Source organism: Panicum virgatum, chromosome 5N (assembly GCF_016808335.1).
Source record: "Panicum virgatum strain AP13 chromosome 5N, P.virgatum_v5, whole genome shotgun sequence".
Classification (NCBI taxonomy): domain Eukaryota; kingdom Viridiplantae; phylum Streptophyta; class Magnoliopsida; order Poales; family Poaceae; genus Panicum; species Panicum virgatum.
In genome coordinates, this window is record NC_053149.1 from 63,195,497 (window position 1) to 63,266,679 (window position 71,183).

Here is a 71,183-nt window from a genome sequence, read left to right on the forward strand (position 1 = left end):
ATATCTAGATGAATGAGTGATCAATGCATGAGATGTCCAATGAAATTATGCTAATAATAAATTCATGATGTTTCTGGACAGTAGTGCAAAAGTTGTTTGAGAATACTAAGCACTGAATTTTCCGATACCGGTTGTTGGATCAAATTTATTTGAAGACAGTGAGGACAATGACAATTTTCCGATACTGGCATGTCATCTTCCCGTAATACAAAAAAAAATCATTCTCATTTCACAACTATGAATTCACAGTGTTACATGGACACGGGTGCGGGTGTCGGTGTCTGACTTGGGTGCGGGTGTTCGATTCGTTAGAATTTTTGGGGGCACGGCAAATAACACTTGGAATCCGACACGGGTGTCGGAATCCGACACGGGTGCGGGGTATCCGACTCGGCAAAAAAATTAAGACACGGGTGTCCGGGTAACACAGAATTCATGGCAAAACAGATAGAAGGATACAAACATGAAGTATTTTGATATTGTAGAGTCCCACAAGTATAGGTCAGTAAACAAAACAGTATAAAGTAAATGGGGTATTTGTGTTCTTGCCTCTAATTTACAATGCAATTGTGATTGTACCCACATTTTCCTTAACTTTGTGATTTTGCCCTTGTTGTTCACAAGTCAACGCGATTCTGCCCCTAGTCAACGCGATTTTACCCCTAGTCAACAGTCAAAACAGAGGCAAAATTGCGTTCAATAGGGGCAAAATCAGACTTGAATAGCAAGGGTAAAATCACAAAGTTAAGGAAAATGAGGGTATAATCACAATTGCACTGCAAATTAGGGGCAAAAAACACCAGTTTCTCAAAGTAAATTGTCAACTTACAGCTGCTTCAATATTTGCTGGAGACTCATCATTTGGACTAGAGAGCATTGAAATAATGCTCAGAACTATACTTTCAACCTGCAAAGGAAAACAATCATGAACTCTACAACTAGTGAAAGCATACGGAACTATTCACCACTGAAGGAAGCTAGACCCTTCATTCTACCTTTAGACCAAAACAGAGCATTCTCTATCTATCGAGTGGAAGCTAGCAACAATTCTAGAATAAATATTCATTGTCACACAGAAGAAGAGTACATATCAAGTCTCAGAGTGCAAGGCAATCAGCAAACGCAACTAACTCTTGATGCATCCAAAAATCAGGAATTCGTTCAATAGGAAAGCTCTCCATTAAGTTGATCAGGGTTCCTAATTGCTTAGTTGTAGGGAAACGTATCATACTATATAACAATATTTCAATATGATTCACTCGTCAAAATGCATCATATCATAACTAAATTCAAGATTTTACAGACATATCAGTGAACTTTTGAGTAGTGTTGATGATGTATCAGTAAATAAATTTAGCTAATAAAGACTTTGATGCAGAATAAGTTAATGGGATGGTACTAGTGCAGAAGAAAAATTGAAAATGGAAAAAGAAAATGTTAGCAATGTAGACATTGTATACGAAGCCCTACGGTGTGCACAGGTGTCCAACGCTCACTCGCGAGCTCATAGCCATTGGGATCTTCACCAGGTGGATGAAGAATAGAAATACACACCCTGCCATCTGGATACACTGTTAAAGGCCCAAATATTATGCATATGTCAGAAATCAGAATTGTGGATCAAGTATAAATATATGCGAATTTTAAAGGAGTTAAATTCTGACCATTTGGATGCCACATTTCAGAGGTAAATCTGACTGACGGTGGGCTGTTTGGGTAATTTTGTGGGAAACTCATTATCGCGTTAAAGTACCCTCCATCACTGCAAAATGAAGGTTATTATTACTGTTACTCAGAAGATAAAAACTATTTACATGACTGTGCCAAGAAAACAATTCAAAGACAAATACAATGCCAGCAAATCAAGATATTTTTTTTGAAGGTCTGTTAGTAGTTCAATCGGCATTAGCTGAGTCAGAACTCGGATCACATGCAGATTGATATGTGACCGGCTGGAGTAACCAGGCAACTGACAAGCCCGTCACCAAAGAAATGCATGTTCTTTGAAGCCAACAATACATCAAGCATTGCATTAAAGTTGGAAATATATGATCACAAGTATTCAAACTCGTAAGATATTTTTTAGGTTCTACTTCAACTTTCCTGTTAGTACGCTGTTTTCTTTGCAACAAAGCGAACATAAATATTTCAGCACTACAGAAAACAAACACCGAATAGCTTCATTGTTTGCTAGTCCATTAGGTCAATATAGAATCATGCTGCAATGAATGCTGCCTTTGGTGAGTAGCCAGCAAGCAAAAAACTAGCAAGCACATTATATGACCGTCGATGATGCTGACAAACCATCCTATTTGTAATAATCATTCCAGCCTAACATTTCTGTTTATTTGATTACAGGCACGCCTTTCCCCCCTTTAGGTGTACTGAAAAGTCATTTGGCATATTGATAACAATCTTCATAAATGTACCCGAAATTAACTAGCATGTCTTGTAACAAATGTTTAAACTAACATCATAAATGTCCAATTCCGTATAACCAATTTCATATATGCAGCAGAAAAAGAAACTGGCAGATCGAAAAACAACAAACAGGCACACCTCTTCGTATTGTATAGTAAAATGTGCCATTATAAATGCTAGGATGATTTGGTACTTGCCATGCTAAAGATTATGGCAGGCTATTCAAGCAACTTCGTAGTATGGTGCGTGCTCTCTCCATAGAAACCAAACGATCCTTATGAACAAGATAACAATTATCAAACATAGCAGATGTTAACAACAGTCCACATAAACTGAATTCATCTACCTCTAGTGTTCCTTCAAATTTATCACTATCAATTGCTAAAGTGTTGTTTGTGCTGAACTCCACAAAGCAATAGGTATAATTGCAACATGTGACGACCATTCTAGCCCATACTGCATTTTTGGTAATTAGTAGTTAGTGAATACGCTTAGAATTCTTGTGTTTGTCCTATACTTCCAGCTGAAATTTCAATCCCGAGAAGGAAGATAGTGTCTGCCTATAAAAAACTCTGCTCACGCACCAAACAGCTAGAAAAATTTGAAGTGTAAATTCAGGTGGCACTACATGACGCAAGTCCAACAAACTCATTCAACATTAAATAACAGAAAACTAAGTGTTCCTGAAGAATTTCCCCTATCTATCTTCTACAAACTTCAAAACATATGTTTGAGTTCCATCTCCCAAGATGATGCATCTGAAGAACCTCCCAAACTACCATGAGACAGTCCCCTGCAGCAAGCCAATGGAGCCTAATTTGCCCCCCATTTTATAATACGAACCCCAACCCAGCAATAGACACAGTCTATCCCGGAACTTGTGATCCCCTGTTACGCACATGAAGACTCGATTCTAAATATTGATACGACCACAAATTCAGAGAACCAAAAATATTAACCGATAAACAGAGCCGCTCATGCACTCAGAACCAAACAAACACGATGGAACTGGGCGCCGGCCATGTTCCATCGTGATGGAATTGCTATAGTATTAGGTGTATGCCACCCGCCACAAAAATCAACAAGCAAAGCAAATTCAGCCGCAGAGTTTCCGCTTAAATGAATCCCGGCGTAAGGTTCTCCGTCGATGCTTCCGGGGCACAGATGCACACTAAAAACCATAATTCAGAATGGCACCAACACAGCAAACAAGGAAATTCATCGCGACAAGGCATGGAAGCGCCCGCGAAACGGAGAGAATCGGACTCACTATAGGGTGTCAGGCGGGCCGATGATGGTGACCTGCCACTCGAAAACATTGATGTCGTCGACCAGCCCAGCCGAGAACCCATCCACCGGGTGCTTGGCGAGATCTGCGCCACACATACCACAAAAAAAAAACCACAAATCGATCAACTAATCAATCCGCGGAGGAAGCAAAAAAAAAAAATCGAGCGGAAACGGATGCAGGGGTACTCAAGCGGTCCGCACCTCTGAGCTGCTTCTGGAGGAGGAGGCTCGCCTGGCTGGTGGTGGCCGCCATGAGAGGAGATCAGTGGCTGGGCTAGGGTTTTTGCGGCGCGCGGAGTGATTCGCGCTCTCGGGACGCGGTGACGCGAATTGATGGGCGCCGCGGGGCGCCTTATTTATAGACGTGAGGTGAGAAGCTCGGGAGAAGATGGGAATCCGGAGGAGGGGGCGAGCGGTGTGGGGCTGGGGGAGACGAAGCGGTGGTTGACTGGAACGCTGGCCGCTCTCTGCCTCTGGCTTTTTCTCTGCTCTGCTGCTGCCGCCGAGGGAATGGGATATCCTATTCTGTGACGTCTTTTGTTTAATTTTAAATTTTTCATAAGCAGATACAAGTATTAATAGAAACCAGTTCTTAAACAAAACTGAATATGAGCTCGGACATTTCAACGTGATTCACTATCATATTTCTCATTTACATAAGTATTTTTATAAAGCGTGTCCGCATCTCTTGTTATTTGCAGAAGTGTAAAAAACTCGTGGAATGATGCTTATCGCCACGTGTTAAAAAGAAGATTATATTCTGATTATAAACAAATTAGTAACAGTAGATTCGTTATAGTTAGATTTTAATTCTAACTATGCTGTTTACATGTTATAAACATCGCTATAATAAGATCAGGACTCCCATTTGGATTTGGCTCACAGGAACTCTACGGAAGCTCGCCTGTTCCGCTGTGCTCATTTTCAACAAATACAGTAGAAAATTTGTGCAGCCATGACGAAAGAATCGGTGTCTCCATCTAAAAATCTGAGAGACCTATGGTAACATGAATACGTTTGCCGACGTGAGCATGGACATAACCGATGCCAGATGGTATTAATAATAAGTGAGCCATTCTAAATTTTTCCATCAAATAATTAGTAAGTCTGATAATTTGTCAGTCTCAATGAGGATTTCATGAATAATTTTATAAAATATCATTAACTTACTGACATGGTAAGAAAAGAAAATGATGGAGTTTTATAGAATGTGAGAAGAGTTCCATCATCACCACAAAAATCGTCTAGAACAATTACCTAGTTTTTAGTCTAGATAACTGTGTTATGAAACTATACACTGAGACTAATAATAGAAACGAAAACGCAAACATTCTACAGTAACTACCCCATGCTTCCAGTCTAACCGAGGAGGAATTGTAAATTGGCAAATTAACGCTTCCTGGAAAAAGGCTGAGGCCCTGTTTGGTTTGAGGGATTTTTGTAGAAGTTCTTGGGACTTCAGAGACTTTTAAACCAAACAGGGTGGGATTTTTGTAAAAAATTTTTTGGAGAAGACTCTCTTAAAGAGCTTTTTGAGGCTTTTGGCCTATATTTCCACCTACTGCCCTCTACCCTATCCGTCTCACCCACCTGCCGCATGCAGCTTTGCATGCAGTGCATGGCGCGCAGGGAGAAGGGGTGGGCGCATGGGCACATGCATGCAGGGAGAAGGAGTAAAGATGTTTTTTGAACACACTATTTAATGAGGTTTGGTCCCTTCAATTATTGAAAATAAATAGAGTGGTACTTTTGTTTAGACCTTTTGGAGGGGCTAGAGACTTTTGAAAAAGTCTGAGTGGCTGACCGATTGGAAGCTTGGAATCACCGCCCCGGAGCCGCCTCCGCGGAATGGCCGACATGCTGTTTCTGCCCCGTGAACGCAGAATAAAGAAAGGACGCGATCGACCAACGCATCCGCCCGGCCAATGAACTGCATGCTTCTGCCAGCCCCCTCGATCGAGGACTTGTTCTAAAATACGAATCGGAGGAGCCTCACTTGGACACTGCCTTGCCCCCGGCCAAGTGGCCAGCCATCGGCCAAGCGTCTGCACAGCACAGCACATCATGAGGCAGCACGGCCGGCCACCGCGATCGCGCCGACGTGCGCCGGGCGGTGCCCTCCACCGCGTGGGCGCAGACGCCGCCGACGGCAACGCGGACCGGACGAGCGTTTCGGGCAAATGGGCGGACAAGGGTCGCGTGGGTGCGCGGTGCGTGCGTTCCCTCGCGGCGAGCGGCAGGGCAGGGCTCCCCACCCGTCCCCGCTGCTTTGCCCACGCCGGCCACCGAGCAATGATGAGCCGCCGACCTCCGCGACGCGCCGTGTCGTACTGCCGTGCCGTGCGTTCCGTCCCCCCACCCGGCAGACGCGTACGGGGAACGGGAGCTTCGGGGTCTGGAATCCTTCACGGTTAAGCTTGCACATATATCATCTTTGTAGCTGAGTCCAATTTTCGTTTGGTTCTTTTTGAAGCGACGTAAATAGGGTTCTTCTCCAACTCAACTACAGTCACCAGCCGGCCAAAGCCTACCACCACCATGCGTTTTGCACATATCAGGCGGATCCAGCCTATACGTCTGCTAACGGGGTTGAACCCACCCCAAATCCGCTCCTACCCATATTTCAAGAGTCTTAACTACCACCCGCCCCGACCCACCCCGTCGGCCCAATGCCCCAACCCGCCCCAACCCGAAGTCACGATGGAAGATGATATGCGACTTACATGCCGATCTACTACCATAGCGCCCCAACCCGTCCCAACCCGTCTATGTCGTCAACCCAACCCGCCCCAACTCATTTCATAGTGTCACCCGTTTCCACCCATCCAATAGTACCCGTATTAAAACCCACCCAAAAAATCCATCAAGCCCCGCCCCATTAGCAGGAGTACCAGCCTACGCGTAGTGCGAATGATATCTAGCAGTAGCACAGAAAAGGACGCCGCTTTCGGACCCCAAAACGTAGAGCCACTGTACGTTATCAAAAACTACAATTACGGTTATCAAAAACTACAATTTCGGCATAGCCACGAACCCACTACCACTTTCCCCGGCGAGCGACGACGGGACAGCCGTCGATTTCGCCCGCCGGACCCAGCGCCACCATCGGCGGCCGGTCCAGCATTGGCCCCGAGCGCGAGAGATAGCGATGGGAACATGCGGGATTCCGCCCCCGCCAGACCATACTAAGGATGGCAACGGTTCGGGTTTGGTTCGAGTGGAGTGTCTGGGCACCCGAAACCCGAATTTAAAATCCGAACCCGCCCCGAACTCCAATTCGGGTTGAAATCTATCCCCACAACCGAAACCCGCGGATACCCAAAAACCGAGGGATAATCCAAAACCCGAACATTTTTCCTGCTCCTGAGCTCGACGGGCGGGATGCGGTCGGACGGCAACCTTCGTGCTGGGCGGGGTGCGGCCGGCCTTCGAGCTCCAGTCCTCCGCTGTGCGCCGCGGGGTGCGGCCAGCCTCCTGCGGGGCGGATGCGGCCGGCCTCCGTCCCTGCGCGAGCGCGATGCGAGCCGCCTCCGCCGTCGGCTGGCCGGGATGCAGGTCGCCTCCGCCACGGCCTCGGGTGGGATGCCGGGATGGGTGAGGCAGACTGTCAGGTGGCGGCCAGGGGCCTGATGGGGTGGGTGGGTGAGGGTGGGGATAGAGTTTCTAGGCTTATATAGTTAGGGTTATTAGTTGGGTTTCTATTGGACTGTCTGTTTTCGGAGGCCCAATGAAGCTCCGCGGGAATATTTTAAAATCCACACCAAACCCAAAATATTTTGGGTATCCGAACCCGCAAACCCTCGGGTGAAGATTAAATCCAAACTCGAAACCCGCAAATCCGAAATCCACGGATATCCGCCCCAAACCCGCGCCCGCCGCCATCCTTGGACCGTACGAGCAAAGTCGCACGCTTCGGGCCACCAATAGTGGGGTGGAGGTCGACGACGATGCCGCCGCCGGTGGACCGACCGTGAGAGCCCCACCGCAGAGGCAGAGATCCTTTGCCTACAGCGAGCCTCTATTGGTCGTTCACGCACGCCGAATCTTGCCGGGCGTCAGGGAAAAGGCATTCGGATCGTATCTTCAGCGCTGTTTAATCAACAGCCTCTGACCTGACGTCCTGACTCCTGACCGCACCAGTCTTCAGTGATTTTGGGGGTAAAGGTCCACGAGCTCTCAGCTTGGACAGGATTAGGTACGGGTACAAATGGGTGATTCTTAGTTTTCTTCTTTTTTCTCAAACTCTAGCTTTCCTAACCTCGTGTTGTTCTTTGCTCGTCTCGACGGCGTTCAAGAGCGTCTTGGATGGCCTGCCGACTCCAAGACAACCCTAGATTTTCGAGCTCCGACGGGTTCTCTCCCGAGCTTAAGGTTCTAGGTTTCGCGGGACTTTCTGCGTCCAACCGGTCTGACCGGTTGGTGCGACCGGTCTGACCGGTCGCCAGGTTTTCTCGCTGGTGATCTGATCGTTGCGATCCGCGCGTTCTACCACTTGTGTGTCGACCAATTCTGCGTCAACATACTTTTTGGCGACTCTGCTGGGAAAAGATATGAGTTTATCGGACGCTATGGCCGGTGAAAAGATTGACCCCTCCAAGGTAGATTCCACTCCTATCGAGATCAAGTATAAAGAGATACCTGAGGAGAGCCGCAAGCAATTCCAGGATGCGCTCCAGAAGGAGCAGGAGGAGGACAAGAAGAGACTGCTTGTATGCTTTGGGAAGACTCAGCAAGACGTGTTCGAGAAGGACAAGTTCGTCATGCCCACATTCACACCGCCACCGCTGAACCCATCTGCTACGGCTATAGCTGCTGCTTCATCTGCTTCCACTCTAAATGAGGTAAGTTTTACCTTCGATTCCAATAAGCAGTTTGCTGAGGGCTTTTTGGGTACATTCGAACAGTCACAAAATCATACGCAATATTTACTTTTGGATTTGAGTCTACAAAATAAGGGTATGAAACCTATCAATGATTATTCCAATTTTATCCCTAATCCTAGTCTTTCGGCCGCACCAACAGAGAATTATCAGTATGGTATGCCGCCGAATTTCTTCGCAGGACAGACACCCCCGCCAGGCTCAGTTCGGCCGTCCAGGGCCGAACCAGTCAAATCGGTCGCTCCGACCGGTCAGATCGGTGCCTCGTCGGGCGGACCGGTCAAACCGGTTACTCAGACCGGTGCCATGGTGCTCGGTTCTGCTTCACAGCTACAACTCGCGCCTCTTCCTACTTCGGCTGATTATAGCCAGGAGCAAGAATTGGCGGATTTTGTGCCGCCGTATACTACGAAGTCATACGGTGAACCCCCGTTTCCTCCACCGTTGCCCAAAGATGTTTGGGATGATTGGTTTAAGGCTAATCCACAGTATGTCGTACAAACGATGTCCACTATTGATCCTGCGACACATCATTTCGACCAAACATCTATGGCAACTATGAGGCCGATCTTGCTAGGGTGAAGGAAGATCTGGCCGATATGTTTAAAGAAAAATTTGGTTTTGTTGCGGGTAAGAGTCGGCTATATCGTAGGCCGTATGTTGATGCTTTCGATTTAATTCCTTACCCCGCTAGTTGGCGTGTTCCCGATTTTGTCAAGTTTAGCGGTGATGATAACCGGTCCACTTGGGAGCATATTAGCCAATATATCGCTCAACTTGGGGAAGCTGGTTCTAGCAAGTCTTTGTGCGTTCGCATGTTTTCTTTGTCTTTGACTGGAATGTTTTTTTTTTTTTCGTCGTTAGCCCCTAACTCGATTCGTTCTTGGGACGAATTAGAGTAAAAGTTTCATGATCATTTTTATAGTGGGGATAAGGAAACTAAGTTGACGGATTTGACATCGGTTATACAGGGTAGAGATGAATCTATCTATGAGTACTTTAAAAGATTTCAAGATATTAAAAATCGATGCTTTAATTTGTCGCTTTCTAAAAAGGATTTGGTCGATTTGGCGCTTGCGGGTTTGCGTTCTAGTTATAGAGAAAAGCTTGATGGTTCGAGTTTTTATTCTATAAATCAGCTTCAGGCGAGAGCTTTGAGCCAAGAGACAAAGTTTAAAAAAGAAAAAGATACCTACAAGTCTCATCGTTCAAACACACATATTGATGAATATGATTCCGATTCATCGGACGATGAGGATAAAGAGGTATATACTACTGAGTTTGTTTGGCCCGCCTCGGCCAAACCATCTACTTGCACATCTCTTAAGCCGACTCAAAGAAATCGGCAGGAGGAGATGAAATTTACTTTTGATGTGTCCAAGTGCGATCGTATTTTTGATGAATTATTACGACTTGGGCATTTAAAGATTACTCATGTTATACCGCCGCTTGAGGAGCTAAAGTGGCGTGCTTATTATAAATTTCATAATTCTTCATCTCATGCAACTAATGATTGTAATGTGTTTCGTCGACAGGTGCAATCGGCCATAAATGAAGGATGATTGGCCTTTCCGGAGATGAAGAATAGATAAAACTCCGTTCCCAGTCCACACCATTGATCTTAACAATGCAAAGGTGCTGATTCGGCCGGATCAAGCCAAAGGAGCAAAAGGCAAGAATGTGATCATTGGTGATGATAGGCTGTTGACTGTTGATAACAGGATTCTAGACAGCGAGGTAATTCAGGAGAAGACTCCTGAGGGGAAGAAGAATCTGAGGATCATACTTAAGCCTCGTACACTCGGGGGGGGGGGGGGGGACAAGGAGATTCTTCTTCAGGCGACCGGTCTGCTGCTCAGCCGAGACCGGTCAAACCTGTTTCTCCGACCAGTTAGACTGGTCAGACTAATCCTGGCGGCCAGTCAGACCGCCCAGGTGGTCAGCCCCGAACGTTTAAGCCTAAACGTCCGGAAGTGGGTACATGGAGGACTAATCAGCCAAAGGTGCAGGGCAAACTCGCAAAGCAGAAGTCTACCTTTGGCCAACTGTTGAACAAATACTCAAAGGCCGTTCGAAACGATCGGCACATAAAAAAGAGACCGAGGTCACCTCAGCGTCAAGGCGCACCTTCATCTCTTAGGGGAGAATCAAGCAAGCGCAGGGATGATATGGTTACCTTGTTCCCTCCTCAGCAGATGCAACCGATGTATGCTACAATTCCATGGGCTCCACCGGCGTCGGATTCTCAGTTTCCTGCATGGAAGAATGGGGGATTTTGGATGCAATGCTATCCGATGCCATATCCACCACACTTCCAGGGGGAGGGAAGCTCCAGAGGACCTATGTTTGACAGGTTGAAGCAGCCGGTTCATGACCGATTGGGACAACACCAATCTGGTCAGGGGCAGAACCCCGAATCGGTCAGACCGGTCTACGCCGACCGGTCTCAGCAGAGGCCGGCCCAAGTTCGTCCAGTTCGCCTAAAATATCATGTCAAAGAAAAGAAGGATGAACCAGTGCCAATGCAAGTTGATTCTGAGAAGGCTCCAGCTGCTAAAGTTGTGCAAATTGAAGACGGAAAAGGTAAAACTCAAGATGCACAAAAGGGACCGGTGATCATTGAGAAACCGGTCAATGTTTCTCAGAAGCTTGTGTTGGCCAATGATCATGAGGCAGTAGTAGCAACCGCAAGGACCAGGACAAGGAGAAGTACTTTCAGCCTAGGTGGTGCCCACCAGGGTTGACCCATACTCAGAAAAGGAGGTTGCAGCGTCTTCGCCGCCAAGAACAGAAGGAAAAAGAGGCGGAGAAGTTGAGGGATGAGCAGTTCGACAAGTACAGACAATGATCCCTCAGGGCAAGGTGTGGCAGATCATGGCAGTTGACAAGTCCACAGGACCGGTTGGACCGCTCTAGCCGACCAGTCTGACCGGTGTCCCGGACCGGTCTGACCGCTCAGAGCAACCGATCAGACCGGTCGACCCTGAACCTGAGCAGAAAGCCGAAGAAAGTATTTCCCCTTTGGCTCCTGGCGCATCAGAGGTTACAGCAACTTCTTCTACAGCAGTGGACGAGGAGTTTGTGGATTATGAGGCTTCTCCGGAATGCACGAACGTGGAAATCAACTTTGTGCGTTTCTCTAACGACTATTGGGCGATTCCGGAGGAGGAGACCGCACATCTGGACTTTGGGCCCCGCGAAGCTATATTTAAGAAGCCCAAGGATTCAGATAATCATTTGAAGGCTCTCTACGTGAGGGGGCACATCAATGGAAAGCCAATTTCTCGTTTGCTTGTGGATAGTGGGGCAATTGTGAACTTGATGCCCTATTCACTTTACAAGAAGCTTGACAGGACGGACGAAGAATTGATCAAGACGAACATGATGGTCAGCGGCGTTGGAGGAGGTGATCCCATTGGTGCCAAGGGGGTTGCTTCGATGGAGTTGACCGTTGGAAGCAAGACGGTTGCTACGGCATTCTTCGTCTTCGAGGTGCAAGGTAATTTCAACCTCATTCTTGGACGTGATTGGATTCATGCCAATCAATGTGTGCCATCTTCCTTGCATCAGATTCTTATTTCATGGATCAGCGATGAGGTTGAGGTTGTGCATGGTGATACCTCTTTTTTCATTGGAACTGTTGATTCCGAGCTCATTGGTGCGCATGATCACATCAAGTGCTTATCGGGCCTGGACTTGACCGATTATGATTTGATCAGTTGCACCAAGGAAGGTTTTGTGTCTGCAGTCTTAAAGCCAATGGAAAATCGGCTGCATTTACTTCTATGATGCAACAGGGCGACAATACAGAGCCGACCGATCAGACCGCTACCTTTGACCGGTCAGACCGGCCGACAGGTCAGACCGGTGTATCAGACTGGTCAGACCAGCCCAGCGCAGACTGGCTGCAGCAGCGTATCGAGCACTATCAGGACAAGGCGAACGATATGTGCGAGGCCATTGAGGACTTCGGTGATGTTGATAAATTAGGCCAAGGTTTTACGTCGGCTGATCCATTAAAAAAAGTTGATATTGGAGATGGTTATATTCCTAGGCCGACTTTTGTAAATGCAAACTTATCGGATGATTGTAAAGCTGATTTAATAAAGTTATTAAAAGAATATGTCGATTGTTTTGCATGTGAATACTCTGAGATGCCTGGTTTGAGTTGTGATTTGGTTGAGCATCAGCTACTGATAAAGGCCGGTTTTAGACCTTATAAACAACCTTCTAGGCGTTTTAATCCTGTTATGTATGACCGAATAAAAGAAGAAATCAATCATTTATTAGATGCTGGATTTATTCAGTCTTGTCGTTATGCGGAGTGGATCTCTAATATTGTGCCCGTTGAGAAGAAAGATTCATGCAAGATTAGAGTATGCATTGATTTTAGAAATCTTAATAAATCTACTCCTAAAGATGAATATTCTATGCCTATAGCCGATATGTTGATCAATGAGGCTTCTGAATATCGTGTTATCAGTTTTCTTGATGGTAATGTGGGTTATAATCAAATCTTTATGGCTGAAGAAGATACGTCTAAAACGGCCTTTAGATGTCCTGGTTTCGTTGGTTTATTTGAGTGGGTTGTCATGACTTTTGGTTTGAAGAATGCTGGTGCTACTTATCAAAGGGCTATGAATTTGATCTTCCATGATTTGATTGTCATTATATTAGAAGTTTATATTGATGATATTGTGATTAAATCGGCCGGTTTGAGTCATCATTTGGCTGATTTAAGAATTTCTCTTGAGAGGATGCGTCAATATGGATTGAAGATGAACCTGCTCAAGTGTGCTTTTGGTGTATCGGCTGGGAAGTTTTTAGGCTTCATTATTCATGAGAAGGGCATAGAGATTGATCCAAAAAGAATTGAAGCCATGAAGAAAGTGGAGGCTCCTGCTTGCAAGAAAGACTTGCAAAAATTTCAGGGCAAAGTTAATTATTTGAGAAGATTTATATCTAATTTGTCCGGAAAGATAGATGCTTTTACTCCTATTCTTCAGTTAAAGAATGAAGCTGAATTTACTTGGGGAGCAGAACAACAAGAGACTTTTGAGAAGATCAAGAAATATTTGTCTTCACCACCGGTTCTCAAGATGCCTAAAAGAGGTATTCCTTTTAGACTTTATGTGGCTGCAGAAGACAAGTTATTGGTGCTGTTTTGACTCAAAAAATCGAAGAAAAGGAGTATGTTATCACATATGTTGGCCGACGACTTATTGATGCTGAGACAAGATATACATTTATTGAGAAATTGTGCTTATCATTATACTATACTTGTACCAAGTTGAGGCATTATCTTTTATCAAGTACTTGCATAGTTACTTGTCAAGCTGATGTTATTAGGCATATGCTACAAAAGCCGATTTTGAGTGGAAGAATCGAAAAGTGGGCTTATGCACTTGTTGAATATGATTTGGCCTATGAGTCTTTAAGAGCTGTTAGAGGCCAAATTGTAGCGGATTTCATTGTTGAATATCGTATAAATGATGAGCATGATTTAGAAGTCGGCTATGTTACTTGCACACCATGGAAGTTGTTCTTTGACGGATCGGCTTGTGATGATGGACAAGGGATTGTTGCCGTTCTAATTTCTCCGAGTGGTACTGTTTTTGAGTTCTCAAATCGATTGGAAGAAGAGCGCACGAATAATCAAGTTGAATATAAAGCACTTCTATTTGGCTTGGAGTTTTTGGAATCAATGGGCGTTAAACATGTGGAAGCTTATGGTGATTCACTTCTGGTGGTGCAGCAAGTATTTAAGGTATGCCAATGTTATAACGAATCTTTAAATGCATATCTTGATAGATGCCTTGATATTATCTCTTGTTTCGATGAGTTCGTAATTCGACATATTCCAAAAGATAATAATAAGAAGGCAAATGCTCTGGCTCAGCAAGCATCTGGCTACGATGTTACTAAGAAGTATTTTAACATGAGAAAGCCGATGCGAGCAACAGCCGAGTTGCTGGTTCTGGACGGACCGGTCAGACCGGATGCTCCGACCGGTCTGACCACCCAGACCGGTCTGACTGCTGAAAATAGCGAGTCGGTCGATTCTTCTAATTCCAAAGGGAAGGCCGAGGTTGCTAACTTGAGGGTGCCTATTGTGGCATATTTAAAAGACCCTGGTCATAGTGTATAAAGGAATATTCGGCATTTGGCATATAAGTATATTTTGATCGACAATGAGCTTTATCATCGGATCGCCGAAGATGTACTTCTCAAGTGTTTAGATTCTGATCAGGCCCGTGTTGCTATAGGAGAAGTTCACGAAGGCATCTGTGGTACACATCAATCGGCTCCTAAAATGAAGTGGTTACTTAGGAGAGCTGGTTTTTATGGGCCGACTATAATGGTGGATTGTTTTAGATATTACAAGGTGTGTGAAGAATGTCAGCGGTTTGGTAATGTTCAGTTGGTGCCCGCTGCGTTATTGCATCCTATAATCAAGCCATGGTTGTTTAGAGGTTGGGGGTTAGATTTTATTGGTCAGATTAATCCCCTTTCTTCAAAGGGACATCGTTTCGTATTGGTTGCTATGGATTACTTCACTAAGTGGACCGAAGCGGTTCCTTTGAAGAATATGACACATCGGGAGGTTATTGAGTTTATTACATAGCATTTATTCATAGACTCGGCATTACTCAGACTTTGACAATGAATCAAGGTTCGTCTTTTATTTCAAAGGAGGTACGTTGTTTTGCCGAATCTTATAAGATTAAGATACTCAATTCATCTCCATACTATGTTTAGGCCAATGGTCAGACTGAGTTTAGTAATAAGGTCTTGATAAAGCTTATCAAGAAGAAGATAGAAGAGAATCCCAGAAGGTGGCATGAGGTATTATTTGAAGCATTGTGGGCTCATCGTATATCTAGACATGGTGCTACTAAGGTTACTCCTTTTAAGCTTGTATATGGTCAAGAGGCCGTTTTGCCCGTTGAGATGAATCTGGACGCTTATAGATTGGCTAAACAAAATGATCTTACCATTGTTGATTATTATGACTTGATGATGGACAATATTGATGAAGTAAGCGACAAGCGGTTGCAAACTTTGAATGAAATTGAGAAGGACAAGTTTCGGGTAGCTATAGCTTACAACAAGAAGGTAAGAGCCAAATCCTTTCAGGTTGGTGAGCTGGTTTGGAAGACAATATTGCCTCTTGGGACAAAGAGCAATAAATTCGGCAAGTGGTCTCCAAGTTGGGAATGACCGTACAGGATCATCAAGGTTATCTTCGGCAATTCTTATATGGTGGAGACGATGCAAGGAGAATGTCTTTCAAGGGCTCTTAATGGAAGATACTTGAAGAAATACTATCCCAGTGTGTGGCAAGACGCTTGAAGACGAAGACGGCCGGTATAGAGTATCTTACTTAGCATTATTTTTAGCTTTGTATTTTCTGTGTAAATTCATATAACTAGGCTAGCTTCTGGTACTTGCTTTTTGGCTTGCAAAAGCTCACTAAAATGCAGGGGGCATATGTTGGCAGCCAAAATTGGCAACTGCCGAAGACCGACAGGTCTGACCGGTCTGGTCCTGTGTAATCCGAATCAGGTTAGATCTGATTTGAAGAGTCCGTTTGTAACCCGATTTGGAAGGGGTACGTCCTCTCCGGCCTATAAATATAAAGACCACCGTCAATTGAGGTCCTTCTACCCAATCGAATCAATCAATCCATTATTTTCCGTCGATTGAGCAATGGTATGGTTAACTAAGCTTTTTAATCTCATTTTTCGATCAAACAAGATGCCGGAAGAATGGAGGAGAAGTATATTAGTACCTATCTTCAAAAACAAGGGCGATGTTCAAAGTTGTACTAACTACCATGGGATTAAGCTGATGAACCATACGATGAAGCTTTGGGAGAGGGTTATCGAGCATCGCCTAAGAAGAGTAACAAGTGTGACCCAAAACCAATTTGGGTTCATGCCTGGAAGGTCAACCATGGAGGCGATTTTCTTAATACGACAGTTGATGGAGAGATATAGGGAGCAGAAGAAGGACTTGCACATGGTCTTCATTGACCTTGAGAAGGCATATGATAAAGTACCGAAAAATGTCATGTGGTGGGCCTTGGAGAAGCACAAAGTCCCAACTAAGTACATTACCCTCATTAAGGATATGTACAAGGATGCGACGACATTTATCCGGACATGTGATGGCAACACCACTGACTTTCCTATTAACATAGGCCTACACCAGGGGTCAGCATTGAGCCCTTATTTATTTGCTTTAGTGATGGATGAGGTCACAAGGGATATACAAGGTGAGATCCCTTGGTGTATGCTCTTTGCTGATGATGTGGTGCTAGTTGACGAGAGTAGGGCAGTGTTAATAGGAAGTTAGAGCTGTGGAGACGCACGTTAGAGTCGAAAGGGTTCAGACTTAGTAGGAACAAGACCGAGTACATGATGTGCGATTTCAGCGCGACTAGGCATGAGGGGGGAGACGTTAGTCTAGATGGGCAAGTGTTGGTCTAGAAGAATGCTTTTCGGTATTTAGGATCGGTGCTACAAAAGAATGGCGATATTTATGAAGATGTTAGGCATAGAATTTCAGCTGGCTGGTTGAAATGGCGGCAAGCTTCTGGCATCCTTTGCGACAAGAGGGTGCCACAAAAGCTAAAAGGCAAATTCTATAGGATAACAATTCGTCCGGCGATGTTATACAGTGCTGAATATTGGCCTACAAAAAGGCGACATATCCAGCAACTGAGTGTAGCAGAGATGCGGATGTTGAGGTGGTTTTGCGGGCACACAAGGAGGGATAGAGTCCGGAACGAAGTTATTCGGGATTGGGTCGGGGTGGCACCAATTGAGGAGAAACTTACCCAGCATCGGCTGAGATGGTTTGGACATGTCCAACGAAGGCCTCCTGAGGCGCCCGTGCGTAATGGGGTTCTTGAGCGGGTCGATAATATAAAGAGGGTAGAGGTAGACCTAAACTGACGTGGGATGAGTCGGTCAATAGAGACCTTAAGGATTGGAATATCTCTAAAGAGATAGCTTTGGATAGTAGCGTTTGGAGACTAGCTATCAATGTGCCTGAACCTTGAACTTATTTCTTTCGGGTTTCATCTCTAGTCTACCCAAACTTGCTTGGGAAAAAAAGCTATGTTGTTGTTGTTGTTGTTTCTCAAACCCTAGCTTTTCCAACCTCGTGATGTTCTTTGCTCGTCTCGACGGCGTTCAAGAGCGTCTTGGGTGGCCTGCCGACTCCAAGACAACCCTAGATCTTCGAGCTCCGACGGGGTCCCCCGAGTTTGAGGTTCTAGGTTTCGCAGGACTTTCTGCGTCCGACCGGTCTAACCGGTCGCCGAGTTTTCTCGCTGGTGATCTGATCGTTGCGATCCGCGCGTTCTAGCGCTTGTGTGTTGACCAATTCTGCGTCAATAGCATGAATTTTTTTTAATAGTGCCAATTGTTTTTTTAGAAACCAGGTTGTATTTCTTTATTGATATAAACTTTTACATTCACTGCTTATAACAACATCCCTAAAGAAAGAGAAAATGCATCCAAGTCCTTGTGAAGCATTCCCGGCCATCTTCTTTGCTGGCAGTCGGAGCCACCGCCCGACGCTAAGAACGACGAACTTGTGACTTGAAGCCGAACCGCAGCTCGACGAAGAAGCCACGTACAGTTTCAAAACAACCTTGGCAACATTTGGCGCACTGAAAAAAATCTACACACACTTGAATTGTTGAACATCCAAACAATCTATCGCAGATAAACGAGATCTGGCGCCTTAAGGAATGCTGACAACCCGAAGCAACCAACAACGAAGTGACCAGAAGGATATGACAGGAAACAAAATGACAAAATAGGTCCACCGGCCCACATTTTCCTTAGGAGACGGAAAATATGGGCCACAGGAGATTTTTTTTAGAAAATAGCCCATTGGAGATGTCAGGCTGTCAGCTATGAGATGAGCCTGTATATCCTTAAAAAAAAAGAGCTATGAGCCCATTCGAGAAAACAAAGAACGCCGGCGAAAGGCTCTGTCACCTTCAATTTGTTTACCCGCCTAAAACGGGTCCGTTTAGAGCCCACAGCACAACGGCGATCGACCGTTACCGATCTCGAAAATAGCAGCAAACATTCACATTCCAATAAAACTACGAGCTCCTAATCTAAAATAGCAGGGCACTGTGCACATAGTTTTCGCCCTTTTTTGAACTTCCATACTCTATTTAAAAAACTTGCACAGTTTTATGATGCTACGAAGTCCAGAACTATAAGAGAACTCTCGATCATCAGTTCGTCACATGAACTGCCCACTTGTTTTGCAACTGGAAACGCACGTCGAAATCTGAAATTGCAGGGAGGGAAACGGGATGCATCACTGGAGAGCTAGAGCACTTCGTTTCTACCTTGTTTGTTAACTAAATCTAACCTCAAAAATTTTAATGCAAGGCGCTGCTCGCACACGGCTGGTGCTGTTCGTTTGCTTACGATCGTGTTCTTATCCTGTTCCTAGGGACCACCCACGTTTCCATGGTTTCGCGCTATAGTCTATAGCGGTGCTACTACGTACCTATAGCAAAGCTCTGCGTGCAGTTGAACGGTAGAGAGAGGCGATTTTCCTCGTCTCCGCTTCTCTCTCCCACGAGATTGAAGGATGTCGGTACCTTGTAGCAGGGATACCCACTCCTACTGCAATAAGATAAGACTCGCGCAGTCATCCGTAACTACGCCATGAGGGGCGGAGTAGCCAGGCTCCACGCGTCAGGTTCTCATCTCGCCAGGCCAACGGCCCCGGACCCGCTCCCTGCTCTGGGACGGGTCCGGTGACGCCACGTGCCCCTGAGGGAGGGAAGGTCCGACCCAACAGCCGAGGGCCCGGACCCCCCATAGGGATCCGGGACCTCCCCGCGTCTATCCGGACCTCCCACGCGCATATCGACGGGGGAGGTCCGGAGCCGCCGCGTGTCCCGCAGGCGCGAGCGCGGCGCGAGTCTTCCGCTGGAAGACTCGCCCACCCACTGCATTCAATGCGGGTGGTTGAGGCGTGCTCTGCCGCCGCGGCACGCGGGGCAGCCTTTATCAGGCCTCACTGTAGACCGCGTTTTACCGAGGTACACAGTGCAGCCGCCCGCGCAGCACCCGCGCAGAGCCCATCTGCCGCATTAATTGGATACGACGGCACGGCACTTTTCCATCATGCCGCCTACGCCGCAAGCTACACGGCCCGTTCAGCTACGTGGCAGGCGACGCCGCTAGCTATGCCTGGCGCCGTTTCGACAAGACAACACCTGGACATGCTGAACGGGGGATTCCAGGAGCAGGCAAGGAAATTCAGGAGAGAGATCTCCTTCGCCTGCAACGCCATAATGTATGAACAATATGTTATTTTATTCTGTACCATTTGGGCCCACCTGTCGGGGACCCAATGGCCATGTACGCGCCCCCCTTGAGATATAAAAGGGATGCGCTCGCTGTACACGACAAGCTCTCAAGAGTGCACACAGACACACGCTGGACTCAGCACCAACCTCTCGCAGACTCTCTCGAGGCAAGGCAATACAACGCACAGTGGACGTAGCGTATTACGCTCCGGCGGCCCGAACCACTCTAAACCTGCTGTGTTCATCGTGTTCTTGAGCGAGATCGAACTAATCCTAGCAAACCCCCGAGTACTCACCCTCTGGGCTTAGGCCGATGCATTCCGCCATCCGGCTGTAGTTTGCCACACCACGACAAAGGAGATTGGAGGAAGCTCTGCAGACTCCCATTCTGGGGCGTGCTGCTTGGTTCAGGAATAGAGTTTGCCTGTAGTTTAGTTGTGCTTCGGGTCAATCCTCTGCGAACTCCCACTAGTAGACTGGGATCTGATTCGGGACGAACAAGGGGTGATCCTAGCATCGGTACCCGTCCTTGGTTAGATCTTCTGTCCTGGTGGTGAGTAAGCTAATGGCTCGGAAGCAAGGAATGGGGAAGGATTTTACAATCCTGGAGGCGGGAGAGGGATCTATTCCGGCTCCTGGAGCTGGAAGAAGGGATAGAAAAAATTCGAAAGAGCAATATCAGGAGGTGGAGGAGCAAGTCTCAGATTTGTTTGGTAAGCTCAATTTGACTGCAAAAGATAAGGAAACTTTAGTCCTGGAAGACGCTATAGATCCAGATTTTGCTGTGGAGAATTATGCGATTATTGGGAAAATTCTTGCACCTAATCCTGTTCAGCTGCAAACTATTGTTTCAGCTATGAAACCAGAATGGGGAAACCCAAAAGGATTAGTGATAAGAATGGTGGGAGATAACTTGTTTATTGCTGAATTTGAATCGGAGATAGATAAGAACAGAGCCCTGGATGGATCCCCATGGTATATTGGTCGGCAACATTGGGGTCGGCAGGTTGCGATTCTACAGGATTTTAGTTATGATTTGCGCCCAAGCGATGTGTCATTTGATGAATTGGCTATATGGGTCAGAATCTTGGATTTGACTTTTGGGCTTAGGGATGAAAAGTGGGGCTTTGCATTGGCAGATATGATTGGGAAAAAAGTACTGAAAATATATGTTGATAATCACAAGAAGGCGGTTGGAAAAGATTTAAGAGCAAGGATAATAATCCCGTTAAATGAGCCACTGCCGCGAGGTGTTTCAGTTTATTCATCTAGGAGACAAAGGAGAGAATGGTATGATGTAGTGTACGAGAGGTGGCCTTTCTTCTGCTTCTCATGTGGTATTATTGGCCACTCAGAGATTGAATGTCCGAAGCCTGCCATTCGTGACGAAAATGGCCGCCTTCCATATAGTGAAAAACTCCGAGCAGCTGAGGAGAGGAGAGCAAAGAGTCAGGCTGATTGGGACGTTCAGGGAGATATCTCAGTTAGGAAAAGCAGTTCTTCAGGAGGCTGGGGCAGTTCTAATTCTAAGAGGTCTACTACGAGGAGAAGTGATGACAGTGATGGAGATCACAAACAGGGAGATATAGTTGTTGATGGCACCACAACGCCTTCACCAAATAGAAATCAGATGCTCCATATTACCGACAGGCCTTTCAATGATATAATTCTGGAGGAGGCTTCAGCAAGGGACAAGCAAGACTCTAACAGCACAAAAAAACATAAGTCCGATGAGAGCCTGATGAAGAACGTTTCAGTGGAAGAGGAAGGTTATATGCTGGGAACTTTGGAGGCGCCCCCAAAGGCCTTAGTGCCAAGGGGACCAGAGACAAATTTGGGAACAGAATGGAGGGGTAATAGTACGGTTTCCGAGAGCTCTAAGAAAATAAAAAATGAGATTGCGGGGCTGCTGGAGCAGCCTCGCGAGCAAAAATGAGGCTAATAACATGGAATTACCGGGGATTGGGGAATGGCCCGTCAATTCGAGGGCTTCTGGATGTCCAGAAGTGGGAGGCCCCTGATATCCTTTTTTTTGGCAGAAACTAAGCATGATGGTAGATGGATGGAATGGTTAAGATGGAAGTTGGAAATGCCTAATATGGTGACGGTGGATAGTAAAGGTTCTAGCGGTGGCTTAGCTCTGTTTTGGAAAAGAGAGGTTGTTGTTACTGTCAAAAGCTTATCAGAGTATCACATTGACAGTGTGGTAATGGAGGATGATGGGTTACAATGGAGATTTATAGGCATATATGGGGAATCAAGGAGTGACGAGAAAGATAATACATGGGAGCTATTGCGTATCTTGAATAAAAAATATGACATGCCATGGCTGTGTAGTGGGGATGAGATATTATTTGGGTGTGAAAAGGAGGGAGGCCCTTCGAGGCCAGAGGTGAGTATGCAAAAATTCCGCTCAGCCTTGGAGGATTGTGACCTTCAGGATTTGGGGTTTGTTGGTGATCCTTTTACCTGGTGCAATAATCACCATGTAGCGGCCTGGTTCATAAAGGAGAGACTTGATAGGGCTGTTGCAAGTAGTGATTGGCGAAGGATTTTCCCTCTAGTGAAGGTAACAAATGGGGATCCCAGGCACTCAGATCATAGACCCATAATTATTGATGTTGGAAGCAGAGATAGTAGGGAGTGGAGAGGGCGGATGGAAGCTTTACCTAAGTTTGAAGCCAGGTGGCTGGAAGAGGAGGATTGTGCAACTCGGGTGGAGGAAGCGTGGGTGAAGGCACATAGCAAAGGGGATAGCTCATTGATGGATGTGCAAAAGAGAGTTTTAGGTGAGTTGTGGGAGTGGGATTGGAATGTTCTGGGAGAATTGGAGAGGAGAATCAGTAAGGTGAAGAAGGAATTAAAGGAATGTCGGAGACAAAATATATCCTAAGAAGTAGTAAATCGGGAACATATATTGCGTTATAAGCTCGAACGCTTGCTAGATCAACAGAATGTTTACTGGAAGCAGCGGGCTCATAACACGTGGCTAAGCAAAGGGGATCGGAATACCAAGTTCTTCCATGCCTTTGCGACAAAATGCAAAAGAAAGAATTATATTAAACAATTGAGGGATGAGAATGGAGCTGTGGTGGAGGGGGAATACCTGAAGCACTATATTGCTAATCATTATCAGCATCTTTTTATGTCACAGGCGAGTACACATTTGGGGGAGATACTGGATTGTGTTGAACCAAGAGTTACACATGGTATGAATGAGGCGTTGATGGCATCATTTACGGGCGATGAAATTTGGCAAGCCCTTGAAAGCATAGGGGATTTGAAAGCGCCTGGAGCTGACGGTATGCCATCTATTTTTTATAAGAAATTTTGGTCCCTAATTGGGGAAAGGGTGAAACAAGAGGTTTTGGATGTTTTAAAAGGGGGCCAAATGCCTGAGGGTTGGAATGGTACAATCATTGTGTTGATTCCCAAAAATAATTCCCCCCAGAAATTAAAAGATTTAAGACCAATTAGTTTGTGCAATGTGATCTATAAACTCATTTCTAAGGTTCTAGCTAATAGACCAAAAAAGATCCTGCCAGATATTATCTCCCCATCTCAAAGTGCGTTTGTCCCTGGAAGGTTAATTACTGACAATGTTTTGCTTGTCTATGAGCTAATACATTACCTTAAGGGTAAAAGGAAAGGAGTCGGTGGGCTAACTGCAATTAAACTCGATTTGAGCAAAGCCTATGATAGGGTGGAATGGGTTTTTCTTGAAAATATTATGAGGAAAATGGGCTTTACTGAAGGGTGGGTTCAGCTAATTATGAAATGTGTAACTTCAGTTTCCTACAGAATTAAAGTCAATGATTCATATACCCACCATTTTTTCCCTCAAAGGGGTCTAAGACAAGGTGATCCGCTTTCACCATATCTTTTTATTTTGTGTGCAGAAGGGCTGTCAGCTATGCTGCAAAGGGCGGAGGAGGAGAGGAAGATAATAGGTATTAGGAATTGCAGAGAGGCTCCAAGAGTGAATCATCTGTTCTTCGCAGATGATTCTTTAATTTTAATGAAGGCAGAAGTTGGAGGTGCTCTAGAGCTGATGCATATTCTTGAGAGGTATGAAAGGGCTTCATGACAGATGATCAACAAAGATAAATTATCCATAATGTTTAGCCCAAATACAAGTGAAATAATAAGGCATCATATAAAATCAAATATGTCAATTGTTCAAGAAGCCTGGAACGAAAAGTATTTGGGGCTGCCAGTGTCAGTTGGAATATCAAAAAAGAAGACCTTTGAGTACATTAAGAAGAAATTATGGAATAGAATCCAAGGCTGGCAGGAGAAACTTCTGTCCAAGGCTGGGAAGGAGATTCTTGTGAAGGCTGTAGCGCCATCTATTCCAACCTATGACATGTAATGTTTTGATCTTACGAAGGGTCTTTGTGATGAACTGAACATGATGATTGCAAGGTTTTGGTGGAGTCAACAAGACAAAATGAACAAGATCCATTGGATAAGGTGGGAAAAACTTACAAGCTCTAAGAAAAATGGAGGCCTTGGTTTCAGAGACCTGCACCTGTTTAACTTAGCTATGTTGAGCAGACAAGCGTGGTGATTGCTTACTAATCCCGACACACTCTGCGGGCAGGTTCTAAAAGCAAAGTATTTCCCACAATCCGACATTCTTCAGTGTATTCCTCAAGATAGAAATGTCATATTCATGGAGGAGTATATTGAAGGGGGTAGATTTGCTAAAGGAAGGCCTGATTTGGCGGATTGGAAATGGAGAAAGGGTGAGAATACGGGATGATCCTTGGCTGCCCAAAGGATTAACCAGAAAGCCAGTAACACCGAGGAGGGCCTCTCTACTAACAAGAGTGAATGAGCTAATTAATCCACTAACAGGAGATTGGGATGTGGAACTGATCCGAGACAACTTTTGGCGGGAAGATGCAGAGGAGATACTTCGGATCCCTATTGACATGGATATGGATGATTGGCCGGCTTGGCATTTTGATGCGAAAGGAAATTTCTCAGTGAGATCAGCCTATAAGTTGGCAGTGCACAGAACAAACGCTCTCAGCGAGAGGGATGACTCTACATCGGGTAGCAATGGAGATGCTGAGAGTGAGTTTCAATGGCTGAAGATATGGAAGCTTAAAGTTCCCAATAAAGTGCAAATGTTTATATGGAGATTTGCACATAATAGTCTTCCAGTAAGAAGAAACGTGACTCGCCGAGGGATAAAACTAGATACATTGTGTCCTGTTTGTAAAAGATTGGATGAAGATTGTGGCCACCTATTCTTTAAATGTAAGTACGCTAAACAATGTTGGCATCTTATGAATATGGAAGATCTCAGAATTATTTTACAGGAATGTCAGTCAGGAAAGGATATAATAAGCAGAATCTGGAATTTTGATAAAACTGTGCAACTAAAAGTGTTGGTGTTGTTGTGGAGGTGGTGGTTGGCAAGAAACAAGGCTAACCAGGGAAGGAAGATGTTGATAGCGGCTGAAATTCAAAGTTCAGTCCTATACTACATCTCAGAATTTGAAAAACTGAACACAATGAACCAAATTATGCCGAAGACAATAAAAGGTTCTTGGAAGCCTCCTCCGAATGACATATATAAGATCAATGTAGATGGTGCTTTTTACTCAGATGCAAGAACAGGAGGATGGGGAGTTGTGATACATGATAGCAGTGGGGATGTGTTGGCTGCCGGAGCTGGGAATATCAGCTATGCAGCGTCACCGGTGCAAACTGAAGCAATTGCTGCTTACAAGGGTCTCCAGCTTGCAGCACAGCTATGCATGATTAATATTATCTTGGAAACTGATGCAACCCTACTGGCGACGGGTCTGAATTCTGAGCAGTTTGATAGGTGTCCAATTGGCTGCATAGTTAGACAGATAAGAGACTTTATGCGGTCTGAATTTTCTTCATGTTCTGTCTCTGTTTGTTCTAGGAGTTGTAATAATGTGGCGGACTGTCTAGCCACAAATGGAGCGTGTGCTATGGGCTCTGGTTCTGCTATGTTTTGGAGCCAGGCCCCAGAGTTTGTAGCTCATCTTGTATTAGGCGATTTGCCTAAACCTGATGTTTAATGCATGTGTGCATTTGTTCAAAAAAAAAGCTCTGCGTGCAGTCACCGCCGCTCCGTCCTTTCACCGCTACCGATGCTCTGCGTCCTTAGGCTGTCTGCACTCGTCATACTCTAAATTCATCCTCTAAAAGGTATATTCTGTCCTGATCATCAATATTCTCTACTCTACATCCAGTTTCTCCATAGTCGTTCATACTCTATATCTCCACTCTATCCCAACTACCTCATATTTTATTCAATCATCCAACTACCATCTTATTTTTTTCTCTTTTCTCTCTCTTTCCTTCCCCTCATCTTCTCCGGCCTCCTGTGTCTCTGCCCCTCCCCCTGCGCTCTCTCTCTCTCTCTCCGGCTTCCCTGTCCGACGAAGCGGTGCGGCAGCCAGCGGCCATCGGCCAGAGGGCGGCGGAGCGGTACGGCGGCCAGCGGCGGCGGTCGGGAGGGCAAGACGGCGGCGGGCGCGCGCGCGGCCGGTGCGCGGCGGCGGGCGGTGAGCGGCGCGTGCACGGCTGGGGCGCGGCGGCGGGCGTTGGGCACGAGTCCGCTGCCGGCACATCGAGCACCACCCACTCCCTTCGCGCCGGCCGTCCGCCGCCTCCCTCCCTCTTCGTCCTCGTGCTCCCATGGCGCGCGGCGCGGCGGAGGCTCGGCATGGCCTCGAGCTCCCCGCCGGCGTACCCCCAGGCCGGCGAGCGGCCTCCTCCCTCCCCCGGCAAGATGCACGAGGCGCTCCTCCGGCTTCCCTCCACCTCCTCCTCCCTCGATTTGGGGTGGGCCGGTGCCAACCCCTGCCCCCCCCGGCAGCCGGCGAGCACGCGGCGGCCCTCCTCCCCCATGCGCGCGGGCGAGCTCCTTGCCGCCACGGCGTCCGCGGGCGGGGGAGCAGCGCCGCCGCGGCCGTCCCCCTCTCTCTCCAGGCTCGTGCCCACTCGTCCTCCTCCAGTCCTCCCCCTCCCTTGCCGGCGGTCATGGCGAAGCCCGCGGAGGCTTCGGCCGCGGAGCCCGTGACACTCCTCGCCGCCGCCGCGGCACCGGTCGGGAGCTCCGTGTCCAGCAGCGGCGCAAGCCAGCCAGCCTCATCTCCATGGCTCCCAACCTCAGCAAGGCCAAGCCGGACCTGCTCGGCGACGCGGCCGCCCCCGTCGAGGGCCTCAAGGCGCCGTCACGCTTCACGCTCAAGGGCAAGGACCAACACTGGTGCTCCGTGCCCCGTGCTCCAGGCCGACGGATCGAGCCGCGCGGCGCAGGTTGGTGGCGGTTGTCGGCCGGATCCGTACGCGGTGGCCATGACGGTGGCGGCGGCGGCAGCAGTAGCTTCGGGCGCCGGCGACCTCGAGCTCCGAGTGGTTAGGATGGCGCGAGGTGTGCGGGCCCCGCGCCACGTCGGTGCATTGCGGACGAGCGCTACCTCCGCTCGATTTGCCGGACCTCGCGTTGTCCGCAATGATACCGGACCAGTTACCGTCCCCCGCTACAGTCTTTTTTTCTCTAAATCGGTACTGGAGGCGATGGTGGCGTACCACTTCCAGTACCCAGTGCAGATAGCCTTAAGCTTTGCTCCTCTACCGTCAGCTACGGGGAGGATGCATGGACCAAGCTTACTGCGCCGGCTTGTGGGCTTAGTGGGTCTCACGCGTCCACCCTTACTGATCCACCTGAAGACGTCTCAAAGAAAGAAAAGAGTATGCAATGTATGCAGCATGATTGGTGATTGGAGGATGGAGAACTCTTTGTCCTCAAACAAAACCACGTTTAGGAGCTGCTAAACCTCAAATTAATGCAGGACCTGCCACTGCCATTAGGTAGATGATAGTTCCAACTTCAAGTAAACAGGCTTAGCAGTTAGCACAGATGACAAAGTTGCCAATGTAACCTCACACTGCACTGTCTGTTGATGTACTGGAAGAAGCCAAGCCGCAGGGAAACAAACGAATCCCATGATCCAAAAGGCAGCGGTAAAGCTGCGGAAAAATGGAACGGGAAAGCGACAAGACGACACCAGTTACCAGAAGCAGACACTGATCGAGAGACAGGACACCAGCTACTTGTTTTTCAGTCATGGCCTTGTTTTGCATCCAAAATTTCAAAATTTTACGAGATTCTCCGTCACATCGAATTTTTGAACGCATGCATAAAGTATTAAATGTAGCTAGACAAAATAACCAATTACACAGTTTGTTTGTAATTTGCGAGACGAATCTTTTGAGCCTAATTAACCCATGATCGGATAATAATTACCAAATACAAATGAAAGTGATACAGTGACAAAATTCTAAAAGTTTTTGCAACTAAACAAGCGCCAGATCTATCTCACATTTCAGTTTCAGAAGAACCCAATGCATTTCGACGAATGATTCAACATCTGAACATGCGCGAGCGATAATTATAGCCACCTAAACGAAGTTTATTTCAAACTGTAAACTGAGCAGCGACACCATTACATCAGTCTTACGGCCAGAACGCCAACACACATCCAACGGGCACAGTACCTGCTGTCTACAGAGCACACGACCAGACCAACACGCACACCGCAAATCCTACTAGAGACACTTGTTGTTGACGGACAGCGACGGGCTCCGGAGCCGTGCCCGGAGCTCTGTCTAGTGGCAGAAGATGACCTTGAGCTCGCGCGGCGCGGCGCACTCGTGGGTGAGCGACGGGCTGTCGTGCGCGTAGGTGAAGGCCTGCGGGCACTCGCGCTTGAAGAACTCCGAGTACTTGGAGGCGCGGCAGGTGCGCGGGCTGTTGTACATGTTGCGGCAGCACAGCTCGTCGGTGCGGAACGCCTCGCAGCCGCTCCTGCACGCGAGGACGCTCCCGGCGGGGGACCGCAGCTGGAGCTCCCCCGGGCAGGTCGCCGTGAGGTTCCTGCGGCAGCCGAGCACGGGGCAGTTGCCGCGGCCCTCGTGCGGGGTCACGGACAGGCCCACGTTGAAGCCGTCCACCACGCTCACGCCGTACGAGGTCTGGTCGCCGCCGCCGCCGTGGTGGAGGCTCAACTGCGCCAGCGTCGCGGGCGCCGCGCCGCCGAGCCCGCCGCACTGGAGCCGCCCGCCGCAGTCGCCCGTGGCGCAGTGGAGCTGCGCGCCGGCGCCCGCGCAGCCCGTGCGCGCCCAGATGCGGCCCGACCAGGGGTGCGCCGGCGCCGGGAACGACTTGTGGGAGAGGGCCGGGAGGAAGAAGCCGCCGCCCTCCAGCACGTCGTGCCCGGAGTTGGCCTGGATGCCCGGCCACACTGGGAAGGGGCAGTTGTTCACCACGGTCAGGGTCATCGGGGCGTAGTCGGCAGCGGCCAGGAGGCTGCAGCCCAGGAGGGAGGTGGCGAGCAGGAGGAGCAGCTTGGGAGAAGCCATGGTTGTTGGTTGGGGACCGGAGCACGAGAAGGTTGTGGCTTGTGGCCGTGACAAGTGAGGGCAGGGGTTTTAGGTGGCTTTATAGGACGTGGGCGTCGTGGGTTTTGGCTCGGGCCGTGGCGAACTGGTGCGGGCGTGTCCGTGTCTCGACGCGTCGTCTGCCTTTGCATCTTGCAAAGTGCCCACAACGAGAAATCTCGCTTCAGTTTCCGTCAGACTCACACCGCACCCGCCAACAAGGGTGAACGGCGCTTGTTTTTCACTGCAATACTACGTTTTCAAATATTTGTATCATGCGAACAATGCATTACAAACCTAAAAGATTCTCACCGGAGTCTGGTCATGATTTCTAGCTGGAGATGTATCATTTACCTGAACACTTTGTCCAGTTGGAAAAGATGTCTCATGTCTGCCCAGTATTTTTTTTTGGCGAAAGGGAAGTTATGTTAAAACGTCGAACAGCACAACCCCTTTTACAACTAGAACCCCAAAACAAAAGAAAAATACAAAGGAGTCGCTAAAACTCCTGTTCATCTTCCTCAACCGCTTTATTTTTTCCCTTTATTTTTCCCCAATTAGATCATGGATGGCTTTGTTTTGTAATAATCTTTTGGCCATATACACTTTGTAGAGGCTGGAACTCGTTTCCATTACGTAAAAAAATCTTTCTCAACCGCTCGGGCCAACTGGTCATTAGCAGAAGCTTGGGTCCGCCATCAGAACCATTTCATGTTTGGCGCCAAGGCTTATTGTCGTTTATGACCATTTAAATTTGTTACAAAAAAAAGACTTCGTGTAATAGTGTTCACTTGTTTGCAAGGCTATGACAATGGTGCGTTCGTAATATTGATTGATTGATTATCAAGGATTCAAAGTTACTTTTTTTAAGCTATGTTTCAAGCAACGCTAGCTTATCCGATCTGATAGCCTCTGCAATTCTTCCTGACAATTGTCCCGATGACACCGAGCTTATCTGCTTTTCAAAAAAACAAAAACAAACGCCGAGCTTATCTTCTCGGCCTTGTTACCTTGGGGTCTAACGTCACGTCAGTTCTCAAAAGTTACTACTACCTTGAACTCACTTTCTCAAAGCAGCCTCAGAAACCAAGCAGAATGGTATCCAAAGCTGGCCTCGCACCATTTTATAGTCCTGCTTTTGGATTTATCAATTGTGCATAGACACAAACAATATCCCCATTTCCCCATAACGACACCTGCTAGCGTAGCTAGTTTGTAGCAGAAACGGCGATGCCTTATCCTTCAGAAGCAAGGATGCGAGGATGGGTCTCTCAAATTCCGACGGTGGCTGCTGGTTGCCATGTGCCCATGCACACGACGATGCTTTCTTGGCAATGCACTCAAGGTTCTCGTCCCTTCTGCGTCCTGCATTTCTCCTGATCGTGGAAAGCACAAAGCCTCAAGCATGGGCGGCATCGAAAGCACAAGGCATCGAAGGGCTGGGAGCGGGAGAGGCAAGGGAAGGGAGACATGGGCGGCAGCTTTCTTGGCAGAGAGCGCGCGGGGTCACGGTTCCTGTGGACTGTGGTGCCGCACAGCGGCGGCGGCTTTTAGCTACTTTAGCATCGTTGGATCGCTGAAAGCCTGGCCCCGGCGCGACCGTTTCCTGCAGCGGGCATGCGGTTTCCTGCGGCGGGCAGGCGAATCCTTCCGGCCACTGCCGAGGCCCGCTCAGGCTTGACGGCTCGTAGCTTCAGGGATGGTATCATGACGTGAGGCCTGCATCGTGGATGCTTTGTTCGCTTTACCTTTTCAGTTTTCGCACATGACAAAGAACGGAGGGGTTTTCATGAGATGTCCTCCACTCCTCGTGTTACTGTCAGCAAGTCCTTGTGTAATATTTTTTTTTCAAAAACGGTTTTTTTTTTGCGAGAGGAAATTGTTGAAAGACTTACTGAAAAATTTCTACAACCTGATTTTAAAAAAGAAGAATTTTACAACAGCAAGGCCATAAAATCAGTGAAGATGAGCGTAAGGAGCTGGAAACAAGTCGAGATGGTACCATGCAAATGGAAATTGTCAAAGAAGAACGTTAAGTCTGGCTGGCATTGGCTTCGCCTGTCATTTGTCAAGTCCTCGGAGATCATCAGAGTGATTTCAGGCCGCCAACGCAACGAGGTCCAGCAAGAAAACCAAAGCATTTGTAACTTATTAGAGCATCTCCAAGAGTGTCCAAAAAACACTCCCAAAAATAAGTTTTGGGTAAAAAGCTAAAAACCAACGCTCCAACAGTGGTCCAATCTCCTGCCCAATTTTTTGGCTCGCCCAAAACAAGCGCTCTGCAGAGTCAGATATCCGCCAACGCTCGTCACTCCCAATCCCGAAATTTACTGCCAATGCCCGCCATTTCTCGCTTCCCGCGCGCCTCCCCGCGCGTTTTCCCTCCCCTCCTAGTCGCGCCATTTTTCTTCGTCGTCCTACCAATTCAGCCGCTGCCGCGCTCCATCCCACCTTCCAGGGCATGTTCGACTACCAGCGCCACCTCCCATCTGTCTATCGTTGCCGCACCCCTCTGTCCCTCCATCCAGGTTGTGGATCTCCGGAATCAATAGCGCAGGCTCCCGTCCATCCGGCGCCGGATCCACTCCATCTACGACGGCGGCTCCCCTCCGCCTAGCAACACTCTGCTAGATTCCCTCCCGTGTTGATTTGCTTCGATTTGGATCCAGGTACTGAGCTTTAGGTCCTCCACGTACTGAATTTAGTTGATTTGCCTTGATTTGCATCCTATGAGCTTCCATTGTTCCAATAAATCTGTCAAGTATCCTTGTTTGTTTTAATCTCAGATATGCCCTGACTAAATAATTTTGCTTTGATTTTGACTAGATATTTTTTATGTAACAGATGTTTCACTGACTGCACAAGAAGAGGAAATATTATGTAGCTGTAGTACTATCTCCTAGGTCCTGTAGAGTGGCAAAACAATGCATTATTGTTGGAGCTAGAAAATTGATCCTTGATTCATCGTACTAAACAGTTAGCTTTTTTTTATAGAACCAATTTAGTTATCTATTCCCTCAAATGATTTGACTCGATCCACCATTAGTCAAAAAATAATACATGGAAAAGGAGAACTGTATGCTAATGGGCCATGCTATCATATTAACCAAAACGTCCGATATAAATATTTGTCTGGAAGATAATCCCATGAGATAGCTACAGGGTGCAGTTTGTTTTCTTCCTGACTATTTCATTTTGCTTGCAGGCTTTAACATTCAGTTTGATTGACAATGGAAGGCCAAGGATACTGAACAAACATGGTGGAGGGCAACGATGACTTGTCTTTCGATGACTTCAGTAGCCCACCCGAGGAGCAGGAATCACCTGTTATTAATAGTACTCCATCAGCAAGGCCAAACCAGAAAAGATCAAAGAACTTTAGTGAGCAGGAGGATCAATTGCTTGTTTCAGCATGGTTGAACATTAGTACAGATCCAATACAAGGCACCAATCAAACTAAAGGATCATTTTGGACAAGAGTTTATGACTACTACCACTCAAATAAGGAATTCACATCAGATCGCAGTCAGAGTTCACTTTTGCATCGATGGAAAGGTATTCTAGTGAATGTCAACAAGTTTTGTGGATGTGTAACTCGGATTGAGGGTAGAAACCAGAGTGGGGTTACAATTCAAGACAAGGTAATTCATTGCATTATTGGCCCTCCATTCTTTATACTCATGCATTCAGGGGTGTACTAACTGCATTTAACTTTCTTAATTTCTGCAGCTTGTACAGACATTGGCTTTGTTCAAGGCTGAAGATAAGGAGAACAAGTCATTTCAATTCTTGCACTGCTGGAATATCTTGCGAAATCAACCAAAGTGGCATGAGAAGCGGAAGCAAATGGCATCTCAGAATCAACTTGGTAACAAAAAACAAAAGGCAACCATGGATTCAAGTCCGAGGACATCCACTCCCATCAATGTTGAAAGAAGCCACAACACTGTCACTGATAATACACCTCCAGAGAATGATCAACGCAAGAGGCCAATGGGTAAGAAGAAGGCTAAAGAAGCATTGCGGCGAGGTGGAGGTGAGGCTTGTGTGGAGGCTTTGGACCATTTATGGGCCAAAAAGAGAGAGTCTGATGCAGAGAAAGAACAGAAGAAAGAAGAGAGATACAACCAGTCATATGCACTAGATAGAGAGAGGCTTGAGCTAGAAAAAAGAAGGGTTCAAGCTGAAGAAGCGAGGGCTGCAAATGAGGCAAAAAATCTTGAGATAAAGGAACGTGAATTGGAACACAAGGAAAATGAACTACAGCACAAAAGAATGTTAGATGAAGAGAGAATTATGGCAATGGAGATTGCTTCCTTACCTACTCTGCAGCAGCAGTTCTATAAGAGCCAACAAAATAAGATCATTGCTCGTCATGTTTAAAATAGCTCAACTGGACAGGTTCATTCCTTACATCATTTTTTTGTTTACATACCGTAATCTTATTACCTTTGTATGTTGCATTCTTAATTACTAGTTTTCTTAATTTCAGACTAGCTCCTTGGAAGAACATGCTGAATATTTCAGTAGTATTTCAGTTTGGTACAACTCCAATTGAAGTTGTTGCTCTTCGAGGCACAAGCGAAGATGTCAATCTGTCATCATTGCCCTGTGTGGAAATTTGCTTGGTTCTGTAATTCAGTTGTAGTCATGTTCCCAGTTTACTAGCTAATGAACCTCAAGCTTGAGTTCAAAGTGATCATGATACTGGTTTCATAATTTACCAGCCTTGGTAGCTGGATCTGTCTGGACACAGTTGTGGTTTATGTTTTTTCATTCTTTTGGACCATTCCGAATCTCCCTGTTCAATATTACTAGGCTTGCTTGGACACATTTGTTAATGCAGCGGAATTTCAAATCTTACTGCTATGCTCGTCAGAAAACTATTTGTTCAACAAATATTACTGCCATAAACTATTTATTACTAATGTGAAGTGTGCTTCTGTCAGATATATGCAAGGGCCTGGAAGCAGCCTATAATGTTTGACATATTTTGTTGCAGAAACATGAAAAGGACTAGCATCAGAAGATGGGCGTGAAATGCCCATATGGACTAATTGTTCTGCAAAATAATAACACACCAGAATCTTTGAACATCTTATTTAGGCAAAATGTCTTACAAGCATTAATCATTCAACTATAAAAGCCCTAAGAAACAGAGATTATGTATATAGAACCTCTGTGGAAGGTCACATGCAATTTATTCTCTGCATATCAAAAAAAAAATTAATATTGATCCGGATGATGTTGCCATAGGTGCTCCACCAGGTCTTCCTGTAGCTGATGGTGAATTTCGTTGTCCCTAATATTTTTGTGCATCTGAATAAATTCTTCAAGATCAGTAGTATGCTCATGAGAAGGCGTCACATTTTCTCCACCATAGTCGAAGCGTTCCTCATGGTCCATTTCTCCCTCGTCTTCAATAATCATGTTATACATGATGACACAAGCTTTCATAATGTCTCCTAGTGTCTCTTCATCCCAAAACCGAGCAGGTCCACGGACAATGGCAAAACGGGATTGAAGGACTCCAAAAGCTCTTTCCACATCTTTCCGTATTGCTTCCTGTGCTTTAGCAAAATATTTTCTTTTATTGCCCTGAGGTTGTTGTATGGTCTTCACAAATGTGGCCCAGGATGGGTATATACCATCAGCAAGATAGTATCCCATTGTATAATCATGACTATTTATACTATAATTCACTTGAGGAGCTGCACCTTCAGCAAGCTTTGCAAAAAGTGGAGACCGGTGAAGAACATTGATATCATTGTGGGATCCAGGTAAACCAAAAAAAGCGTGCCAAATCCAGAGATCCTTGGATGCAACAGCTTCTAAAATTATTGTAGGCTCGTGCACGTGCCCAGAGTACATACCTTGCCATGCTGAAGGGCAGTTCTTCCATTTCCAATGCATGCAATCAATAGAACCTAGCATACCAGGAAAACCTCTTTTCTCTCCAAGTGCAAGCAATCGAGCTGTATCGTTCTCATTAGGTGATCTCAAGTACTCGTCTTCGAAAATTTCAATAATTGCATTGACAAACCTTCTCAGACTTTCTATGGTAGTACTTTCTGCAATACGAACATATTCATCCGTAGCATCTGCAGGCACTCCATAAGTTAGCATCCGGAATGATGCAGTGACTTTCTGGAAACAACTTAATCCAGCTGTATTCGCTGCATTTCTCTTCCGCACAAAGTACTCATCATGAGCTTCTACAGCATGCATTATGCATAAAAATAGATCCCGGCTCATTCTATACCTGCGCCAACCAAGAAAGATAAGACATCCAAATTATAATGCACATCACAAATTAATTGCACAAATCAAATTCCTACGAACCTCCGTCGAAATAGAGTTGGACCATACGTAGGATCGTCCGCCAAATAATCTTGAAACATTCTCATGTGCCCTCCTTCTCGATCTCGATAAAGGACTGCATGACCAGGGACAGAACCACCATGTTTCCGTGTGGGCTGTAAATGACTTTGTACAATTTCTACAGCAGAAAGAATGAGTTCATCATCGTCATCTGATGATGATTCATCCAATAGACTTTGGAATAGGGATGGATGACGACTCATCGCACAAGCTGCTCTTGCTCACGCACGTGTGCCGCTGACTGCTTGGATGACTTGCGTAGCTGGCTATGGTCCAGGACTCCTAGCCACGCCGGAGCTCACGACGGCTACGGCTGGGATCGGCCAGAGCTCACGACTTCTGCGGGATCAAGAGTTAGTGCCCAGTCTAGGGTTCATGGCGTGTGCTTGGTCAAGGCATGAGGCGGCGATGGAGTAAAATATGGAATCGATGCGGCTAGCGGATAAAAGAAAATATGTGATCGATGCTGCCAGAGGAAAAATCGGAAGAAGATACTGGGTTTGTTAAACCTCCCGTGAAATAAATCAAAGATCTGGACCCACCTCGCTTCACGATTTGATGATGTGTCACAGTTTGAATTTTTTTGGGAACATAATTTTGGGAACTGTTGGAGGAGTTGTTTTTTTTACTCCCAATATTTTTTTGGCAAGGCTTCATAATTAGAATTTTTGGACTCTAATTTTTGGGCACTCTTGGAGATGCTCTTAGGAAGCTGAATCGTACTTTCAAAAAAAAAATCTTACCTAGGCTGTAACCTCTGATCAGCCTGCTAGCAGTAGGCCGTGGGCCTTAGCCCAGTTCCCAAAAGCATGTATAATTTTCTTCCAAAGTTTTTGGGCTTGGCTTGGGCTCAGCTCTCTCCAAATTTCCTTACATAAAAAAGCTCGGAGGAGTAAAAATTATATATTTTTTTGTCAAATACTCAAAGTACTAAAGCACACACGATTGTTCCTTAAAAAAAAAGGGCACACACGATTGCATCTACAAGGAAAATATCAGTAGCAGTTTAAAAAAAAATCAATAGCTTTTGGACGTGAACAGTGATTTCCTTTTCCTAGGCACTGCCTGTCTCGCCTGAGTAGATAACACAGATTAATCAACGACGTGACAGGCTTAGTGCAGCCGGGCCCACCAGCAGAGTTTCCAACTTTTTTTTTCTCTGGTAAACAAGCCGCCAATGCTCGGAAACCTGTCGTGAGGCTGACCACAGCGGAGTGAGCAAGAGCAAATTTGTTTCCTCCTCATTTTCCACGCCCTCTCTATCTGCAGTGCCAAACAGTATATTTACAGTGTCAAACAATATATTTGCTCATTTGCTCCTCCACTCCGCCGAACCGCCGTCGAGCCTCTCATCGACTAGAACGCTGTGTTGAACTGTGGAAGGCACCAGACTCGGCAATTCCACGCGCGACCAAGATGACCGGAGACCGGAGTCTCCCCGCAGCCCGGGTCGCATGCCGACGTGGCCACTTGGCACGCCCCAATTGGCTGGGCACCCGAACCCGCACCATCCAGACCCTTCTCGAACGCCCCTCCGATCTGAATCCAACGGCCGGTGTCCGCGGCGCCCGAACGTTCTCGAAACCACGTCACCGCCGATAAAACTCCGCGCCCCGCGCCGCCCCGTTCTGCCCCCAAGCGCTAGTTGCAACTTGCAAGAGCAGAGCAAGCGATCCAAATTCCCTGAGATTTTGCTAGATCTCGAGTTCGCCTGCTAGTTTCGATTCCTTCTTCTCCTCCTCCCGTTCGAGCAAGCGATTCCGGTGGCAATGGCCAAGGGCGAGGGACCGGCGATCGGGATCGATCTCGGCACCACCTACTCGTGCGTCGGCGTGTGGCAGCACGACCGGGTGGAGATCATCGCCAACGACCAGGGGAACCGCACCACACCGTCCTATGTCGCCTTTACCGACACCGAGCGGCTCATCGGCGACGCCGCTAAGAACCAGGTCGCCACGAACCCCACCAACACCGTCTTCGGTACGTGCTCGCTGCTCCGACTCCTACCACCTTTAATTTTGTTGGTGCTGCAGTTCTGTGAATGCTTACGGCCTCTAGCATGCGTGACTAGTTTTTTTTAGTTCGATCTAGTTTAACCTCTGAAATTGGATTCGTATTACCTCTGTGCTGATTATACGTGCTTTATAGATACTACATAGGCACATGACAGGAGGAATCAACGTAGAACCTTCACAGAATGATAGTATGGTCTGCAGAATTTTTTGGTTGCGGTTATCGAATAAGTAATAATCTAGGTGCAATGGACTGCAGAATTTTGAGATACACCTCAGATATAGTTTGCTGCTTAATAGTATGTTCCACATCTGTTAAATTCGGATTCAGAAATTTTCTTCTAAACTTGGCCGCAGGAATTCATGCTCCAGGTGAATAGTATGGTCGCCGGTTGGTCTGTTCAGCTTATTTTGTGCCAAATTATTATATGTTTATCTCTCGCGGCCTATTTGTCTGTTTTAATGTTTGTAGAAATAAATTACTGCCAGAATTTCAATCCATTGCTCTGCTCGTTGTTTGCTGTGACAAAAATTAAGTGTTCCGTAACCTGAAGAAAATGATGCTTCTCTGCTTGTATGCTTATACAAATTATTATATGGTCATCTCTTGCGGTGCTATTGTCAGTTTTTTAATGCTTGAAGAAATAAGTGACAGAATTTCAATCCATTGCACTGCTAGTTGTTTGCTGTGACAAAAATTAAGTGTTCTTGTCGCCTGAAGAAATTGATGCATTGCTCAGCTTATCTGCTGAGACAAAATTAGATTAAGTAGTGCGTCTTTTTGTAGAATTTTATTGCTGTGCTTTCTCTGTTGTAATCTGAACACACTGAACTACTGATAGTCTGATAGCAGGTTGTAGTCCTCTGCTTTCTGTCAATATTCTACATAATGATCACTCTTAACTCACAATCTTGTTGATTATTTGTAATGCAGACGCGAAGCGGTTGATTGGCAGGAGGTTCTCTGACCCATCAGTGCAGAGTGACATGAAGATGTGGCCGTTCAAGGTCATCCCTGGCCCTGGTGACAAGCCCATGATTGTTGTCAACTACAAGGGCGAGGAGAAGCAGTTCGCCGCCGAGGAGATCTCCTCCATGGTGCTCATCAAGATGAGGGAGATTGCTGAAGCCTACCTCGGCACCACAATCAAGAATGCTGTGGTGACAGTGCCGGCCTACTTCAACGACTCGCAGAGGCAGGCCACCAAGGACGCCGGTGTCATTGCTGGCCTCAATGTCATGCGTATCATCAACGAGCCCACAGCTGCTGCTATTGCCTATGGTCTTGATAAGAAGGCCACCAGTGCTGGAGAGAAGAACGTGCTCATCTTCGACCTTGGTGGTGGCACGTTTGATGTGTCGCTGCTCACCATTGAGGAGGGCATCTTCGAGGTGAAGGCTACTGCTGGTGACACTCACCTTGGAGGTGAGGACTTCGACAACCGCATGGTGAACCACTTCGTCCAAGAGTTCAAGCGCAAGCACAAGAAGGACCTCAGCGGCAACCCCCGTGCCCTGCGCCGGCTGCGCACGGCGTGTGAGCGCGCCAAGCGCACGCTGTCGTCAACCGCCCAGACCACCATTGAGATCGACTCCCTGTTCGAGGGCATCGACTTCTATTCCACCATCACCAGGGCTCGCTTCGAGGAGCTGAACATGGACCTGTTCCGGAAGTGCATGGAGCCCGTGGAGAAGTGCCTGCGCGACGCCAAGATGGACAAGAGCTCTGTGCACGACGTCGTGCTCGTTGGTGGCTCCACCCGCATTCCCAAGGTCCAGCAGCTGCTGCAGGACTTCTTCAACGGCAAGGAGCTGTGCAAGAGCATCAACCCTGACGAGGCCGTGGCGTACGGCGCCGCTGTCCAGGCCGCCATCCTCAGCGGCGAGGGCAACGAGAAGGTCCAGGACCTGCTCCTGCTCGACGTCACGCCGCTGTCCCTCGGCCTCGAGACTGCCGGTGGCGTCATGACCGTCCTCATCCCGAGGAACACCACCATCCCAACCAAGAAGGAGCAGGTCTTCTCCACCTACTCCGACAACCAGCCGGGCGTCCTCATCCAGGTGTACGAGGGCGAGCGCGCGAGGACCAAGGATAACAACCTCCTCGGCAAGTTCGAGCTCTCCGGCATCCCTCCTGCTCCCCGCGGCGTGCCCCAGATCACTGTCACCTTCGACATCGACGCCAACGGCATCCTCAACGTCTCTGCTGAGGACAAGACTACAGGGCAGAAGAACAAGATCACGATCACGAACGACAAGGGTCGGCTGAGCAAGGAGGAGATCGAGAAGATGGTGCAAGAGGCTGAGAAGTACAAGGCGGAGGACGAGGAAGTCAAGAAGAAGGTGGACGCGAAGAACTCCCTCGAGAACTACGCCTACAACATGAGGAACACCATCAAGGATGACAAGATCGCCTCCAAGCTCTCGCCGGAGGACAAGAAGAAGATCGAGGACGCCGTCGATGGTGCCATCAGCTGGCTGGACAGCAACCAGCTTGCTGAGGTGGACGAGTTTGAGGACAAAATGAAGGAGCTGGAGGGCATCTGCAACCCCATCATCGCGAAGATGTACCAGGGCGCTGGCGCGGGCATGGGCGGTGCCGCTGGCATGGATGAGGATGCCCCGGCCGGTGGTAGCGGTGCTGGTCCTAAGATTGAGGAGGTCGACTAAGTGGCGTCGCTTGCTTCTGCCGCAGGTCGATCGGAAGTATGAAGTTTGATGGTGCATAAGTGTTCAGGGAGTCCCTGAATCCCTGATGCTGGTGTCGTATCGTCGTGTCTTTTATATTGCTTTGTTTTGTGTCTTGAGATGGAGAACATTTGGAAGTGATGTTTTAAGCTTTGAATCATTTGACAATCTTCCATAGCGGTTTTTTAATCTTGTGCTGGCAATGTAAGATACCCTGCAATAGTTCTTGCTTAAATTCGAAAGTTGTGCGCATGTACTCGGCTCTGCTATTTTAGCAAGCGCGAAAGTATCGATCGCCATGACTCTGAGTGCCAATACGAATTTCAACCAGCCTGAATATTCCCATTGTATCTATGATTCTGTTTAGCATCGAACTCAGTACCAGAAATTGATGTCTTATGATACCAGTGCCAGCCCGCTGAGTTTTACTGCTGGCTCCTTGCTACTCTTTCGTTTCCTTCAGTCGTCATAGTAGAGGATGATTATATCGCAAACTTTGGGTTCTAGTTGCAAGATGAGCGTTAGCTGCATAAATTTTGTCAAACCTGAATAGAACTGATCACTTACTTGCATAGTGTCAGAGCAACAATCTGTTTTATATTCTCTACATGTGTCTGATGGAGTGACCCTCCCTACTTTTCAAAATGAATGCCCTGTTTAAGATGTTTGATTTGATTTGATTCATATCTAAAATGCCTATGTTTTCCCTTAATAATTTATGGGAAATCTAGAAAATGGTACTACGTAGTGAAATTTGGGTGTAGAGATTGTTACAAACAGGAAGTCACAATCCAAGATACAAGCAAATAGGTAACAACTCAGTATTTTATTTCTTTAACTGAACTTAATACAAAATCTAAATCGGCAATCCCAGCACAACTGTAAACATGAGGGTTAAAAATACACCCATAGCACAACTAGAACAAACTAATCTTCAGCCTAGTTCTTTGTTACTGAAGAGACTTACAAAGCACAGGCACTAAAATGAATAGGCAGAGAACAAGCATACTGAACCTTGATTCTCAGCTCAATTCAGTATTAGTCTGGGGTTACAAACAAGATGCCACATCGTGCAGAGACCTACTCAGCTTAGGTCAAAAGTAGTTCATTAGCTCCAAAGTGAGGAGGTCGCAGAGAGACCCTAACTTCATGCTCTTCAGGTTCATTTCCTCGTTTCGGGATCATGATCTCAAGCACTGAAGCAGCCTCATCGAAATATGCCTCCAACTTAGCATCTTCAGGAATGCGAGAAGCTAGAGGTATTTCACGAATGAAATCCCCAGGAGGGCAATGCTCGGGAGATGGATCAGCAAGTTTGAAAATCCTACCATGTCTTCTTATGTGCTGCATCCTTGCAGTACTAACACAAGCGATCTTCACAATGCCACGAGTCAGTGTATTCCTCCACGAAACCTTCACCCTCTGCTGATCAACAAATGGCAAACTGACCATTATCAAGTAGCCCTGCTCATCCTCATAGATGGACTTGGCAGCAGTCACTGGCCCACAAGCAGTTCTCATTACCCCAGCAAACTCGTGGAGCCATGAAGGTTGCACTGCTGAATGCATCTCCACGTCTTGTTGTGTCTTCTGATTGCAAGAATTCACTGGTAAGAATACCTCCTCATCCATGGCTTGTGGGGATAGTTCCTTCCTGCGCTTGCTGCTAACTGGGGACAGATCCATACCATCTTCGCCTGAATGATTGGACGGCGATGACAAATTCAAGCTTGATTTCTTTGGGTTTTGAGTACCATTGCTCTTGACGACAGGGTGTGGCCTCTCAAGCTCAAGCTCCGAGTTCGGCATGGTCCTCCATGTCCCAAAATCACTGGCCTCCTGTGGGATTATGAAATTGAGCTCCCTCCCTGTAAGCTCTGCCCACCTCCTCAGGTCAGCCTCAGTGAGCCCTGCAAGATTTGGTGATCTGACCACCTCAATCCCATGAATACATTGCGGGTTTGAGAGCCCCCTGTAGTGCTTACGCTGCATCCGGTGTGACCGGACAAATCCCCTGTCGACGCTGAAGGGGAACTGCGGCTCACCAGGCCGGGAGTGCCCGTTCATGTAGCTCCTGAGTTGCATCTTCCCGAGGGCATTCTCCGGCCGCTCCTTGAACACCCACATGTACATGTTCTCCATGTCGTGCTGCACCAGGAACATGTCGAGCCGGAGGTCAGATTTGTCGAACCCCGTGACGCCGTTGGCGTCCCGGACGACCCTGTCCTTGCACTTGTCCGACAGCAGGGGCTTGAAATAGAAGGTGAAGAAGAACCAGGCGCCCCAGATGCTGTCCCCGCGCTTGGCGGCCTTCCGGCTCCCGGCTTTGGGAGCGACGCAGCTGAGCATAGCCTCGGCGCTGTACAGCTGAGGGCCGAGGCTGACGTCGAGCATGTCGCAGAGGTCCGTCTGCCAGGGCTGGTTGATGTCCGGCGGAGGCGCGCCGGAGGGCGACACGGCGTGGGCGCGCCCGCCGACGGCGGCGCCCCCTCCGATGAGCGCCTGCACCATGACGCCGACGGCGCGGTCGTCCGGCGCGGCGAGGTGGCCGGACGGGTCCATGGAGAGGAGCGTGCAGGGGCCGTGGTGGCCGCCGCCCACGCCGTTCTCCATGGACAGGGTGGTGACGAGGTCTTCCCCCATGGCTGGTGACTCGCACCTCGGGGGTGGTTGGTGCTAATGGCGGCCTCCGCCTGCTGTCCTCCCTGTCTTCTCCCGCCGCTATCTGATCGGCGGCCTCATGATCCCTCCGCACTCCAAGAAAGCGTCCCACAGCAACCAGTCATGCACCCATTCCATGAACCCCACCATCAATTCCCCCGCGGATTCCACCTCAAATCTTCACCCAGCCTCCTCCCCCGACCAAATCCACGACGCGCAGAATGCCGCACAGGGTCGGGATGAAGAAACCGGAAGCTAGACTCGTCTAAAATGGAACGAAGCCAAGTAGCGCGGTGGTGGGTTAGCCGGCTGTATTACCTCCATCAGAGATCAGCCTCCGCCATCAATGCGAGGGCGTGGCGGGGAGCGAGGAGATGCGGGTGCAGGAGCGCGGGGAGGAAGGCGACGACATGAGGGGGTGGGATGGGATGGGAGGAGGTTGGGAAAGGGGAAGGGATGGTTGCTGGGGGGCGGCCGATTTTAATGGCCTCCGGGACGCGGAAGAGCCCTCCACCGGATAGGACCGGCTGGGGCAGCGTCCGTTTTGACGGACGGCCACGGCGTTAGGGCACACGCAGGCCACGCGGCCTCTCCAATCCAATCCAACTCGAAAGCCGACCACGCCGTGCCGTCCTTCCGTTTTGGCATTTTTCTTTTGTGGGCGTGGGGGCGAAAATCGGCGAATCACACATCGAACCTGATGATCGAAGTAAACAAATCAACCAACATGATTATATAATTCACGAACGTCAGGCTGGCAGCAGATTTATATATACTATAAAAAGTCGTAGTAACACTGCCGATGACTTTGATATCATCAGCCAGCTATCAATTCTTTTATATTTCTTTTTTGGCCAAGATGGTTATCCAGTTATCCTCGTATAAGGCTATAAGTTCTTCGCCGGAGGCAACGGCCAAGCATCAAACTACCATGGTGCTGGGCTGATTGCTGGTAGCAAACCTGTATGTACTGTTCATTGTCTGTTCCGAGAGAGAGAGAGAGAGAGGGGTCATTTAGCTTTTAAAGATGCAGATAATCCCAATGCTGGGAGTATATGCCATGGAACGAATTGAACTCACGTTTCAGCGGTTCCTAAAAGTGACCACTGACCAGCATCACCCAGCTGCTTTCATTTGGCGGCCCTTCATTTTCTCTATGGTTTTTGGGTTTTAACTGGAGCAAAGTGGATCTCTGCTCTGCTCGAGGTGTCAATTACTTGCGATGAGCCGATGATTTTTTTTATCAGATGAGCCGATGACTTGATAACATCACAAGTTATCGAGGCTGTTCGGCTTATCTTGGCTTGACTTGTCTCGACTTGTTTCGACTTATTTTCTCTCACAGAATACTATTCATTCTACCAGCCCTACAATTCTTCGAGTATATCTTTTTCTTTTTGCAAGATAGTTGTCCTCCCACCCCCAGCCCCCAGCTCAACACAGAAAGCTCTTCACCGGCTTCAATGGATCACAAGCAAATTAACAGTACGAATCAATGCAAACTGCCGTGCTTCACTGTTTAAGATGCAAGTAGCTACTCTCTCTGTCCCTTATTATTTGTTGCTTTGGGTGTACGTGCTTCAAGTTTGATTCAATTTGTAGAAAATACGTGTAACATTTGTATCTCCAAATAAATTTATTAAAAAACTAGATTAAATGATCTATCTAATGGTATTAATTATGTATCATACATATTAATAATTTTTTATATAAAATTAATCAAAATAATTTTTCGGGAAGCGAAAGCGACAGTTATTTAGGAACGGAGGGAGTACACTGTTAATAAAAAATTAAAAATCAAAGCAATCCCAGTTTTGGCCTGGGAGAATGAGAATCGCCCTCTGCCTCATGCCATTTGCCATCGAACGAGTTGCATCGACGACAAGTCTAAACGGAGGTTAATTCTAAACGGTACCAGTCGCATTATCCAGCTGCTTTTGGCTCTTCATTTTCCCTATGGTTTCAGGTTTTTTTAACTGAAGCAAGTGTATGTATGCGCTGTCCTGGAGAGGAGAGGCCATCAGGCTAGAGAGGACGACGGCGTCACCAAGCAAAAGCCCGGAACGCGACGAGGCGAGACAGAAGCACACCAGCTTTCAGCTTTGCGTCGCCCGCCGTTGGAAGGTGCCTTTTTTTTTTTATTTCTGGTGCGAGGCTGCGAGCACGGCCTGGCCCTCGCCGCCGCGGCTTCTATTTCGTGGGTCAGGGGCGCGATACCTCCCAGCGTCGCTTTATTTGAGCAGAGGAGAGCCGAGCAAAGCAAAGCGTGTGATTCCGGGCGCGAACCATCACTTTCCAATTTGCCGCGGCCGGCCGAGCTGCGTATGTATGTCGTCGTCTAGCCTGGTTCACCGAATCACCGCGATGGTGTTGAGGCGCTGTTCAGATCTTTACCCGTAAACCCCGTAAATATAAAAAAAATGTCACGTCGAATATTTTGACACATGTATAGAGTACTAAATGAAGTCTATTTACAAACTTTTTGTATGGATGGGCTGTAAATCGCGAGACGAATCTAATGAGCCTACTTAATCCATGATTTGCAACAGTGATACTACAGTAACCATCCGCTAATTATGAATTAATCATGGATTAATTAGCATCATCTCGCGATTTACAACTCATCTGTGCAAAAAGTTTTGTAAATAGACTTTATTTAATACTTCAAATTAACAAAATTCCGTCGCAAAAAAATTTTGGGCTCTATCTAAACACGTCCTGAATCCGCTTAGATTCTCCTCTTCTCTGGATTCCCCATGTGGTTGCGCTGGACCTCCGGTGGCACCAAGCTGGACACGCATTCTGCGTTGCCTGCATCTGCACAATTTTTTTGCACTGAGTAGGAAATTTTTTTACTGCGAACCTTTCTAGTTGTAGCATAATACTCCCTCCATTCTAAATTACTAATTGTTTTGACTTTCTAAATGCATAATTTTTACTATTCATCTAAATATATAGCATATATCGGAGCATAGCAAAATTAATGTATCTATAACTAATAATTTGAGACGGAGGAAGTACTTAGCTAGACATCCTAACATGTCTCTGCAGTAGTTAAATATAAATTTGATTAAAAAAATAAAATTGTTTGATTCTTTAGAAAGTTAGAGTTGCATTCTTCCTAGGACGAAAGGTGTATTGATCAAGACGCTTATTTTTAATTTTATCCATTGATAAGCTCGCAGGTTCATGTACGTGATCGCTGCCCAAGGTTTCCGTTGTAACCTATGTGCGACGCCACGGGTGATGGATTAGTCGCCTATGAGCTCCTAAATTAATCATTTCTGCAGCGCCAGTGGGTTTCACCCAATCACGCAACTAACTATACAATCTTTATTAACGTAAAACGACAGTATTTGGAAGACAAAAGGAATTGCTCAGTTGTTGAGCATCTCTATCTCTTGGTCAAACCCCCTAGCCAAAGTTTGGAAATAGCTAGCGTGACAAAGAAGCGTCCATATCTGTCTTGCCGGCCATTCTTTCGTCTCTGCTACTAGAGAGGAAAAAACTAAACCAGCCTATCGCCACTACGCCCCTCTATTATCAATGCAAGGTGGTTGGTACATCAAGAATGTCATGCAGTACCGGGGGTGGGCCTAGACCTAGGCACCAACACAATTTAAGCTCGGTGCTTTGAATCACTTCATGGCTCTTCTAAGTTTTTTTTTTTTGAAATAAGCTCTTCTAAGCTTCAAATAACCGTTTGTTTATCCCAAGTTCACAACTACTGATGGCAAGGGACTATGTGCATGGCAATTGGCATCCATTGATTCAAGCATGGCACATGGAGGGGGAGACTTTCCAATCCATTCCAATTTCCGTGTGGGCAGCGAAACGATGCGCATTGGCAACGTGTCATGTTATGAAAAGAGCACTTGGATTTATCCCCCGAGGTCTGGTCAACTGCTGCCACTATTTTTTTCGAGTGAATAAATGCAGCATGCCCTTTTTCTTGTCCACTGTTCTTTGTTCCTTCGCTGTGTGGAGCAGTCTTCGTCGACGGAGATCGGAATCGCTGGGTTTGTTTAGATCCTATTTTTTTAAAAAAAAACATCATATCAAATATTTGGACACATGAACTATTAAATAAAATCTATTTATAAAACTTTTTGTATGAACGGGTTGTAAATCGCGAGACGAATCTAATGAGCCTATTTAATCCATATTTTGCAAACAGTGATGCTATAATAACTATCCGCTAATTATAGATTAATCCTGGATTAATTAGGCTTGTTAGATTCGTCTCGCAATTTACAATCCATTCGTGCAAAAAGTTTTGTAAATATACTTTATTTAATACTCTAAATTAGCAAGATTTCTTTTCAAAATTTTTTGCCAAAATTATCTAAACACACCCAAGTGAATTATTTGCCAAAATTTGTTGCCAAAATGATCTTACATGTCATCTCAAGTTGAGTGAATCATTAGCTCCTTTGTGTCACGCGCGGTGTATATGATTGGATGGTTTATTGTGCGACCAGGGCTAAATCTTTTCTTTTTTTCTTTTTTCTTCTCGAATACGCAGATGACCAGAGCTAAATCGCTACTCTCCCGTCCCAAAATAAATGCAATTTTAGAATAAAAACACGCAAACCAATAGTAGGTGTAGAATTACTAAAATATTCTTTATTTTTTGTGGTAAATGAATGAGGTGTTAGTTGTCTTTTGTGAGAATTTTTCAGAAACTGCTTTATTTTTTGTGATAGGTGGGTCAAAGTTAACAAATTTTTGTTGGACAAATTTTGAACTCTAGAATTGCATTTATTTTACGGAGGGAGTTTTCGCTAGCAGTCGTCTCGATTGTCGTGCCTAGCAGTTTGCATTATCTAAAACCGTGGAAAATTCCATTATCTAAAAAAAAAGAAGCAGTTTGCTGGCAACTTCTCCAGCAAATCGTAGTGAGAAAACGCACTGTGGGTGAGCTCATCACTGACGTAGTAGCTACTAGAGTATTGTTTTTAGCTCATTATTGATCGCATTATGGAGGCAGTGGTAGAAAAGGCTACCGTAGTGTAGCCATCAAGGCAGCTGGAGGCAAAGCTTTCTGAGCCCGTTTACCAAAAAATTTTGCTTCACCTTTAGACACATGTATGTATAGAGTATTAAATATAGTTAAAAAATAAAATAAATTACACAGTTTAGATGTACACGACGAGATGAATCTTTTGAGCCTAATTAGTGCATGATTAGCCATAAGTGCTATAGTAACCCACATGCGCTAATGATGCGGTCAAAGACCTCAAAAAATTCGTCTCGCGGTTTCCAAGCGAGTTCTGAAATTAATTTTTTAATTAGTGCCTGAAAATCTCTCCCGACATCTGGTCAAACATTTGATGTGATATTTGTACCAAAAATTTTCATCAACCACTAGAAGGCAAATTTTTACCTCCACGTACGGTGCGAGGAAATTTACCGCCCCTATCACAGACGGTAGTCATTTACAAATTTTGCATGTGTTTTAGGCCACGGCAATGTTGTTGAAGTTGTTGAGTCTTGGTTGGTTGGAGCATAGTAATTCATTCATGCAATCATGACAGCAAAAACCAACAGGTGACGGAACAACTGCAAGCGTAAAATAGCTACCGTTCAGGGGGTCAAGATCCCGCTTTTTTAGTCCCGTCACATCAAAAATAATCAGGAGTATCAAATACAATTTATTTATAATTTTTTTAATAAATTTATGAGACAAATCTAAAGAGCCTAATTAATATATGATATGCTACAGTGATGCTACAATGATCATCTATTAATTATGAATTAATTACCTCATTAGATTTGTCTCGCAGTTTAGCCTCAGGGTTATGTAGTTAGTTTTATAATCAGATTTCATTTAATACTAATAAATATCAAAATTCTTTTTGATGTGAAATAGTCTAAAATTTAGCCCCTAAAACCAAACAACCTCTAAGGTCAATCAAGGGTCATGGGAGTGTCATGAGCCTTTAACTTTGCTGATGTTGCAGAAGAGAGAAGAGAGAGTGTCATGAAATATGAAAAGAGTGTCATGATGATGAAACTCATCCGGCTCGGTTACATAGTTCACAGTCTAGGTAACCATACGATGACACTCTCTAATAATACTGGCCTAATTTCTTCTAAGACCCAAGTTCCAAATTAGACCGGCGCATCTAGGGTAGGCTCTACGACTCGAGAATTAAAATGGCTTGCTCTCGTCCAGCCGGGTTCAACGAACACAAAAAAAAAGTATACTACTACTGATACCACCCAAACGACGAGTGGGTCGTCGTTGCTGAATACTGATCAGCCCGTAGCCAGCAAAGGTGTAAAAACTACTGCTAGCCGGTGCTCCTAGCGTGCCGAGCGAAGAAGCACGTTGGACGGAGCGCGAGCTAGTGGCTCCCCGATGTTTTTTTTTTCGAAGGACAGGCAGCTTGTTTCTTCCTTCTCTGAACTTTTTTGAAATAAACCTTCTCTGAACTTTCGCCGAGCGTGCTCGATCTGTTGCCGAGAAAGGGAAATTAAAAAAAAAGGTACTACTAGTATAGGAACCTGCTGCATTATTGGGGTGGTGCCGTGGTGGTGATTTTTGTCAGTGCTGGGATGCTGGGAGGGTGCAGGGCACCGCACCGAGCAGCGGCGCGACCGGGACTCCGTGAGGTGTCGTGCTCCTGCCGCTGGAGGCTGGACTGGAGCTTCAGGTCGGGTGGGAGCTCCCCCAGATACGAGCGCGCGCGGCGCCGTGATCTCTGATCTGGGCTTCATGGGTTTTGTTATTCCCTCCAGTGCAGATCTGGCATAGGATTTCAATTTTTTTGTTTCTAACGAGACCTTGGTGTTAGGGTTGAAAACGGTCGGGATATATCCCGTTCCGTTCCGATCCGATTTCTACATTTTACCGGCTCGTTTTCGTATTTTCGAACAAATTCGGAATCAATACGAAATACGAGATGTAAAATTCGAAAACAGGTCGAAAACGGTTTGCCCTGTATCCCGATCGTTTCCGTATTCCCCGTATTTGATCGGGATATCCCGTTTTCATAAATTCGAAATATCCTGTTTTTTACAGCCCAAATCCATCCCTTGAGGCCTTGACGGCCCAGCCCAAATCGATCTAGGGTAAATGACTCACACGGTCACACCACGCCCCCGCCTCCCTCCAGTCGACCACTCCCTGCTCCCTGCCTCCTCTCGGGCGCCGCCAGGCCGCCGGCCCCTTGCCCCCTCCTCTCGGTCGCGACTTGCGAGCCACCTCCCTGCCTCCTCTCGGGCGCCGCCAGGCCGCCGACCCCTCCTCCGAACCTCCCTGAGACGGCCCCTCCTCTAATCCTCCCTGCGACGGCCCGCACCAAGCCTTGTGCTGTGCTGAGCGGAGGCTCGCCGTGGGCGCCGTGGGAGCCTCCTCCAGTCCTCCCCCACACGGCCAGCGAGGTCTCACCGCCAATCCCTCCTCCGGTCCTCCCCAGACGGCCGCGAGGCCTCACTGCCAACGTGCACGGCTGAAGGACGTTGCATCCTGCAAGGCTGCAACCACGATGGATCCGCCGCCTCGTCCGGGAAGGGGCAGGGTAAAGACCAAGAGCGTCCGTCGTATTCTCGATCCGTCGCCGCCCCAGCCAGCGTCTAACTCAGGTACTATCCTCGGTTGTGAATTAGAAGTGATCACCTAGTATGCTGCTTGTGGTGTGATGTGCTTGTGCTGCCTGTGATCAGTTGCCGTATGCTGCCTGTGATGTGAATTAGAAGTGATCTGTCGCCGTATGCTGCCTGTGATGTGAATTAGAAGTGATCTCCTAGTATGTGCTTGTGTTGTGCTTGGTAGTGGTACTGATTTTGCTTTTTTTTTGTTGCTCTTGGTAGGATCCAAGTCTGAAAGGGCTGCAACTGAAAATGTCGAAACAAGCGGCAGTGGGGTTGGCAGTGGCACACAAGCTATGGATGTGCAGATAGATGAACATAATGCTGCACCTGCAACTCGAGCTCCAGAAGTAGTTGTTGTGGATGACCAAGACCAAGAGGATGAGGAAGACAAAGATCTCTGTTCGCCTAAACAGCCGTTTAGTCCGTTTAAACAGCGTTTAAACGGTAAACAGAGATCACTCGTGTCGTTTAGGCCCTAAACGGTGAATTAAACGGTTGGACCATTTAAACCCGTTTAAATCGTTAAAATCCGTCTAAATCGTCTAAACAGAGTCGAGTTAATCATGATTAAATAAGCTAAATGATCATTTAATTCATAATTTAGTCAATAGGAGAATTACAACTACCATAATCAATGCCGAACTAAGTATCATCGTAAGTATATGAAATATTGTGGGATTTAGATTTCTTCCAAAAAGATTATTTGGGAGAATAGTTACTTTTTACATGTGCAAATATGTAGATTTTCTAGTATATTTGATATTTACGTACATAAATATGCATATTTTAATGTTAATATGTCAAACCGTTTAGACTGTTTAACTCCATTTAAACACCGTTTAAACGGTCTAAACACTAAACAAAGGGTGACCGACTGTTTACCGTTTAACGTTTAGGAAAACATTGACAAAGATCAAGTCCACCTTACCGGTAAAAGGAAGAAGTGCACATCTGATGTCTGGAACTATTTTACCAAAAAAAATTGAGATTGTAGAGGTGGATGGAAAGCAGTACGAGCAGTTGTGGGGGTACTGTGATTTCCCAAAATGCAAGCTGAGGTACAGAGCTGAGGGAAACCATGGGACGACTGGATTCAAGAACCATTTGAGGTCTGCGCATGGTATTGTGAAAGGGCAGCAGCAGCTCAATGTTGGTACTGAAATTACTCATATTCAACCTTACAAATATGACCAAGAAGCTAGCTTAAAGAAATTAAATTTGGCAATAACCATGCATGAATATCCTTTCAATATTGTTGAGCATGAGTATCTTGTTGATTTCATAAAATCTCTCCGTGCCACAATTAGTGCAATGGCTATTTCCATGAGTGAGAAAGTAACATCCCAAAATCCACCAAAATAATTCACGCGATAAAATGGTTTAAAAAGTTTTCCGTCGTTGACCTCGAACCTTTTTCTCGCCCGATCTCCCGATCCCCGAAAGACCCGACCCCGACTTCCGAATCCATCACCGTGTTCACCCTTGACCCGCGCACGCACCCGACCGAGCACGCGTGATCGGCGCTGCGCATGGCCGACCGCGCGCCGCGGATCCGGCGCGAATCTCCCTCCCTCTCTCTTCTTTCTCTCTCTCCCCTCCCTTTTCTTTTTTCTCTTTCCAATTTTCCTTTCTCCTTTTCTTTTCTTTCCTCTCTCTTCCCATCTTCCTCTGCCGCGCGGCCCGACCGCGCCACCCTCCCCGCCCCGGCCCGCTCTGCCCCGCTCCCGAGCGCCGCCCGACACGGCGTTCCTCCCCCTCGCGCCTGCTCCGCAGCCGCTCGTCCTCGCGCACGCCGCCCGGCCCGGCCCCGACCTCGCCCCCTCGCTGCAGAGCCGCGTGCCACCGACCCCACGCGCGCACGCGCGCGCGGTACGCGCCCGCCGGCCCCGAACGCCACTCGCCCCCGCCTGCCTACCCCGCGGGCCACCCCGGCCGCTCCCTGCTCCCACCCGCGCACGCCCGCGTGTTCCACCCCGGCCTCCCCTCCCTGGCCGAGCGACGCGCCACGCCAAGGTAGGCCGCGCCCGCGCTCAGACACGCGAGCTCGCCGCGCCGCGGTGCGCCGAGCCGCGGCACCGGCCCGCCTGCACGCACGCACACCGGCCCGCCCGCGCACACGCACACCACCACCGTTGACGGCCGCACAGCACCGCCTGCACCGGGTCGCCGCCTGCCCGACGCATCACGTCCGGCCTCGACGCACGCGCCGTCGCTCAGCGCACGCACAGCGCCGGCGACCTCGGCCCAGCGCCGCCTGCGCCGGTCGCCCGAGGCGTCGCGTCACCAGCACTTGCTTCGCCGACCGCACCGCCGCCGCCGTTGACGCCGCGCCAGTGACGCACAGCGCCGAGCCGGCCCCCCCACCGCCATTAAAGCCGGCCGCAGGGCCGCCAGGCCGTCGCCACCGCACTCCCACCTCCACTGCCTTGGCCGCCTATAAATAGGGCCGAGGGGCACCCCCCCGAGCTCCACATCCCCCACTCCGAGCTTCACAACCCCGTGCCGCCTCTCCCCAAGCTCCCTAACGCCGCCACCGGAGTAGCCTAGCGCCGCCGCCGCCCGCTCTCGATGACCCACCGCCTCGCTCCACCTCGAGCCGAGCCAGGTGGGGGAATCAAACCGCCACCTCACCCTCTCCCTTTCCCATCTACCCCGGACCACCCCCGAGCCCCGGGGCCGCCGGATTTGGCGCCGCCGACGAGCGCCGGCTCCCTCCCCTGTTTCCCAGCGCGGGGGAGGAAGGGGACAGGGCATTTCTCCCATAACCCCCTGGCCCTTCCTCTATTTACTCAAAAGTCCTTTCACCTTTTAACATGTTTGCAATTAAAACCCTTCTCTTGAATGTATTTCGAAATAAACCCTCCTCCAATATAAACATAATTACAAATAAACCCCTGACTCTTTTAGAATGACCCAAATAATTCCTGGAAATTACAAACCAAGCCCCTGCCTTCTCAAACATAATTACAAATAGGTCCTTGGACCATTGTTTAATCCCTAAACCTTTGATTAACCTATCATTTCATGCGCCAAACGACCTCGGATCAACATAAATCTTTACCACGCCTCTCATAACATAGTTTTGACTATGCCATTAGGAATCCACCCAAAAATATTACTCCGAACTCTATATCTTAACTATTCCCGATTCGAGCTCAACGATAGGTCTTTGTTTTTCTGTGTATTGATTGTGTGCTTGTTTGTGTGCGCTGTAGACCACAGAGTGAACGAAGAAGAGCCCGTCAACGAGCAGTACTGTGAGCAGGTGAACGAGGACCCGTTCCGCGACCCCGAGCCCGAAGGACAGGACCTCCCCGAAGGCTTCGAAGACGGCAAGTTCAATCCCATCCTTTGATGCATGTTTTTGTCCTAATTTTTATAAACACAACCCAATGGCCTGCTTTATAAAATTGTATATGTTTTGCTTGCATGAAAACACGGTTGGATAGCCACCCCTTGATTTGTGATGACCATTCTTTGACCACCTAGATTAATGTCTGATTTTGCTTGGACGTTAATCGATATTAGTACGCTTAGGACTTTTCACATAATACGATTTATTTTATAAAGAAAATGTGTGCGTATGTGGGATGGGTAAATATGGTGTTTTTTGTAAAGAAAGTTTAGACGAGATGGATGGCATTTCTACGGATTTGCCATTTGGTGTGCTCGTGCCAATGTGGCAGAGCAAGGAAGGGAGGTATCCATCTTGTCACTACTAAGGACCGAGTTGGTGTTACATCTCACCTAACTCCACTATCGTGCAAACCACTCGACCGTTGAATGGGCAACGGCTTAGCATAAACCCCACTAGTTGATGTGATAGCCATCAGGAGGGCTGAGAGCAACGGGTGACCAAGGAAAATGGATTTGGTCAGTGTGACTTATACCCCGGTCGTATCTCAGAGATAGGTCGATGACCCCTTGGTGAATCCCGTGATGGCGAATCAGGTCTAGCTAAGGTGGGTAATGGCTATGTCGGGATCTACACCGACACTTCGGTGCTCGTGTTGTGGTACCCGCTTGTGGGTAAAGTTGCACACCTCTGCAGAGTTAACAATCTATTCGAATAGTCCGTGCCCACGGTACTGGGCGAGTTACGGTGTGGTCTCACTACTAGTGTTTACCTTGGGTTGGGCTAGCGTGAGTTGTTTTGTAATTGTGTCCGGCAGTTGTGCCGTGTGCTACGACGGACGGGGAGTCCGGTAGCAGTTTAAAACTTGAACTCCGTGTTACTCAATACAAAAACTGGTTTCTGAAATGTTTTTTGCTAAATAAACCCCTGCATAAAATTTAGCTTTCTGCAAACTAAACCGTAACCTTACCCTTGATTTACCTGTGCATATTATCCTGATATGACCCCCCTCCGTGGGTGTGGTTGAACTTGCTGAGTACGTTTGTACTCACCCCATTCTTACTTTTTACAGAGTAAGACCCAGACTTCGTACCAGACGACGCCGAGTAGGGTTATCGTTCTACACCCAACCTTGCCTGTGGAACCGGCCCTGTTCGGGATATTTTCGCTGACGCAGTACTCTGAGCCCGAGCTAGACCCCATGTGGGTTGCGGTCTGGTGTTATGTCGTAGCTTGGTTACTTTTTATTATCATCTGTATCGAGTGTCCTCCTCGGAGGTTTGTATGGTAATGAACCATCTGATGTAATAAATATGGCATCAGCCTCCTGGGACTGATGTTTGTATCACATTTAAGTTCTCTCTTATGAGGGGACGCTTTAGAGAAATTTGAGAAATATTGGCAGCAGTCCAACATTGCTCTTGCTGTAGCATGTTTTCTTGATCCTAGATACCAGAAAAAGCTTATAGAATACTATATGAGGAAGTTCTATGGTGATCAGTACCAAGTTGAGCTTGATGAGTTTGTTAGTGTGGTAAAGAAATTATATCAATTTTATTCTAGTTCTGCTCCTGCACCAACAAAAGAAAAGAGTAAAGCAGCTGGTCCTAGTAGTAGTAGTACAACAGATGTGTTAATGGAAAATGTAGACAATGACCTTGAAGCCTTCTTATATAGTCAAAATCAACCTGGTATGATTGAGTCAAATGAGTTGGAGAAGTACATAGCAGAACCACTTCTATAAATTGTTGGTCAGTTTGACATCTTAGCATGGTGGAAGAACAAGAGAGAAGAGTATCCTATCCTTACACAAATTATTCGTGATGTTATGGCCATACAAGTATCAACTGTTGCATCTGAGTCCGCCTTTAGTGTTGCTGGTCGTGTTGTTGATCCCTACCGAAATCGTCTTGATCCAGAAATTATAGAGGCATTGATTTGCACTAAGGATTGGATAGCTGCTGCAAGAAAAGGTAAAGATCATATATTTGGTTTAGCTGCAAACTCTAATGTAGCAAATAAATGCATATCTAATTTTTCTATGTTTCATTTTATGTTAAGATTCTAGAATTGTTGGCTCAATTGTGAATGATCTCGACGTTGAAACTTTATCTATTTCCATGGCTAACAAATTGAAGGTTGAGGTATGTGTGAATCAATTCAATAAAATTGTGTTTCTACCATTATTTTTGTCAAGTCTGGAGGATCTTCTTGCTGTCTTGCTCTAGATGCTAGATCTGACTATTTAATTTTGTAGGACAAAAACAAGGAGGGGGATGAGAAACAGAATGAAGATGGAGATATGGAAAGTGATCCGGATATCATGAATGATGAATATGAGCTGTAGCCTACTGTACCTTTTAATCAAGATGCTTGTGTTCGTTTGAGACTTTTGTTTTATTCTATATGTGGAACAAATTAAACTGGATCGGTGTTTCCGTTTTGCCTTTCCGTAGACCGTTCGCTTTCGACACATTTCCGTTCGAATTGGTTCGTTTTCGAAATACCGTGAGTCCGTATTCGTATTCGTGTTCGACTTGTTCGTTTTCGATATCGTTTTCGTATTAAAATGTAAAAGTGAAAACGGTGAAGGGCTTATCCCGACCGACCCCGACCGTTTTCAACCCTACTTGGTGTGAAACGAACATGGCACCATTTATGCCATTTTCGAGTGATTTTGGTGATCGAATGACAACACAACACTTGGACTAATATGATTGTTAAGATGATCATTCTCAGGCTTTTAGGTTCAAGTGATGACAAAGACAAATAGAAGATAGGCGTAGCAAGGCCCGAAGGGCCGCCCCGGAAGAACCGACGCATGAAGCATCGGTGCATCCGATGGTTGTCGGAAGAACAACTCACCTGTAATGACGCCAGCTGTCAGGAGAAGATCCTAAAGCACCGGATGAACCGGTGATGCATCGGAACAAAGCATCGGTTCAACCGATGATCACTGTGTCAGCTGTCAGGAGTTCAACGGCTACTTCGCTTTATGAGTGACCGGATGAACCGACGCTACCCCTGCCAGAGGCATCGGTTCATCCGATGGTACGCAGAATTTTGCTGACCGTTGGAGCAACGGCTACAAGACTTGGTGGCCTATATATACGCCTCGCCCCGGCCATTTGAAGATTGCTGGAGTTGCTGGTCATCCCACACACACCCAAGAACATCTCCAAGCCATACAAAAGCATCAAGATCATATTCTTAGCTCTTAGCACACTTTGAGAGTGTTGTGTAAAGGATTAGCTTTTAGTGAGTGAGATTGCAAGGCTTCAAGCCTTTGTGATGTGGTTCATTAGTGAACCAAAACAAGAGCTTGGTGCGCCGGCACCTTGGAGCGTGAAGCTCGCCGGCAACGTCATCGACCCTCCGACTTGGTGTGGAGCGGCGACGACATCTTTGTGCGGGGGACGTGCGGACCCCATCCTTTGTGGAGAAGCTCCTTAGTGGAATCCGGGGCCAAGGTGACCGTGATTGTGTTCACAGAAGAGACTTGGTGGCCGAGTAGCAATACTCTTAGTGGGTGCTACAACAACGTGGATGTAGGTGTGCCTTTGTGGCTAACCGAACCACGGGATAAACACCCGCGTCAAGAGTTTGTTATCTCCTATCCCGCTCTTTAAGCTTCCGCATTTCATTCTAGCAACTTGTATGCCTTTACTTTCATAGAGTAGTTTCTTGATAGGAAAGGCTATAGATTGGCTATAGATTGCTAAACTCTTTTGGGATAGGGGTTTCACACTAGAATAACCTAGTTGCACATCTAGATAGCATGTTTTAGTTTAAGTTTTGTGCAAGCTAGTTGGAGCCATAGGTCTAAATTTTTATTAGTGCCTAATTCACCCCTTCCCTTTTAGGCTAGAGCACCCAATCACTTTGATGTGCTACTCAGATGGCAGCTGCACTTATGATTTGTTTATTCGGAAACTGAGAAATCAGGCCGTTCTCCAGACTGATGGCAGCTTCAGACGGTGGATATTGGAAACTGAGAAAAAAAATATCTGCTTATTCTTGTTCAGCCCCTGATGATAAGATCATCAAAGTCGTGTATTTAGAAGTCAGGCTTTACAGTAAAGAAACAAAAACGCTGCTCGGTTGTTAAGAGCTCTCATGGCCACAGCCACACACATCGGTACCAAAATTCGAAAACAGTGTGATCCGGAGGTGCGATCTTTGACTTAGCCCACGGTATGGTCCTTCTCTTATCTCTAGCCAATGCTACACGCTACTGGTTCATTTATCAAGCGGAGGAAAACTAAAGCGACCTATCGCGCCCTCTCCTCCTCTCTTATCATACGGCGGTTGGTAGAAACTATACTCCTATATGTCAGTGACGGGCCCTGACCTTGCTAAACAACACCATTAACTTATGACACTTTGGATTACATTATTGCTCTCCGAGGATTCCACGGACGCCGTTTGTTTAGCCAAGTTAGTGGTGGACTAACAGGGGCATGATGGCCCCCAAATACTCGAGCATGTCACTTGGACTGGATGGCGACGTCTTCCATTCCAAACATACGAAGGGCCCCATTTAGATAAAAAAAAACCCACAAAAATCAAACTTTTCATCACATCTCCATCACATCGAATGTAGGTAAATAAAAAAACTAATTTCATAGTTTTGATGTACGTTGCGAGACGAATCTTTTGAGCCTAGTTAGGTCATGGTAGGACAATATCTACCACAAACAAACGAAAAGTGCTACGGTATACTATAATGTATTTCTCCTAGCGCTACAGTGTTTTTCAGGGTACTAAACACAGCCAAGGTGGTGTGTGCTGAGCAAGAGACGGACATGTGTCACGTCAGGAAAAGATGGCTTCGAATTCGCTTCAGACTTTTGTCACCTGCCAGTATTTTTTTCTACCGAGGTCTTGTACCTAATTAGATCATGGTAGGATAATATTTACCACAAACAAATAAAAAGTGCTACAGTACGCTACAGTATCCGATGTGGCTTTTTCTCCCAAAATTTGGTGCATCTAAACACACCCCGAATAATGATGCCTTTTGTTCTCCTCATGTGCGTACTTTGTTTTTTATGGAGATGATAAGAATAATCATGCACCTTCTTTAATACCATGCATGTCATCTCAAGTTGAGTGAATTGTCGCTCCATGATGCCTCGACGTGGTTGGATCGTTCATGGTGCGACCGGGGATAAATCATTAGTCATTTATTCAATTATCATGCTAAAAAAAGACTATAAAACTTTTTTATGAGAAAATAAGATAGTTTTGATGGTCCCTGTTAGACCTTTTCCACCGTCCAATCAGGATTGGAAAAAGTACTGTGAGTGAGCTCATCACCCCCATGTAGTTAGTACCGGGACTAGTATTATTTTAAGCTCATAATTGAGCGCATTATGCCGGCCGGGGTTGAAGAATCGATCTCGCTCTATCCATCTAGTAGGTGTCTAATCCAGTGGTTGGAGGCATGCTTTTTACTAGTTGCTGTTTAGAGGAAAATCATGCCTCCACTGACGGTGCAAGGAAACAACCACTACTGGCTGGAGCAATAATTACCATTTTTGGCAACGAAAAAAGGATGGACATCGACAGTATAACAATTGATTCTCCTGGCTGGTTTCAAAACAGTATAGTAGCGCGCAAATGGCAATATAGTGATGCAGTCAATGCGCTAGCTAAACATACCAATACCAGACGAGTGATGATACAAGGAGCTGAAGCGGTTTCAAGTTTCAACTGCAAGCTGAATAGCTTATACACTTCTTCATTTCTTGCAGAATGGTGGACCTAGGGGGGACGCACCATTGGGTTCAGTGAGCCAAACCAAAAAATGTTTGTGCTCCTCTAAAGACGAGTGCTCACCACGTTGCCGAGATGTAAACTACTCGATCACAGCTCGTGTTATTGTCCAAGACTTGGGACACGGCGGCCAGCAGTAGATGAAAACAGGCGCAGCCCATTCAGAATTATTGGCACCTTGCTCTTGTTTACAGCGGCATGTCTCGAGATTCTTTAGCTCCGCGCGAGTGGACGGCACGCTGCCCTCACTCTCGATCACACGCGCGCACAGAGCCGAAGCCCGCCGATACTGACGCCGGCAACTGGAGCGCTTGCTTCCTCCAAACGTGTCGAGCTAACCAACGATCAAGGGACCGACCAGCTCTCCTCTCTCAGTCGAGTTCCACACGCAACGGCGCACGAGTAGAGTGGCACAAGGTCTCAAATTTTAGCCTCGATAAGAATCATGTTTTTATCTCATATAATTTTAAGATAAAATATGTAAAAATTAAATTGAATTGTGAAAAGATCACTACCGCCATGATCCGGTACCACCCTGCGCACGACCATCCATTCATACAGAGCGCCGCGCCGAACGAAGGGAAGATGCAATCAGGCAAATGCTGCCGCGATTGCGACCCTGCCGTCGCCGCCAGGCGGCGCAGAGAGACTGCAGCGCTTGCGGTGCGCGACCGCGCCTGTTATTTTTCTTCCTTGTCCTTCTCGGGCTCGCTGAGCTCCCGCCGCGCGCGCTCCGCTGGCGAGGCAGGGTATAGTAATCTAGCTGCATTATTGGTGGTGGTGGTCTGAATCTGATGGTGGGGTTTGTCAGTGCCCGCCCGCGCGAGGAGAGGGGCACCGAGGCTGGCCAAGTGCGAGCGTGATGGGTCCTCCTGCATGGAAGCTTCAGAAGCGAGCTCCCCCGGATACGAGCGCGTGATCTGGCCCTCGTTTTCTGCTCTTCCTTCGGTGCAGTGCAGATCGGGTGGTCGAGGCTGGTGATAGCCCTGATAGGTTTTCTCAATGCCACTGGCAGCTGCACTTGCGATTTGTCTGCGCTCGGAGCAGTTTCCGAGCACTGGTTCGTGCGCGAAAGAGGAAGACGACTTCGAGTTTTCGAACAGCGGCGCCAGCTACTGCCTACTGATGTGTGAGCCACCGCCGGCATGGTGTGATTCAGAATTCAGATCCCGTGTGCTCGTTCGATGCGAGCAGCATCAGATTTCATGACCAGATCAGCTAGCCCTTCTCTTTTTTTGGTTAGAAAAACAAATAGACTATATACAAACCAGGCTGCACAAGTAGCTCAGTAGCAGCCATGACCACACTTGGGAACAAAGGAGGAGCTAAAATGCCACACGATTTCGCGGGAAAAAGCTGATACTGAAACGCACGTACTTCCAAATCGGAAACGAACGGCCAGGTCTTGTTGCGATCACGCTCCATCTTTTGCCTTTGTGCTCCCTGGTGGGAGTGGTTTTTTTTAGCATGAATTATTGGGGGCATTGCACAGGGCTGTGGCCATGGAGAGATTCTTTTGCACAGCACCTCTCACTTCCAGGGTGCAGTCCCGTGCTTTGCTTTTGCTCCTCGCTGCATCATTCAGGTGCCGCGAATCAGAACAGCCTCTGCATCATTCAGTAGGCTGCTAGCTAGGCTGCAATAATGGCGGTACTATAATCACAACCTCTGGATCTGATAGGGTTTGTGATCCCCCTACTCTACTGTAGTCTCTGATCGTCTCTTGTCGCTGCTCTTCCTTTTCTCTTGATAAGACTGGGCTTAGTTCATATTAGAAAATCAACTGTTCCTCGATGTGAGAGCATTTCGGTATCTGATATGCTGGTAATATGGCTAGCAGGACTGTGCGTACCACACTTGAGGTTCCTTGTAAGTATTTTTAAGTGTTCGAATATGTTTATTATACCCAACTCTGTAGTACTAACTTCTGACAGCTTCAAGGAAAAACTATGCTAATGATGCGTACTGTCGGTTTTGCTGTAATAAGAAAAGCACAAGAATATAAACAGCACTGAATTGCACATAAACATTATAGTATCTTTTGTTCAAACTTGAGTCAGTAGCCTTTAATTTGGTAACATGCTTAAGGAGTGTCGTAGCGTGCAAAAGCTCCAGAAATGATGGAGATCTGATGGAATCTCTGAGGATACTTTTATCAGCAATTCAGTAAAGCTGATGGCCACCTGTCCACTCGGCCCTCTTCCCCTTCAAAAAAAAATCGGTCCTCTTCCTGATGTGGATCTTTTTAGATCCATGTAAACACACCTTCAATCCTGTTAGGTGTTTTGGTAAAATTGCCGTGAAAAAATCATGTAGTGACTTAGCCAAAAGAAGTGGCATGAAAAGAGGAAGTTGCTTTTGGCTTGATGCGAGTTATTAGTCCAATACATCTCCTGATCCAGAAAAGGCACAAAAGCACCTCATTCAGTTCAGTCTTTCTTACCCTCAACCTCAAAGACACAAGCACAAAGGCACTTCAGAGATGACCTAACAGACGGTGAACAGTAAACCAATATTCAGTGGACATGTACCCTCTTCAATTCTTCAGATGCGAAAGCTGGGACCTTTCTGCTTTGGGGAGTGTTCGGATCGGACACTGTAGCACACTGTAGCACTTTTCGTTTGTTTGTGATAAATATTGTTCTACCATGACCTAACTAGGCTCAAAAGATTCGTCTCGCAACGTACATCAAAACTATGCAATTAGTTTTTTTATTTACCTATATTTAGTACTCCATGCATATGTCATTTGTTATATTTAATGTTTCGATGTGATTTTGATGTGATGGAAAGTTTGGATTTTGTGGGGAATTTTTGGATCTAAACACACCCTTGCCTAGTTTAGCGTCCCTTTGATCCTTTGTGTCAGGGGCAGCAATTACGGATAGTTAGGTTCCCATCGCCGTCCCCAAAAGCTCCGCGACAGATCCATGACCACATTGAAGAAGCATTGAAGCCTAGGCTTTGATTCTTTTGGTTTTGGACATGACCTCCAAACCATCGACAAACACGTGATGATGCTAACAACAGGTCGATCGGTGGTGGCAGGCGGCAACAACTCACGCTGCGACGCGTCAAATTGGCTGCTGGTGCCAGTGCCATCTTTAATTTTTTTATCCCAGGTGATGACAAGTAGATGAAGGACGCGCCAAGTATGGAAAATGCAACCACAGCACGTTCTGAAGTGATGCAGCTCTTTTTCGGCATCAGCTGTTTCCCTTTTCCGCATTAGCGTTTACTTTCAGTACCCTTTTCATTTAGCAATTCGGCTAGAAACAACTCGTCGCTGATTAGCATCTAAGTAACCCGATAGTTTCTGAATGGCTTTGCTCTTGCAGAAACACCGAGCTGAGGCCTGTTGGGATCTTCGGCCCGATCACCAGACAGAGAAAGTACACTTCAGACGAATGTTAGAACACTAGAACACGAATTGCACAGTAGAAATTGCACTATAGTTCGTACAAAATGTTCCAACCCGTACAACGTTGGGTGGGAGGGGGTATTTATACCCCTAACCTTATTACATCTTTCCGGAAATGCCCCTCCGATCCCCACGAAGGTCAAGAGGTTACAATAGGGGTATTTAGTAATTTCCCAAGGTTGCACAGTCCGACTTGGATACTCTTACCCGGATCACGTGTTTTTTGCCCTTCGGGAACCTTCGGTAGCGGTCTTTGACAAGCTTCGTGTGGCGTCGCCTTCATCGTTCGCCACTCTTGAGTCGCCCGCCGCACCTGAAGGTTCTTGTCGTAACCTTCGAGAGTGTGGCTTCGAACAGTCCTCGGAACCTCCGGGTTCCGTGATGTTCGACGACCCTTAGCGACGACCTTCGACAACCTTCAAGGGACTTCACCTTCATCATCTTTCGCCTCCGCGCTGCCCGAAGCATCCCGGCGATTCAGGGCACCACCTTCTGGCGCCGGACCTCGACGAACTCTTCGATGCTTCGTCATCTTCGAAGAATCTTCGGGTTGATGCTTCATCATCTTCGCTGAACCTTCGGCATACCTTTGGGACCTTCGGGTCACGCCACCTTCGGGTGGGGGCGATCCCCAACAAGGCCTGCCTGCAATCATGGCATTGTTTTGTTTGTGACCGCCTCTACTTTAAGATATCTGCCAGTAAGTGGAGTACTACGTCTCGCGAACTGCAGCGTGACCCATGGAGCCTCTTGAGGTCAGGACCAAGCATGAACAACTTCTTCATGGGTCAATCTGCCTCTTGGGGAGTCCAGCACGTAGCAGATCACCACCATTTCACCCACTTCATCCTTGCCCGTACGCGCACCATGCAGTGCCAGAATCTTCTTGGCTCCGAGCGAATTATCCTTGTCTCGGATGTAAAAATTCATAGAAAAAGAAAGCTAGTGGGCTGGTTCGGAAATCGATGATGCGTTCGTGATTGGAATAAACTTTTTACGGTACCTGCAAAACTGGCATTCGTTTCGAAGCCATTCTGCTAGCGCTTGGCGCCGACCTTGTTGCTGGACGCGCACGTAAATTTGATCGTGCAAGGAGCAATACAATGCAGGTTGGCTTAATGCGAGTGCGCAGTGTGGCACAAACTGCTGAACTGATGGGCCGGGGCCGTGGGCGCGTGCCGCGCGATGCTTCTGGCCTGCGGCGGGAGAGGATTTTTCATTTTTATATTTAAAAAAATTAAAATTTTAAAAATATATGGCCATTTCAAAAAATTTCAAAAATGGGCCCCTGTCGTTCCCTGCTTGGGCGACATGCCTTTTTTTTTTAAAAAAAATTACGATCCGGTCATCGGTCGGTCAGCGCGGCGCCGGGGCTCGGAGGGGGGGTCACCCCCGGGCGACAGGGTCGGCGCGGGGGCTCGGCGGCGGGTGGGGTCCCCCCAACGGGCGACAGGGGGGTTGTCCCTCTCGGGCGACAGGGTCCCCCCTCTATATAAGCCTCCCACCCACATTCCCTCATCATTTGAGCCCAAAAATTACACCGAAAATCCAGAAAAAAAGAGAGGGGTAAGGAGAAGGGAAGCGACGAAGCCCTGTCGGATTGCGCACTTGTGATCTGCAGGTAATTATATTTAACTTATATATTTTTCCATTGATATTATAGAGTATTAAATTTAATTAGTGCTATAGTAGAACCAATTTAAGTAGGAGTTTAAGGATACGCGTTTATTATTAGTTTAGGAAATTAAGACTACGCGTTTATTATTACAATTACAGTACTATTAGAGACGTGTTTATAAATTAATTACGATTTAGAATAGAATTTCGCATATGCAGTATAGAATTTGAGTGTCATCGTGTAGTTATGAATACTTAAATGTTGTAGTTGAAATACATACTTAGTTTTTACGGATTATTGAACAAGGTAGTGAAGTAAAGAGTATAACTCAATAAGTATTCTGTGATATACAGATATGTCGAGCAAGATGCAGTTTCAAGTATTTTTTGGTGACTACAATGTTTTGTATGGGCCAAATGGAGTAGACATTTCTGACTTTAAGTGCACATCTAGCGCCATAGATAAATCTCTGGAGAGGAGTTTTGGTTCCATATATAAGTGGCTGCAGCGTGGGTTCCGTGTTGATCCGGAGACACGTGTGATGACCGTCCATTCTCTTGTTAATTGGGAAGTAGAAAGTGATTTATGGGAATTGATGATGATACACAGCACTGATGACTGGCAGAAGTACATGCAAGCAGCTCTAGAGCGTGGGTGGCCTCTGGCCATTCTTGTTCAAACTCGGGAGAAGACACAAAATGAAATCCGACATGGTGCAGATCAAGCAACTCCGAGTATTCGAAGAGAGACCAACTATGTTGAGGAAGATGAGTCAGAAGAGATAGAGAACCAAAACATCAGACCACAGGGCCTTGCTGATGAGGGAGAGAGGATACATAGCATCGTGGACGAGATGGAGGCAGAAGACCAAGCCGCAATGGAGATGGAAGAATATGAGGGCTCATCTGATGACGAGCAGTACTCATTGACAAAAGAGTGGAAGGAGCATGGTTTTGGCAATCATGTCGTTGAAGACGTACGAAATCAGGATTGGGAGTACAGAGGGAATGAGGTAGTGCAAGGTGCAACATATCCAAACATTGAAGCCGTAAAAGATGCTGTGAGACTATGGGCAATATCATTGAAGCGAGAATTTAGAGTCGTGAAGTCTGGCAGTAAAGAATATGAGGTGAAGTGTGTGAATGATGGATGTCCATGGCGAGTACATGCATTCAAGGGAAAATGGAAGTCGAACTGGAAATATTCTAGTGTGACAGAGCACACTTGTTTGCTGTCAGAAGTTCAGCCCTCGCATCGCAATATATCATACGACTTTGTTGCAAAGCAAATATATGGGTTGATTATGGACAACCTAAATTATAAGCCAAAAATGATTGTTCGACACATTGAGCAGACTTATCAGTACACCATTAGTTATTTGAAGGCATGGCGGGCTAAACAAAAGGTGTTCGAGATGCAGTTCGGCACATACGAGGCATCATATAATAACCTACCTCGTATGTTATCCCAGGTTGCTGCTAGAAATCATGTAAGCTTTTTTGACACATACCTCGTACCAGCCGTGACTATGGGGCAAAGCATTCTGCAACGAGTCTTCTTTTGCCTAGGTGCCTGTGTTAGGGCATTTCAGTGTTGTCTTCCGGTGATCTGCATTGATGGCACATTTCTGACTGGAAGGTATAAAGGTCAGATACTCACCGCAATCGGGGTAGATTGCAACAACCAAATAGTTCCGTTCGCATTTGCATTTGTTGAGAATGAGAACTTAGACAGTTGGTATTGGTTCCTTGAACGAGTAAATGTTCATGTTGTTGCTGCATGTCCAGATGTGTGTCTTATTAGTGATAGGCATGCAGGTCTGCTACAATCAATAATGAAATTGCAACACAGAACTGCGACAACGCCTCCATTATGGCACGATGTCCACAACAGGTGGTGCATTAGGCATATGGGTGCAAACTTCTATGACCACTTCAAGAACAAGGATCTTAAGAACATGTTTAAGAGGTTGTGCATCCAAAATCAACAGAGAAAATTCAATGCTTTATGATAGATGCTTGATCAGTTGACTGCAGAGCAAGTGAAGGTAAGGGCATTAGGAACCAGCACGAGTCAGGCTGCAGAGGCTACGAATTCAATTGAGAAGCCATTTTCACACTGGATTCGAGGTGCACCTAAGGAGAAATGATCATTCATTTATGATACTAACGGAATGTGGTATGGTATTCAGACAATGAACCATGCAGAGTGTTTCAATATGGTTATGCGGCGTTGTCGTGCCTTTCCTCTTGTGGGAATTGTTGAGTTCATCATGTATAGGTGCATGAAGTATTTCAGAGAGCGTTACATGGCTGCAAGCATAAACATCAGCAACCCCCAAATTCAGTTTTGCACAAGAGTGACACAATATATGTAACAGAAGATAAAAAAGGCCAAACTACACCGCGTCATATCGACAGGTACAGTGGAGCATAGATTTGAGGTTCTATGCAAGGATAGAACTGGTCGTGGTATCCGTAGAGATAGGGTGGTACTCGAGAGTTTGATTATAGTAGATGGCAAAGCCTTCTGCTCCTGCATGAAGCCTAAGTTATTGCATTTGCCATGCTCGCATCTCATTGCGGCATGTGCAGAGTCTGGGTTGCAGCCAGGAGTATTTGTTTCACCTTACTTCAGCAAGAAAGCAGTTGTATCCACCTGGAGACATGAGGTATACGGGATTGGAATAGTGGGACCTTTCATTCAGGATAATGAGGATAAGATGCTTATTCTTGATCCAACCACTAAGAAAGGCAAAGGCCGCCATCAGACAGGTCATATTCGGAATGGTATGGACGAGTCCGAAGCAAGCAAGGCACAAAAACGTTGCAGCCAATGTGGAGCATTGGGTCACAACTACAAGAAGTGTCCTCAGAATGCACTTCACGATGCTGCTGACGTCGGTCATTCCGGAAATCCCAGAGATGGAGCACCTCCTACGTTCAGACGACCATCTGTGAGAATTGCTCGTGGAAGGCACTCGGTGTCATGATCCACCAGTGTGCAGTTTGTACCTATATACTAATCGTGCGTGGAGTTTGTATCGAACCTATCTGTAATATGTAGTAATCGTGCGTCCAGTTTGTATGGAACATATCTGTAATGTATAAATATCATGCGTCCAGTTTGTATCGAACCTATCTGTAATATGTAGTAATCGTGCGTCCAGTTTGTATCGAACCTATCTGTAATGTATAAATATCGTGCATCCAATTTGTATGGAACATATATGTACCTATGTGTTCTCATATATTTTTGAATGCAGGTATGAAGATAGACTCCTTGCTAGACCCAGTTATCCACTCAAGCCACATGTCTTTTTTGCAGCAGTTGAGCACCGAGCCCTAGATGTGCTACGTCCTCGTCCACCTAGGGAAGCGATCTCTATACACCACGATTGGGTTGACAGGTATGTAATGAAATATTATTGTTTATCACTTATATATTCGTCGGTATTCTTTTGTTTCGACAATTTTGTTTATTGCAGGTTACGTGAGTCCGGTCTACTGACTCTGGGCCGTCTTGTCGAGGGTGGGCTTGTTCAGCTCGACCGATCCCTCCTGACAGCGCTCGTTGACAGATAGAGGCCGGAGACACACACGTTCCACCTCCCGTGTGGGGAGATGACTCCTACGCTGCAGGATGTGGCCTACCTCCTCGACCTCCCTATCGTCGGGGAGGCTGTAGGTCCGCGTGTGGTGGCGGCCTCGTGGAAGGATGACCTGGAGGCCCGTTTTGCTCTGGTTGACCGCGTGGAAGAAGCAGGTCCGATCAACCCGTACCCGCGAGCAGCAGGTCCTTCGAAGACCTGGTTCCTACAGTTTACAGTACGTATTCATTGCATATTTAAGTTTAATTATTACAATTCACATGTTGCATTGTCAGTTGAAACCATTAATCTTAATTGTTTATGCAGTCTACCCTGTTGTCTGCGGATGCCGACGAGTACAGTGTGACCAGATCGCTGGAGGCGTACCTGCTTTGGTTGTTTGGTTAGATCATGTTCAACAACACTCATGACAACTCGGTCGATAGGATTCTCCTTCCGTATGCACGGCAGATTTCGGATGGGGACGAGGACGTACCGCCCTACAGTTGGGGTGAGGCGGTACTTGCAGCCACTTACCGTGGACTCTGCGACGGCTGCAGGAAGACACATGGGAACGCTATCCTGGTGGGGTACCCACTACTGCTGCAACTTTGGTCATACGATAGGCTAGCCGTTGGTCGGCCCATCCTCAGCCACGAGCCTTACCACGAGGCCATGTACGGCGACGAGGAGGACGACAGGCCCACTATGGGAACTCTCTAGATCTGGCGTTAGGTATGTTCGCAACAAATCTAATTTTGTTATTCATTGTTACGCGATGCATTAGCGCACTTTTAATTTTACTTATTCGGACTGCAGAGGTCCTGGGCGCATGCGCAGGTTAGACGCGCATTTCCTGAGTTTGTTTTGGAGTTCGACATGCTGACGCCCGAGGACGTTGTCTGGGAACATTACAGCCCAGAGGCTGTGGCTACCCGTGCACCATCAGGTCTGTCTTCGCACTGCTCTGCGAATGCGAGCCTGTGGCTTACTACAGCCGTCCTGGTTTACGACATCGCGATTGAGGCATATTGCCCCTGGAGAGTCAGGAGACAGTTTGGGCAGCGCCAGGAGTTTCCGGTGCCCACCGCGTTGGAGCGTGTCAGTTGCCAGAACCACAGGTAATTATGAATGAACTTGGCTCATACATTCATGTCGAATCTAACGATTCTTCGTGGTCCACATTTGTAGGTTGTCAAGAAATGGCTTGCCGTGCTCTGCTGATTGGCTCACCAAGATGCAGCCGTGGGTGGACCAATGGGAACAGGCAAACGAGCACTTGGTCCATCCAACAGGACCACACACCGACAGCTCCTTTAGGGCTTACCTCACCTGGTACTTACCCCAGACTCGGGCTCGTCTGGTCTATGTTGACACTCACCCGCAGGCACACCAGGCAAGGCCTCAGGATGGCTATGCCCGGCACCACGTGGAGGCACTAGCTGGCGCGGTGAGTCTCTTGATCATATTTGCATATATATATATATATATATATATATATATATATATATATATATATATATATATATATTCATAAGATAATTCATGTGTTACTAACTGTTCCTTTACTCAATGGATGCAGTTTCGCCTTTGCAACATGATGGAGACGGACTGCTCGACTTACCTGACGAGGGTACGTGCCGGATCCCCAATGACCCAATTTGAGCAGACAGAGGCATGGTCGAGACAGCGTGATCAGTTGCGTTCAGTGCTGCACAACTTGGGAAGCCGTGTGCAGTATGAAGACAGCCACGGGAGGTCCCAGGCCTCATCGTCGTTCCCGTGTCCGGCGACCGTGCACCGGCCGACGTTTCAGTACTACACAACTGCAGGTAACATAGATATCTCTTTATAATTAGATCAAGTGTTGTTACATATTTACTAATATCACAAATAGGATACGATCCAGCTACTGCGTTCAGCCATACTGGAATGTTTAGAGGGGCACCACCAGTTGGCGGACCGTATCCAGGGATGGTACCAGGGCCACAGATACCGGCCTACACAGGTTAGTTTATGTTTAGTATTTCGGTTTCTACATGTCATGACGAAAGACACGAGTGTACGCTAACATCCGTATTTTATGCGTAGGATTCTACCCCGATGCGGGCGCCGGACCTTCTTCTTCCTTTCGACCTGGTACAAAACACTCTCTCAATACACTCAGTAATTTACCACGCAACATATGTTGGTTTACGTTTATATGTTACGCAGGGTTTGTTTCGAGTACGTTCGTTCCAGATAACGAGGGCGTCACCTTAGACGAACTCGACAGCTTGACTCCAGACTCACCTGGCGCGCACGGTGACCCCGATGTCTTGGGGTATTCACAGCTAAGAGGAGCATCACTTGGCATCTCTCAGCAGCATACACCGCAGCCCCTTTTGCGTCCTGAGCGACAGGTGAGGTCTCCGGATCGTCACACCTACTCCGAGGGCCATGTCTGTGTCCAGCAGAGCGCTAAGAGGGTCCGACGCCCTAGGGGTGGTTAGATATATCCGATGTTTGTATCTCTGATGTTTATTTGTAATGAGATTGCTGTGGACCGCTTATTTGTACACTTCAATGTTCGTCTCTGATCACTCTCATATTTTCCATTACATACGATAGATGGTATGCTTATGCTTTGATGCTTTATTAGGACTAACTACGATTCAAACTCGACATTATATACATGTCCAGTGAATGCAAGTTAGGTA

General features: G+C 46.9%; 5 protein-coding genes across 7 annotated transcripts in view; 2 read left to right on the forward strand and 3 right to left on the reverse strand.

Annotated features, from left to right (window-relative positions):
• Positions 1-4,238, reverse strand: part of LOC120672405 (ubiquitin-conjugating enzyme E2 7-like) — a 4,749-nt gene extending 511 nt beyond the window's left edge. The window contains exons 1-6 of one of the 2 annotated variants that reach the window (XR_005674123.1): positions 3,913-4,238; positions 3,692-3,794; positions 1,665-1,762; positions 1,471-1,571; positions 830-907; positions 550-662 (exon numbers count right to left, since the gene is read on the reverse strand). Coding sequence is in view for 1 of the 2 variants with exons in the window: in XM_039952787.1 (XP_039808721.1) it covers positions 830-907; positions 1,471-1,571; positions 1,665-1,762; positions 3,692-3,794; positions 3,913-3,964 (432 nt within the window). In the remaining variant the exon portion in view is untranslated. The remainder of the gene's footprint in view (positions 1-549; positions 663-829; positions 908-1,470; positions 1,572-1,664; positions 1,763-3,691; positions 3,795-3,912) is intronic. The other variant, XM_039952787.1, reaches the window with a different exon arrangement.
• Positions 4,239-28,394: 24,156 nt separating this feature from the next.
• LOC120676407 (osmotin-like protein) lies at positions 28,395-29,428 on the reverse strand. The gene has a single exon (XM_039957673.1). The coding sequence runs from the start codon at positions 29,362-29,364 to the stop codon at positions 28,612-28,614; it is 753 nt and encodes a 250-aa protein (XP_039813607.1). The 5' UTR covers positions 29,365-29,428; the 3' UTR covers positions 28,395-28,611.
• Positions 29,429-31,546: 2,118 nt separating this feature from the next.
• Positions 31,547-33,765, forward strand: LOC120675050 (glutathione S-transferase T3-like). Its single transcript, XM_039956142.1, has 2 exons — positions 31,547-33,023; positions 33,112-33,765. Exons 1-2 carry the CDS (start codon positions 32,640-32,642, stop codon positions 33,763-33,765), a joined length of 1,038 nt encoding a protein of 345 aa, XP_039812076.1. The 5' UTR covers positions 31,547-32,639.
• A 3,608-nt stretch (positions 33,766-37,373) lies between these two features.
• Positions 37,374-40,715, forward strand: LOC120673074 (heat shock 70 kDa protein). Its single transcript, XM_039953756.1, has 2 exons — positions 37,374-37,743; positions 38,710-40,715. The coding sequence occupies exons 1-2, from the start codon at positions 37,533-37,535 to the stop codon at positions 40,443-40,445; spliced, it is 1,947 nt and encodes a 648-aa protein (XP_039809690.1). The 5' UTR covers positions 37,374-37,532; the 3' UTR covers positions 40,446-40,715.
• Positions 40,716-41,270: 555 nt separating this feature from the next.
• On the reverse strand, positions 41,271-43,652 carry LOC120672698. 2 transcript variants are annotated; one of them, XM_039953228.1, is made up of 2 exons: positions 42,449-43,593; positions 41,271-42,373 (listed from the first exon to the last, which is right to left on the reverse strand). In XM_039953228.1, exons 1-2 carry the CDS (start codon positions 43,104-43,106, stop codon positions 41,553-41,555), a joined length of 1,479 nt encoding a protein of 492 aa, XP_039809162.1. In that variant the 5' UTR covers positions 43,107-43,593; the 3' UTR covers positions 41,271-41,552. The 2 variants fall into 2 exon arrangements, with proteins under 2 accessions (XP_039809162.1, XP_039809161.1); XM_039953227.1 differs by having other exon boundaries at positions 41,271-43,652.
• Positions 43,653-71,183: the final 27,531 nt, after the last annotated feature.

Excerpts from the sequence above, each read along its gene's own strand:
- LOC120676407 (XM_039957673.1), bottom strand. The coding sequence starts at position 29,364 with ATGGCTTCTCCCAAGCTGCTCCTCCTGCTCGCCACCTCCCTCCTGGGC.
- LOC120675050 (XM_039956142.1), top strand. The coding sequence starts at position 32,640 with ATGGTGGAGGGCAACGATGACTTGTCTTTCGATGACTTCAGTAGCCCA. Across the intron at positions 33,024-33,111 it reads GGGTTACAATTCAAGACAAG|CTTGTACAGACATTGGCTTT; the intron begins GTAATTCATTGC and ends TAATTTCTGCAG.
- LOC120673074 (XM_039953756.1), top strand. The coding sequence starts at position 37,533 with ATGGCCAAGGGCGAGGGACCGGCGATCGGGATCGATCTCGGCACCACC. Across the intron at positions 37,744-38,709 it reads CCCCACCAACACCGTCTTCG|ACGCGAAGCGGTTGATTGGC; the intron begins GTACGTGCTCGC and ends TTTGTAATGCAG.
- LOC120672698 (XM_039953227.1), bottom strand. The coding sequence starts at position 43,106 with ATGGGGGAAGACCTCGTCACCACCCTGTCCATGGAGAACGGCGTGGGC.